Here is a 72,089-nt window from a genome sequence, read left to right on the forward strand (position 1 = left end):
ATCCACTGGACACTAATTATATCTACTGATAATGTTTGTCTCCCAGGCCTCTCTATTCCTGCTTTAAAATTCTCAAGTTCCCCCATCAGGGAGAATCACAGCATGTGGGACAGGAATTCCCACGATGTCTCCTTTGCTAACAAATCACATAAAACATTTTCCTTTTCCTCAAAACCTTTTCCTCATTATTAGATTGACAATAAAGACAAGGACTGAGCTTTTGGTATTATATTTGTCTACTTTGATGCCAACACCACAGTCTGATAACTGTAGGTTTATATGGAATCTTATAATACTTAATCAAGTGGTGCATGTCCTCTAACTTGGTTCTTTTTCTAAGTTGTTTGTGATAGTCTAGGTCCTTTTTTATTTCTACATAATTTTAACAACAGTTAATAAAATTCTTTTAAGTTTTTGCAGGACTTTTAGGGATTGCACTGAATCTGTGTATGAATTTGAGGAGAATAAAGATCTTAAAAAATCTGAGTTCCATGAACACAGCACTTCCTCCACTTCTTTAGGTCTTTTTTAATTCTCTTGGCAATATTTTGTAGTGTTAATACAGAGATTTCACATATGGACAAGTAATTCATAAATACTTCATATTTTTGATGCTGCTATAAATGGCATTCTTTCTTAAATAGCATTTGTAATTATTATATGTTCACTGAACCATCATCACAAATATTCAATAATAGATATTGAGGAATCTTTCTGTTTGAATGCATAGGCCATTGTACAATGTAAAAGTATTTGATACTTAATGTGCATATACATGATTTTCTTATCAGTTTTCAGAAATCATTAGGAAAACATTGAAACTAAGGAGAAAAATGTCCCAGAGATAGGACTACAAAGCATCTTCTGAAAAAATAACCAGTAAAATAATATAGTTTAGTAACCTTTAACTTTATGTGTGCTGTCTATGAATCTGTTCAAAATGTGAAGTTATACTTGTTTACCCCTGGTAAATTCACCTCAGAAAATTCCTGGGTCATGGGTAGTGAGGAGGCAGAGTCTCTGTCAGGATGTATATCCTATTTCACAGATGGCCCAACTCAGGCATCTTCACAGAGCCTAAGTCACCTCTCCAGATAGATGTCAGGACGAGTAAATTTGTATCCCTCATTCTCCTTAGAGGTCAGTCACTGACAGTGTCCCTTATTAGAAGATGGGCTTCCAGGGCTTGAGACATGCTCACATTACACTGTTCTGCTATTGTGGCCTCATGAGCCCCACTCAACAACCACTTTTGGTGATGAAGATGAGAGAGGAGATGGAATCCTGCCCTTTCTGCTAAGATACCTGGGTGTAGGGCCACATGAGGTGGCCGATCCCTGAAGTATGACTGGGGTCGGGAAGAAGCATGCATGTTGACATTGGGACCAGTAAACTAGAAAGAGGGAAATCATGTGAATGAAACTTCTTAAGGCAACAGTTTATATTTCATCTCCAATAATCCTCACTCCTACACAGGTTACCTGTTCTTATTATCATTGTTCACATCAGGGTACTGGCTTTAGGAGAGTTTAAATAATTTAGGAAAAATCCTTTGTGATCTTCCTCTGGTCAGGTTCTCCTGAATTGTTCTCAAGTTTTCCCATTTGGTGTTCATGCCCTGTGAGCCCTGAATGATTGAATTTTTCTGGTGGAGGACATTACATGTTCGTTAGTTGTCCAACATTTTAAAAAAATAGCTGATTCAAGTTTTAAATCACAAGATTATTGAAATTAATAAAAGTCTTATTTAATTAACATTATGTAATAATTTTGAAGAAACTGGTAAGCTAAACCTCAGATACTGGTTGTTCATGGTTTGTATAATACACTAAGAGATAACAGATTTGCTAGTATTTCCAGCAAATAATTTACATATATATATATATATATATATATATATATATATGATCTATTTCCATTTTGCTTTTACTTTTATAATTAAAAATGTATATTTTGCAAAGAATTATATGTCTTAGAACAGTTTGTTTAGTGTGATGAAGTTTATTTTTGGGAAATTCTTAGTGTATGTTAAAGTAGTTCCCTCTGCTGTTGACCCCTAATCTCCATGTCATTCATTGATTTCTCTCTTTCCTCATCAGTATATTTTGAGGTGTCCACACTGTGGACGGGTCTCTCTCAGGGAACAAGGCCTTTACCTTCCATTACTCCACCCCTACACAGGCTTCCCAGTCCTTCTTTCACCTCTCATAGTCATCCATGCTGCAGGACATTATGTACACAACTATTAGACATTATGCAGGTGGCCCATCCTTCCTGCTACTTCATTATAGCCTGGCATGTGTGTGGCACTGGGTTTGATCCTCAGCTACCTGGTGTTTCAAGTTGTTGTTGCCCCTGAGCATGTCTTCACAGTCTTCTTTTACATCTACCAGATTTCTGTGGCAGAATTAGAATCATTTTGTACATTGATTCACAAGCTGGCTTTTTTCAATTTTTTATTTCATTGGTGCATTGTAGTTGTACACAATGGTGGGTATTGTTATTACGTATTTGCACATGCACAAAATATATCAATATAATTTGGCCAATTTCATTCCCCAACATTTTCCCTTACCCTCACATCTGCCCTTCCCGTGGTTCCTTTCCTCTGCTACTGATCTCCTTTGGATTAATAAGCTGGCTTTCATGGCAGTTTTTGTATTTGTTTCCTCTTTGCATCCACGACTTTGTATAGAGGTTTGATGATGGAGGAACTTTGATGTCACCTCTTGACAGAATCTTGACTGTAGCTTGAACATCTTTAAGCAGGAAGGTGGGAGAGAGAGGCTGTGGCCCACACCTATCCTACAGAGCTTTCTGGAAGTTTATGTGGAAAGGGGGACTTTCCCAGCATACAAGGATACTGATGGCTTTTAGACAGAAAGTGCAGTCTCTTTGTATGCTGAAGAGAAAGCTCTATGTGAGAGGAATAAAAAGATCATTTAAATTGTTATGCTCTGAGGGCTGGAGTTGTAGCTCAGTGGTAGAACACTTGCCTGGCATGTGTGAGGCACTGGTTTGATCCCCAGCACCACATAAAAATAAATAAGATATTGTGTCCATGTACAACTAAAAAGTATTTTTAAAAATTCGTATGCTTTGAAATCTATTCACGCATACCTGGAGATTTATATAAGAAAAAATGGAACCAGGCCATTTTGTAACCCTTATGATGACCTTTTTTTTTTTTTTTTTTTTTTTTTTTTTTTCATTTTCATTTCAGGCATGTGCCACTGTGCTCAGCTTTTTTATAAGCATTTCTTTATACAAAGTTCCTAAAGTATCCTTTCATGCCACTGGCAACTTTGAAATTTTGTATTAATGTAATGTCATGAAGATATGATTTATTTCTAAGCCTCACATTAAATTGAATAAGTACCTGTATCTTTATGTTTTCAAACCTTTATGTAAACATGTGGATACAAGGAGGAAAAGAATACAAAAATTCCCATAAATGTCAGCTTATGAATCGAAGGGAGATCAGTAGACTAATGTGCTTTAGCAATACATTTCTATGATAACATTTGGAAATATAATTTCAATATTTTCATATAAACCAGTGTTGCATGATATGGTCCCTGATATTTTATTTCATAAGTACCCTCATTCTAAAATTTTATTTTCCTTATCATCTTCCATTACAAACAATAAGGTACTTAACACCTTGTACACCTATATGTAAATCCCTTTGTAAGCATTTGAATTCCTTCCCTCCCTCCCTCCCTCTCTTTCTTTCTTTCTGTGATTGAACCCAGGGGTTCTCGACCACAGAGGTACATGCCCAGCCCTTTTGTTTTATTTTGAGATAGGGTCTTGCTATCTTTCCAAGCTGGACTTGAACTTGCAATTCTCCTGCCTCAGCCTCCTGACTCCCTGAGATTACATGTATGTGCTAATGTGCCCGGCTCTTTTGTAAGCATTTCTTTATATAAAGTCCCTGAAAGTATCTTTTCAAACCACTGGAAATTATAAAATTTTACATTAATGTAATGGATTCAAAATGTGATTAATTTATATTCCATTCATTGCTGTGTATATGTACCTACACATCTATACATGAGAAACACTGGCAATGATTGCTAAATCTGATAGGCAAAAAAATCTTCTTTCATTATTGTCTTTATGTGAACTCATTTGTACTGCCTTTTAGAATTTCATCTTGTGGATATGACATAATTGATTTTCATAGCCCCATATTATGCAGTGTTCTCATTTCCTCTATTATCTATACTCTGTGGATAGTATTTTTTTAAAGTGTGTACTAATAAAGCTCACAGATCAGAATAGTTGTCACAAGGCTGTTTATGCTGGTGAGCAAAATATGTCTTCTTTGAGCCCAGCAAACCATCTTGGGAGAATTCTAGTGCTGTGTTAGGGGAACTGGGTCAGTGTATAAGAGAAAGAGAGGGCCTGTGTGTGCGCTGACTACCACACTTCTTTCTGTTCCTTCTGCCTCTAGATGACTTTGCGTTCCAATTGGCCTCCCTTTCTGAATGAAGGCTGTAAATGAAGGAAGGGAATTATAACCAGATGGCACTCCCTATAATCAGAGCCTTATCAACACCCCCCCCCACCCCGCCACTATGTCCTGAAAATGGGCTTCTAAAAGGAAAATTGCTAGGGCAGAATCTGTGGAAGCTTTGATAAATACTGTCATTCTGACCCTCATAAAGGTAGTGCTATATAGACTCCCCAAGTACAGTCCTGTGAGAAAGGCTTCAGAGGATTGTAAAATTAAAAAAAAAAATAGTGTTGATATCCTGTCACAGAAGAGAGGGTCGTGGATTCTGTTGTGGATATAGATTCTACACAGTGCTGCAGTTTAAAGACGTGGAAGTGATCACATGCAAGTTGACTGTTGCACCCAAGGATAGTCTGAGGTAGCCAAGGATGGCAGGTGGGGGAAAAGGTCCTTGCTCAGAGGAAAACAGGACATAGAGTCAGCAGGCCTAGAATGTAGATACAGTTTTATATTGAAGGAGTTGGGATATTCCACTTCGGCATATTGGTGGTTTTGAATTAAGGGCATATTGCTGTTGTGAAAGCAGTATGTACAAGAAGATTATTCTAATCTCTTTTCTGTTTCTTAAAAGCAGGGGATGTAATTTCCACATGAAAGACAGCTTCCCTCTACCAAAAGGAATAATATTCTTGTCCTCATGGACAAGAAGTCCAGACTGAAAGAATTCTGTATAGACCTTGTTAAAATAACTCTTATCTTTCAAGCCTCCTCATATAATTTACCTATTTCTTTAACAACTTATTTTTCATTGTTTAATTGAATATATAAGTAAATGGCTCTGCCTCTTTGGATCTTCATTGTTTTTATGAAGGCCCCTTGCCATGTAAAAACTGCATTAAATAATTACTATTCTTTTCTTCTGATGATCTTCCCTGTATCAATATAATTCTCAAGTTCAGCTGAAAAGAGCTAAATGCCCCAGAATATACTTTCAAGTTCATAGGAAACATGTGCATCAAGGCCTTTTTATGAAAAAGTTTGGTTGTTCCTATGGTAGAAGAGAAGCTCAATCCAGTATCATATTTTTAGCAGTTTTCTTGCTATATAACTTACAGATGATGAATATTTATCCAATTTGAGAAATTGTAATAAATGAGTAAAGTTGTGCGAGTGACACCATAAGGGAGTTTTTTACATTTCTTCACCCCAAAAAGTCTCATTATGCTTAAATGAAGGTAAACCTTGTGCCCACTGTCAGCCCTGGGATCACAGACTTTCTGTGTGTCTCTGTGGATCCCCCCCGCTCCAAGACACTACATTTAAGTGGCATCATATAACATTTGGTCATTGGTGTCTGAATTCATTCACTTAAAATAGTATGTCAAAGGTTTGTTCTTGTAGAATGTGTCAGTTTCATTCTTTCTAATGTCTGGAAAATACTCTCGTATATGAGTATACCACTAGTTGTTATCCCTTCATCTGTGATTGTCATTTAGGTGGCATCCACTTTTTGGCTACTTTAAATAATAATGCCATGTGCATACATGACTATTATGAATAATAATGGTACACATGACTTTTTGTGTACAAGTGTGTTTTCATTTATTCTAGTTGTGAACCTAGGTGTGGAATTGCTGGGTTAATGATACTTTCTCTTCAACCATTTGCAGGACCTGCCAAAGTGTTTTGCCCCTGGCAGTGATGAGGAGAACAAGCTTAGTCAAATGTTTTTCTCATGATTACACTGGGGTTGTGGCTTTTGAGAAAGAATACCACTGAGTTAAATTGCCCTTCTCATTACATCATATCTGGGAGTACATGATACACAGGTGACATCACTGAGGTAAAGGGAAGAGGAACCATGCTTGGTTCTCTGCTGCAGGGAGGGAAAACACAGGAGGAAGAGAGATTAACCTCTTCTACAGTGGGAGTCCTGACATATTTGATACAGACCTTCCACCAGCAACTGAAGGTGTCCAGGCTGGCACGTTCTCTCCCTGGCTCTGGTAGTGGGCTTGGTGAGCAAACTCTTTGCTATCTAGCTCTGTGGTTAGGAGCATGTGCTTCGTAGTCAGTCACACATGTCCATAAACAGGGCACTACCCACATTGTCATGAGGGTTAAATCCAGCCACATACCCTAAGAATATGGCATTGGGCTCAGTTAAAAATTGGCTCATAAGCCCTGGCTTGATTTCTGTCTACAGCTAGAGACTTATATGGCTCCCTCAGCCCCCTCACCCAGATCCCATTAACCAAATGGCAGAACACAATCACCTTGTGATGCCCTTCTCAATCCTCCCTGAATCTCCTTTGTTGGTAAAGCTAGGACTTCTGTATTGAAGGTCATTTAATAAATAACATCTGCATTATACTGTCATGTATAACTAATTAGAACAAGTAAAAAATAACACCATAATATGAGCCTTTAAGGACTGATAACACCCATTTGCCACCAGCACTGTATCCATTGATGCTTTATTCACTGAGAACAAGTCCTACCTGCTTTGGTTTTTCTGTGCCAACCTGATCTGCTCATTTTCCCCTGACCTGCCAGGTTGGAAGAGAGCTCTATAAAGGTGAATAAACTTGCACATTCACAGGTTTTTATCCACTACAGTTACCAGATTTAGCAAATAAAATATAAGATGCCTAGTTGAATTTGAATTTCAGATAAAATTATATTGCATTCCACATCCAGTAAAAACATTCATTTTTTAAATCCAGAATTCATATTTCATTTCTATCTGGCAACCCTGCATAGGGAGAGCTCTTTTTCTAACCAAGGTGCTCCATGCAACAGTCCTAGCTGAACTCCAAGCAGTCGCCAGCACCAGCCATCATCCATGTGAGGAAGGTCTCTGGATGTTAACAGTTGAGTGGAGCCTCCACATGCCTGTAACACTAGGTGACAGACAGCACATGTAGCAGAAAATGCCCAGTTGAGCCCAGTCACCAGAAACAAGCTACTTATAAGGAGAAAGAGGTTAATTTATCTCATAGTATTGAAAGTTGAAGGAATGGCACTTCTTACAGATTTGTATTGGTGAAGATCCCATAGCAGACAGCAGTGGCAGGAGCATGTGCAGGAGCAAGATTACACCTGGAACAAGAAAGCAGAGAGAGCTGCGTGGGCCAGGCTTGCTCCTTTATAGCAATCCTCTCTCAAGAACTCAAGGACTCGCACTGTTGAGAAGACACAGTTAAACCATGGCAGTTGGTGGAAGGCTCAGACTTGACACAGGAGAGTATTTAGTGGCCCCTTAAAGACCTGAGCCTTTAAGAGCAACAGCATAAGAATAGTTAGAGAGTCAGCAGACACAGAAAGGGAAGAGTTGTGGGCCTGCCACCCCTGAAGAGCAGAACAGAAACGTGCTCTTAAAGGGGCTGCTTACTACCAATGTTGCAGGGATGGGGCCTCTGGGAAAGCAAGGCAGTTCAAAGACCCTCCCTCTTTAAACCCAATTCTTGCATAAAAGCCAGAAATGTTTCAGAAATGTCCCTCATATTAACAGGCATCAGTTTATTAGAAGAGATGGGAAAGGGGATAAAGGAGCGAGCAGGTCCTCTCAGAGAATAAATGGATATCATGCCTCTCTTGAATTCCAGTTTTATTGAGGGATCCCAAAGAAGTTTCCAGAGAGTCCCACCAAGGTTCACCTCTTGACTTTTGACTGACAACAGAATGACATCAGACTTTCAAGTCCCTGCTGCCATTGACAACAAGAGGTCATTTTGGCTCATGCTTCCAGGTTCCAATTGGATTCACCTTATCTCCCTGAGTTCCAGAATCTGGTATTTTATAGATCTGGTATTTTATAGATCACAAAATCCCCCCCTTCAGGTTAGTTTGCATTCTTCTCATGGACATCGTTTCAGACCTGCATTTCTTCTGCAGATAATAAGTAGTTTGCTAAGGAATGTGATATGTCCTGTCCACTTAAGCCAGGCAGGACTATAGGTATTGCTTCTTGGAAAATAAAGCATGTGGGGGTCAGCACATTTGACCCATATTATAGAATTAGCCCCTTAACTCATGTTCCCAGCATGTCTATCCCTATCATCTGTCTATCCCTATCATCAAGAGACTTAAAGGGATGGCCTGGAGTATGTATATTAGTTTTCTTTATTCACAGGTGATTGGTGGCATATTTTTTTTTGTACCAGGGATTGAACCTAGGGGCCCTTAACCATCAAGCTACATCACCAGTCCCCAACCCCCCTTTTTTGAGACAGGGTCTCGCTGAGTTGCAGGGCATGCCTGTAATCCCAGTGGCTTGGGGGGCTAAGAGAGAAGTATCACAAGTTCAAAGCCAGCCTCAGCAACTTAGTGAGGCTGGCTTTGAACTTGTGATACTTCTCTCTTAGCCTCCAAAGCCACTGGGATTACAGGCATGCCCTGCTGAAACGTGGCATATTCTACTACTTGAGTATTATCCAATGGAAATTTCTTCAGAAATGAAAGTGTTCTCTATCTGAACCTTCTATATCCAAAATGTGCAAGGTGATTGTCACTGGCTACCTGTGGCTGTTGAGTACACGAATCACGGTGAGTGTGACTGAGGAACTGAGTTTTAATTTTATTTAAATATGAGGAGGATCACAAGTTCAAAGCCAGCTTCAGCAACTTAGCAAGATCCTATTTCAAAATAAAGTATAAAAAGGACCGGGGATAGGGCTAAGTGCTTAAGCATCCCTTGGATGAATCTCTAGTACCATAAAAAAGAAGGAACGAAACAAAATAGAAAAGAAAAAGAATTAGAATCACTGTTTATAGGTTCACAAGCTGGGATTTAAGTGAGTTATTATTTTTGATAATGTAGGTATGTTAGTGCCATCCTGTGACAGAATCTTGAACTGCAGCTTGGAAACAGTTGAGGAGAAAGGAAAGCAAGAGGGACTGGCTCTGGCCAAACCTATTCTACAGAGGTTTCTGGAAGTTTGTGTATAAAAAGGGGCATTGCCAGTGTGTGGGGATACTGAGGGCCTCAAGACAGAAAGTTAAGTCTATCATTACCGGGAGGAGAAGCTCTATGTGAGAGAATCAAAAAGATCCTTTTTTTGTGCTTCGAAACTTCTGGATAAATAGGTGGAGATATACAGACAAAAAAGCTTCTATACCAATTAGGATATTTGTAACACAACTTTCTCCATATATGGGTATCTTTCGAGGAAAATATATTTCTCTGATTACATTTTTAATCTTCAACAAAATTTCAGGCTTTCCCCCCTTTGTGTGTTTCACTGTGGATGCCCCAAGAATTTCATTAGTATGGAAGTAATAAATATTTGTTTCCTTATGCAATATTTCTATGACAAATAATAGTATATTTGACATGCTATTAACACTATATATACACATGAACACACTATATATGCATATTTGCCGAGGCTAATATATTCATAGCATTTCTATTAACACAATGACTTTTAAATGCTCTTACTAATTTATATTCCTAACAGTGAACATAAAAGTATGTATTTCTCCACACATAAGAGATAATGGAATCATAGCTAATCTGATAGTAACGGAATCTTACATCATTGTTGTTATTTCCTGCTTTGCTGCTTTGAAGAATTCCATCCTATGGATATAAAATAATATACTTTACAACACTATGTTATTTAGAGTGTTTTTTGGGGGTGTATGTTTATTTATTTTTTATTTGTTCATTTTAGAAACACATGACAGTAGTGTACTTTGACATATTATACATACATGGAGTAAACTTATTCTAATTAGGATGCCATTCTTGTTGTTGTACATGATGTGGAGGTTCACTGGTCATGTATTCACATATGAACATGCAAAAGTTATGTCCGATACATTCTACTGTCTTTCCTGTTCCCATCTCACTTCCCTTCCTTTCATTCCCCTTTGTCTAACCTGGTGAACTTCTGTTTTTCTATCCTTCACCCTTATTGTGTGTAAACATCTACATATCAGAGAGAATATTTGACCTTTGGTTTTTGGGGATTGGCTTATTTCACTTAGCATGATAGTCTCCAGTTACATCCATTTACCAGCAAATGCTATAACTTCATTTTCCTTTATGGCTGAGTATTATTATATTGTGTATGTATGCCACATTTTCTTTATCCATTCATCTGTTGAAGGACATTTAAGTTTGTTCCATAGATTAGCTAAGGTAAATGGATAGAGCTGGAGAATATCATGCTAAGTGAAATAAGACAAACCCCCAAATCTAAAGTTTTTTCCTCTGATAAGCAGATGCTAATCAGTTATGGGGAGGAAGATGAAGGAACTTTAGATTGTGTAGAGGGGAGTGAGGGGAGGGAAGGGATGTAGGGATGGGAAGTACAGTGGTATGAGACAGACATTATTAACCTATTTACACATATGATTACACTACCAGTGTGACTCTGCACCATGTTCTGTCAGAGGAAGGAGAAGTTGTGCTCCATTTGTGTGCAATGTGTCAAAATGCATTCTACTGTCATGTATAACTAATTAGAACAAACTACAAAAACAATTTAAAAAGTTTACTCTCCAATTATGATCTCTGAAATGCAAATTTTCCCTTAATATGGGTATCTTTCCAGGAAAATCTATTTCTCTGATTGCATTTTAAAGTTTCAACAAAATTTCAGGTATTTCCCCCCTTTCATTGGGTATTTCTCTGTGTGGATGCCCCCAAATTTCATTATTACCAAAGTACTGAAAATTTAGTTCATTCTGTGAGAAATAAGAGTATAATTGACATGCTACTAACACTATATATATATTACATATATATGTATATAAAATATACACACACAGATAACCCATAATACATATACATATATACATTTATGCAACTATATTTGTAAGCATTTCTATTATCAAAATGACTTCTAAATACTCTTACTCAGTTATATTCCTAAACTGGAAGCATGAAAGTATCTATTTCCCCACACATGAGGGATAATGGGAATCATTGCTAATCTGATAGTGAAGGAATCTTACATCATTGTTGTCATTATGACTTGTTTTTGCTACCTTCTAGAATTCCATTCTGTGGAAGTAAATAATCAATGTTCAATCTGTGATATTTAGAGTGTTTTGATATTCACTGATGTCAACCCTGTGTGTATGGCGTTTTCAGAGTGACATTGCTAAAAGGCACAGTTTTGTGTACAGTTTACAATACCACTGATTGTAAGGTGAGATGAATGTGTCCTATTTGAACACAGCAAACTGTCTTGGAGAATTTGAATATGACAACAGAACTTGGCTTCTATAGGTGCATGTGTGTGGCATATGTATGTGTGTGTGGGGGGGGGGTATGTGTGCACGCACACATATGGTGACAACTACATTTCCCTAGTCTTCTTTTTGTCCATTCATGGCTTTGTGTCTTGTTTGGCCCCCCTTCATGCACTCAGGTACAGAAGTCAAGGAAGGGAATTCTCATCATGGCATCCTTATAACCTGAGCCTTATTGACATTCTTCATTTCATCCTGAATATCAACTTCAGAAAGAGAAAGTGTTGGTGCAAAGAGTGTGCACCTTTGGAGCCCTCTAATAAGTGATGCCATCCTGACATTCATAAAGTTGGTGCTGCTTGGACTTCCCAAGCTGTGGAGGAGTAAGGAAAGTAACAATGCTGATAGTCTGTCACAGAGGACAGGCCTTGGACCCTGTAGAGAACCCCCTTCCAAACCTGTGCTGCAAGTGGAAGTGATGAGGTGTAAATTGGCTTTTATACAAATGAGCAACCCAAGGGAACATGGGTGGTGGGAGGGAGAGGGGACAGTCATTTCTTGGAATTACACAGGTCATTGAGTCAGCAGGGTAGGATACAGCCGCAGTTTTATTTATATTCATGTTTATCAAATACATGTGCATCAAAAACATGGTAAGAACAAAGTTTGAGTGTTTTTGCAGTACAATAGAAGCTTTCGCCAATATTGTATTTTTAACAGATTTCTTGCAGTATAATTTAAGAACAATATAATTAGCCATGTACTCCTTCTAAAGGTACAGCTTGATGGTTTTTGGTATAAAGTTGAGGAACAGAGTGTTAGATATTTCCATCACCCTATAATGTGGCATCATTCTCAACATAGTTAAACCTTGATCCTAATCTCAGCCCCAAGAAATGCATGTCTGTGTCTCCAGATTTGTGTATTCCATACATTTCATACAAATGGAACCACACAATGCTTGATCTTTTGCATCTTGCTTCTTCACCTGTTTTCACTGTTCATCCCTATTATAACATATCAGTATTCCATTCCTTTAATTGATGAAAAATATAGTACTCCATTTTATTTGTCCATTTATGAAGAGGAAAACACACGGGTTATTTCTACTTTTTGGCTGTTGTGCAAGATGATGATGCTACATACATTCTTGTGCCAGTTTATATGTAGACATGGGTTTTCATTTATTTTGGTTGTTTGCCTAGGAGTGTAATTGATGACACATATAAAAACTCCCTGTTTAATGGTGAGAACCACTGCCAGACTGTTTTCATGACCTTGGCAGCCTTGAGGAGCACAGACTTAGCCTATTGTTTTCCTCTTGTTTAGACCATGGTCATGGATTTTAAGGGGAAATACCAGAGATGTGAAGTGCCTCCTCATCACATTCTCTCTGGGAGGACAGGATATTCATGTAACATCACTGGTGATGCTAACCTTCATTACTTGGTTAAGGTGATGTTTGCCAAGGTTCTCAAGTGGACAGTGACTGTGTTCTATCTGCTTATTGTTGTCTTCACAAGTGAGTCACTAAGTCAGTTCTCCCCTCAGGAGTTGGGATGAGAATTAATATGGAGGGCAGGTAGCTGCATATGTTATCTGGAATTATTGGATGAAGCTAGTTTATCTCCTTTTCCCTATTTCTTTATTAACTCAGATATTTGTTTACATCACTTTGGATTTATGCACACTTATTTTATAGGTTGTATCATTTCACTTGAAGAAAAGGCCAGCATCCTGATTTTGGGATGCAGCCTGGAATGTGCTTTTCCAGGGAGATCAGAGCGCTCGGATTCTTGGCAGCATTGAGACACAAAGCTTTAGTGAGATTCCAGGCTCCACTACTGAGCAGGCATCAACAACACAGTTTCACTGATTGACTTGAGCTTTCCCAACTTCCTACAACCCAATCTTGTTACCATAATTGCAGCCATCTTCCTTTCTCCCAACTCCACTTTATGAATACTCTTCTTATTCCCAAGATATCAAAAGTAGCCTGAGATAAAACCTACCAGCCTGGACACATGCCAGTCTCTCCCTGTTCTCTCATTGAGAGATAGGAGACAACTTACCGGCCCCTGAGATGAGGACGTTCTGGTTTCCCTGTTCTCTCCTTGAGAAGATAAAGGGTTGTTCTGGTTTCCCTGTTCCCCCTCTGAGAGATAGGAAAACTGCCTGTCTCTGTTCCCAGGAAACAAACTTGCCTTCCACAAGATCAGGGGATGCTTACTATATCAGTCAATAGTAAACCTGCCCCTGGTGTGTGACCATGATTCTAGCCTACAAAAGGTAACATTCAAGGGGGAGTTGCTACTGCTCTCCCTCGCTTGCTTCTGCTGTTCCTCTCTTTGTACAGAGCAGCTCTATCGGGCTCCTGACAATAAACCCACTTCTGATCCCAGGTGAGTGTGTGATCAGTCCTGCATCACTTTTCTTTCAAATGTGAACTATAGATTTAATAACAAATTACTTAAATAAAGATTCAGTTTGGAGGAGATAATATTTAGGGTATCATTTTGTTATATTAGTTTTAAAAATTTAAATCTTATCCTCCAGATCATCTGTCTTAGAGGAAACACCTGTTATTCTGATTCCCTCTCTGTCCAAATATCATTAAGCCCTGGTGGCCCATCATCAATATGAAGTCTTTGGGGATATAACACTTTTCATCCTTTTATTATCTCCCCATTTAGACATTTTCATCTTCATAAACATTCTGCCCAGAATATGAAATGTTTATATCATAGATGGACTGTTAACTATGTGTTCTGGTTCTTTGTAGTGTCACAAAACATTATAATATGTAACATCCCCCAACCCCTGAGAACCAGTTTGAAGCCTCTTGTTGAGAATGCATGTGACATTTCAATGCGAGTAACTGTGTGATCCCATTCCTGCCACTTACTTGATGTGTGGCACTGGAATTCTTCCTTAGCCATTATCGGTCTAAACTTGATCATTTGTGAAAGGGGACTCACCATGCCCTCCTTACAAAATGTGTCAGTGAGAAATCTTCTTTAGAGTACATGGTGTGGAGTTAGATTTCAGCCAATATTTGTCCTGCCTTAAATTTCTCCTCTCCCAGAGAAGTGATGACAGTTACCTAAACCAAAGAGCATACCTGCCCTGGAGACCACTGGGAAATTTAGCAGAAAGCAGCATCAAATACTCACATTTACATCATGAATCAAGCTTTGGGGCTATCTCAGTATTGCAGGAGGGCCTTCCTGAGAACCAGAAAGAGGATTAAACCATTTAATTTATTCCTCATCATTTTCTGTCCACTTATTTGATATTCTAATTTGATGTTGGGGAAATAGTTTCCTACTAATTCCCAAATGAAAGAAGAGTGCAGATAAATAGGAGGCAGGAATCATAAACCTTTGACACTCATACTAGTTCCATTACCGCCTACAGAAGTCTAAACTGGTATCATATCTGCACCATCAATGTCTTCAAAGGGAGGTTATTGAGTACTCACTTGGACCCAATGTTATTATCATTATTTTGAATTTTGACAAGTATCTCACTCAGTTGCTTAAGGCCTAGCTAAGGTGTTGAGGCTACCTTTGAATTTTTGATTCTCCTATCTCAGCCTTAGTAGCTGAGATCACAGGTGTCCACAACCCTCCAGGATTGTGAATTCATTTTAAGCCAATGAAATTCTGGTAACACATAGGTTTTTTTCCAACAAGCTGGGCAGAGCGCTCTGTGTTGTGTGTATCCCCCACATACTTTCCCTAACTAGTAGGCTTTCTCAGGTGGCCTGAAGTCATTTTTCTTTAAAGGAGAAAGAAGGTCCAGAAGAGAAGACTATGCAAAACATATCTGGAGTATAGAAGTAGCCTGTATATCATGGTTGCCATAGTAACCTGACAACATCATGTCGACTGTGAGGACATTCTAAAGGCTACCAACTTGTTCAAGAGCACGGTTCCACCTCTAGGTGTTTGGACTCAGCAAAGTGTGTGGGTGCCTCATGGTGGGGGTTGAGCCTCCCTGGGGTATGAGGAGACAAAAGGACCCCAGATGCATGTAGCTTAGTTCCTGTTCTGGGAGACAAAACCCAACTGACTGGAGAGGGAAAGAGATGTGGGATCCTCCTGGTCCCAGGATGCATGATGTGTCCTGTGTGGTTATTGTGGGATCATAAATACCTGTATGAATTTAGCTACTTCTTGCTCCTTTTCAGGTTTGTTGTTGGAGGAGGAGTGTGGGAGGCCATCCTCGCACATGATTTAAGTTACCTCCCTGGCTGGGTGAGAAGCGCCTAGACACAGCTGTGTTAGAGCTTACCCCACCCTTTCCCAGGTCTGAGGGTTTGTCCGTACAGAGGCGTGCCTGGCCACTACCCTGAAGATCCAGTCGTCGCCCCTGACCTTGGAATGCTGCCCCCCTTAACCTTCATTGGATGGGATTTTCCCTGGAATTTTTTGTTCCCCAATAAAAGCCCACTCCCTGGCGTGTTCTCTCTCTCTCTCTCTCTCTCTCTCTCTCTCTCTCTCTCTCTCGCTAGCCTCTTCAGTAAACCTCACCACTGCATTAGGTGGCTGGAGGCGAGAGCTAGGAGAAGCCATCCTGGAGCTGATTTTAAAGGTAATAAGAGTTTTGTCTCTTTAATTTAGAACTCCCTAGCATTTACTCATGAATCGAACCTTCTTTAATGAAGCCAGTGCTGGTCGCATGGCAGAAGGAGAGATGAGTAGAAGAGAAGGAAAAAGCCCTGGTGAGAAGCCCATTGTACCTTCTGTTGTTTTGAACACTACCCAGCTGTACCAGTGCCTCCTTCTGGCTTTGGGACTCATTGCTAAGCTGCTGGACAAGGGAGGGAGGTGTGGAACCAGGAAGTGGTGCCCTGGGCCAGGGTGTCCTAGACCTACTTCAGGAGTTTGGACCCATCTGAGGGTGTGTGTGCAGAGTTCTCTCCATTGCCTGAGTCTGAGCCTAACTCCTTTAATTAGTGCACTTTGTTAGGTGGTGGCCTGCAGAATGAAGAAGGAGTTTTGCTTTCAGAGAAAGGCGAGGGGTATAAAGAGGAGGCCTGATTAGCAATATTTCTGGGGGCTGGGGCTGGGGCTCAGTGGTAGAGTGCTTGCCTATCACATGTGAGCACTGGGTTCCATCCTCGGCACCACATCAAGATAAATAAGTACAGGTATTGTGTCCATATACAAGGAAAAAAAAATATATATATATACACACACACATAAATATATATACACACATATATACATACATATACATATATTTTAGAAAGAGGTATTTCTGGTAAGGTGCACCAACGTGAGCATCACGGTTGCCATAGAAATATGACCTCCTTATGGCAACTATGACGACATTCTGAAGGAGACTGACTTGCTCTGGTTTGGGAGCAACATCCTGCCTCCAGGTATCTGGACTCAGCGGAGGGTGTGGGTACCCCTTGGTAGGAACTGAGCCTCCTGGGGTGTGGGGGCATGAAGGGATCACAGACCCAAATCACCTCATTCCCGCTCTGGGCCCCGCTGACCCGAGAGGGAGAAAGACGTGGGGCCTTCCTGGCCCCAGACAGCATGAAGACCTGCTCCAGGCTGTCCCTTGTAAAGGTGGGGCGCTGGAGGGTAACAAAGGGAATGGCCCTCTGTGACCCAGTCTCTCCTCTGTAAAATGAGAGCAAGAGTGCTCAGCCACAGGACTGCTGGGACCTTCGGGGATAACACACGTTAAGCCCCATTGCTCTATGGATATCGTGGGCTCATGAATGCTCATTTCATTGCCTAGCATGTTTCCAAGGGTATGGTTACTCTAAAAATGCATAGTAATTTCTGGATTCTGTCCCTGTGCACAGTTCTTCCTCTGGTGACTGAGCTCCTATCAAGAGTCTGAAGAAGACAGTTTCTCCAGATGTGGGTCATGAGGGCTGCCGAAACGTCTACTCCAGATCTGAAGGGCAGCGTGCTCAGGAGACCTTCAACACTTCCATCCTGGTAAGAGATAATGCCTGACTTAAGTGATTTCACAGCTCCGAACAAAGAGTACGTGGTCTAACTAAAAGGAACAAAGAAAGAAAAATTAAAGAGTATATTGTAGAATAGCACACATAAGGTTCACAAAATAGCCAGAAAGTAAAGAAGCTACGTTGATCTTATCCTTGAAGAGGTTTAGCAGTTGGAATTGGCCTTCAGAAGCTGCCATGCTTCATAGTAGTCCTTGAGGCCATATTAGTGATGAGTTTCATTGTCACAAAGTAATGAATATTTCTGTAAGGAACTTGCTGTTTAACACACATATGCAATAACTATGTTTTCAACAAATCTCATGTATCTCTCATTATGTGTGTGGAAATATGTAGTTGATGACAAGGAAGGTCCTTCTAGAAATTTGAAATTGTAGATATAGTTTTATCCATTGTCTAATGATTATTTTTAAGTCAAAACTGCCCCAAGAATGAGTTTAAAATGTCACTAATAATAAATTAATTTTTTAAAGTAACAATTACTTTTGTGTTTGCCCTATTACAGTGATACCCAGTAACATCTTTCAAATGACCAGGTTCTCTTAAGTACTGTTATGATTATTTTCCCAGAATATCACATTTCCAGAATATTCTCCCCTAATCATGCTGTGCCTGGGAAAACACTGATGTTTTGTTAACAGATTAGTTTTGATTTCTCATATTTTATTTAAATGGAATCAGATGGCTCATATTTTTTGATTGGCCTTGTTTTATTTAGCTTACATATTTGTTTTATCTTTTAAAATTATCTTAGCCATGAACAGATGAAACAGCAGAAGCATTATTTATGAATATTTGAAAAAGTCTTTCTTGAATACTCAGTACATACTATCCACTACAAGAAGATTTTTATGCGAGAAACAGACATTCCCAGTTCTCTTGTGAAACACCTAAATATCCATTTAAATACACTGAAGGAGAAACACTTAATTGGTTTATCTTCAAATTTAAGATTATAATAAATATTTTACAAATGAATAAAATACTTTGGAATTATTAAACTTTCCTCAAAAAAAGGATAATATGTGGAGAGAATGTATTTGTCCCCATCCCTGAATTTTGATATGTTGCAGCCCTAATTCCCATGGGATATTATTTGAATGTATTCCCTGTAAGTTTAGATGAGGACATGAAGGTAGCCTTATAAGAATATGGATGTGAGATATCTGTCACTCAGCCACATGAGGATGCTGCAGGTAGGCAGTATATGCACACTAGCATGAGGTCCAAGGGACAATAACAATATTGATAATTTTCCCTGTTGTAAAGCAAGGGTTTGGGATTTGATGATGATAAAAATCAAACCAAAGCATTGGCTTGGGTCCTAGATTTTTTTTTGTATTACACATTTAATTCCAAGAGTAAGAAAATATAGTGACTAATAAATAGTAATCAATGAATATTTTTATTTCAGTAATTTATAAAGCAGTATTCCATGTACAGCAAATATTTAGATGGAATTTCTTTCATTCTTATTCACTAAAATGTAAATTTGTGTCCTAATTACTGAGAATTTAATAAACAGATCATTTTATTTCTAATGATATTGGTCTTCAGCAGAAACCTCTGCTAGCTATTATAGATTACGTTTTTCAGATTTTGGGAGAGAGGATAGAATTCACAAGAATATATTTTACTTTGGACTATCATACGTATCTTCCACTTGGAAACAGTAATACCTTTCTACACAGTGTCCTGTGATTCCAGGACAATGCTACCATGAGGGGATTTCTGCTTAGAGTTTATTCACAACTTGGCTACCGATACTGCTTCCTTCTGTTTTTGTGCATTTTTAAAATTGAGGGGAAATGCATATAACATAAATTTTAATCATTTAAAATTGTACAGTTTTGTATACTCATCACCACTATTTGAATTAGTTATGGTGTATTATGTCCCAAGATGTGGTCTGCTTCAGCAAATATTTCATGTGAGCTTGAGAAGAATGTATAATCTGCTATTTTTGGATAAAGTATAGGTGTTCCCCAATATATGATGGGGTCATAGCCCAATAAACCCTCATAAGCTGAAACAATCAGAAATCAAAGATGCATTAATATAGCTAAATGACTGAATTATCATAACTTTGTCTAGGCATCTATTTTCTTTACGGGGGATTGAACCAAGTGGCATTTAAACACTAAGCTATACTCCCAGTCCATTTTATTTTTTATTTTGAGATAGGGTCTCAGTAAGTTTTTTAGGGCCTTGCTAAGTTTCTGACGCTAGTCATGAAATTGCAATTGTCCTCCCTCATCCTCGTAGACATTTGTATTACAGGCATGTACCACCGTGCCTGGATTTATCTAGCTATCTTCAATAAATGCAGTGAAGTTATATTAGCCTAAGGTTTAGCAAAACCATCTAATACAAAATTGTTTTTATGATAAAGTTTGAAAATCTTGTGTTGTTTTATTGAATACTGTATTGAAGGCAAAAGAAGAAAAACAAAAACAGAATGATTGTACAGGTATGCCTCTGGACTATCAGTCAAATTCAGTGGTCAAAGCATTTTAAGTTAAAAACCATCTGTATTCTACAGATAGATATCAACGATGTCCAGGGAACTAATAATGCTTTTGAATTCCATTGTGACCTTATTGACTTTCTACCTTTTTGAGTCTTTCCATTTCTCATAATGAGGGTACTGTTGACAACAGGGACATTCTTTGTTCCACTAAGCTGGGCAGAGTTTTTCCCATTGCCTGAGTCTGAGCCTAGTTCTTCTAGTTAGTATAATTTCTCAGGTGTCCTGAAGATGAAGGTGTTTTGTTTCAGAGAAAGGAAAGGGGACAAAGAGGAGGCCTGTACAAAGGCATTTGTGGTGCTTCAGACCAACTTGCATTTGCCATAGATACATGATGTCATTTTGGTGACCATGTTAAGCAGGACTTGTTCTAGAATAAGAGCAGTATCAGGCCTCCAGGTGTTTGGATTCAGTGGAGGGTGTGAGTACCCCATGATGGCAGCTGAACCCCACTGGGGTGTGTGGATATGAAGTGACCCAAGTCTCAAGTCACTTTCTTTCCTTCTCTGGGATTTGGTGCTCTGCTGACTTGAGAGGGAAAGAAATGTGGGACTCTCCTTGCCCCAGGCAGTGTGATCTGTGTGGTTATTGTGGGATCATCAGTGACTGTATGAATTTGGGCCACTTCTTATTCCTTTCAATTTTATTTTGATAGGATGGATGTGGAAAGGGGAGAAAAAGACCCTGGTGAGAAGTCCATTGTACATTCTGCTTATAATCACTATCCGATTGTACCAGTGCCATTGGTCACTGACCCAGTGCTAGTATGGTGCCTTGCAAATATTTTCCCCATAAAGCATAGTAATGCTGGATTCAGTCTCCATCCGGACTGCTCTTCATCTGGTGACTGAGCTCATTTCAATTGTCTGAGGAAGACAGTTTATGATGTGGGTCATGATGCCTGCAGAAACTTCTATCCATATTTGAAGGCTAGCAGTGTTCAGGAGACCCTGACACTTCCATCCATGGTAAGATATAATGCCTGGTTCAAGTGAGTTCATAGATCTGAACAAGAGTGCATGGTGGACTAGCACACATGAGGTTCACAAAATAGCAAGAAAGAACAGAAACTACTTTGATTTCATCCTTTTGGCATCTTTGCAGATGGATTTCCTTCCATCCTCATGTTTATGTTTTGTAGTAGCCTTTGAGGCCCATGTAATAATTTCTTCTTAGTCTGACAGGAATGATCTGTCCTTCTTAAAGAAAGAAGATTGAGCTTCTCATGTACTGGCAGTTATATATATATATATATATATATATATATATATATATATAAAAAATATTCATATACATTTATATATATTTATATATGATATAAATACATATAAACTATATACAATAAATTTTATATATGTATATAATGTGGTCATATATATATTTCTCTCTATAGAGTATAATGAGCATTGATTGCAATGTATCTCTTAAATGGGTGTTGACAATGCAGTTACTTAGTCTCTTCCTTAGCAATTTATGATTGTAACATGGATTCTTGGTAACTAGGGTTTTATCCATTCTAGAGTAAATTTTTAAAAAGCCACACATAATCCAAGGGTTATATCAATAAGTTAGTTATAAGATTTTAAAAATGTTAAAATGTTAATTACATATGTGTTTGTTTTCTGTGATAGTCCACAAGTTCCTTTATATTAATCAGATACTCTTAAATATTATTAGGATTACATTGCCAGGACATCATATTCTCAGTTCTGTGTCCCCCAGCCACCCTTCCCTCATTATGCCTGTCTCCATGCAACCACTGATTTTTTGTCAAGAGATCAGTTTTATTTCCTATAGTTTTCTATACATGGAATCACACAGGTTGTCTATTGGGATGAATGCAGGTCATTAAGCATATTCTTTTAATTTACTATTTGAATTAACTTTTTTACAAATGAATCTATGAAACAACAGATGCATCATTTCCTTACACCTCTGAAACTCTTTAATATATATACTATCTGCTATGAGCAAACTTGTGTTTGGGAAATTCTTTCGTAGATCACCAAAATATCCATTTAATATGTTCCAAAGAAGAAATACCCACATACTTATCTTCAGTGTCAGGAATTTAATTAATATTTATCCAATGAATATAACAAGTTGGAGAGATACAACTCTGCCAGATAAGAAGGCTAAGAACTAAATGTGTATCTTCCAAATTCATGTGTTGAAGCCTTAGTCTACAAGTGATGGTTATTCCAAGTGGGAGCTTTGGGAGGTCATTAGGTGTTAGATGAGGCCATAAGTGTAGAACTCCCTTAATGGTGTTAGTACCCTTATTAAAACACTCATCAGGGAGAGAAATTTCTTCTGCTCTGTCTCTACCATGTAAAGATACAGCATAAAGGACTTGTCTGCAAACCACGAAGGGGTCCTCACCAGAACAAATCTTCTAGCATCTTGATGATAGCTATATCAGCCTTTAGAACTTAGAAATATCTGTTTCTTATTTAAGCCACCTGGTGTATATTATTGTTATAGCAGCTATAACTGACTAAGCCAAGAGATAATAAATATGTTAGAATTTTTCCCAGTTGTTAGCAAGCTTTTGGGCTTTGATGATGATAAAAAAGCACAAATTTTAGAAATGAATTAGGCCCACACTTTTTATTTCATACCTGTATATATATGAATCCAATTATAGAAATGTTAGTAGAAAAATAATAATCACATGAATATATTTTAAATTTCAGTAATTTATTTTAGTCGTTTCATGTAACATATTTATTTATTTATTTATTTTGGTGCTATGAATTAAACTCACGTGTGCTTAATCACAAACAACCCCCCAGCCCTTTTTTATTTTTTAAAAATATTTTTGATTCTAGATGGACACAATACCTTTATTTTATTTATTTATTTTTCTGTGGTGCTGAGGATAGAACCCAGTGCTTCACACATGCTAGGCAAGCACTCACCACTTAGCTACATAAAAATAGCCCCCATTTTTATTTTTTATATTGAGACAGGGTCTTGCTAGGCTTCTAAGCTGCAGAGGCTGGCTTTGAACTTCCATTCACCCTACATCAGGCTCCTGAGCCGCTGGGATTACAGGTGTGTGCCACCACACCTAGCCATGTAACATATCTTTAGATGTTGTGTCTTGCATATGTATCAGCTAATAAAAGTATAATCTTTTTACCTGATTTACTAAAGAAGTTAATAATGTGCAGCATAAAACTTTACAATTATAGGGTAGTATTTTTCAGAATAGTTTTTGAACTGGAATTCACAAAAAAATATTTTCTATTTTCACCTTGTACAAATATATGTATCTATAACTGAAACCAATGAACAATGCCTGACTCCCTGTGCCTCAGTATGTATTTTATTTCATTCATCTTTAATCCTACGTTTAGAGTTCTCCTTTAAAATTATGAGAATAACATACTAAATTGATTTTATAACCCACCAATAGGTTGCAGTTGGCTATGTGATGACACTTCCATACTTAACTTGAAGATACAGCTCAAAGTTCAGATACTGCTAGTTGATGGACCCTGCCTTCCACCATATACATGGGTGACTATTAGTCTAGGTGCTCCTCCTCTGGGCCACTATTGGCCATTCAAATAAAGGTAGACTTCTCTTTGTAAACATGAACACCTACATTTTTGTTCCTTCATTTTATAATCAAGAATAACTCTTTTCAGCTTACAGTCTTCACAAAGCTACATGACTTCCCCACACTTCTTTGGCTTTGGTTTCATTCTCATCCTAGGGAAGAGCCACAGTGAGGGGAATTCTGCTCAGAGATTTCACAGCCTGGCTGCCTAACATATCTATTTCCTTCTTTTTTTAACTTTTTTTAAAAAAAAATGGATATAAAATTTACATAACATAAAATTCACCCTTTTAAATTCTGCAATTATATGGGGTTTAGAATATAAACAGTGTGGTAGAAACATCACCAGTATCCAAATGTGTTAAGAAGTGTTTTATGGCGAAGAGTGTGGTCTTTATTTCATGGCTATTCCATGTGAGCTTGAGAATGTGTATTCAGCTATCATTGGATAAAGTAGTATATAGGTGTCAGTTATATTCGATTGATTGATGGTATTGTTATTCACCTATGTCCTCAGTAATTTACTGCCTGCTGTTCCAGAACTTTCCATTTCTTGTAAAGGGGTATTGAAGTATCCAACTATAATATATAATAGTGGATTCATCTATTTCTCCTGCATTCCTTTCAATTGTAGCCTCAAGGTTTTGACACATACACATTGAGGATTATAATGTCTGCTTGAATGACTGGCCTCGTTATATTCTTTAATTCACATCTTTATCCATGTTAACTTTCCTTGTAGTTGAGTCAGCCCCGCTTGAAATTCATGTATCTTTTCCATTGTTCATTTGACTAATGTTAAAATTAAAAAGGTGTAAAAAGTCATATCATGCTAATATTAGGCATTTTTATATCTAATAGAGTTTCTTATGGAAAGAATACTCTTGGGGTTTGGATTTTTTATCCCTTCTGATAATCTATCTTTTACTTGGTGTATTTAGGCCATTGACATTTGCCGCAGTCTGGCTGGGCACAATCAGGAGCCACTTGTCAAAAGAAACTAACTTTATTTTTAGAACCACACACGCCAAACAAAACAGCCTCTCAGGAAAAACCCTCAGAGACTCAACTGCCACCACCGGCTTCCCACATGCCTCTCTCTCCCACACAAGCTTCTCTCCACCTCCCACAATCCTCCTGCTCTTGAGGCCGATTGGCTGGGTCACGTGGGCGGAGCCAAAAAAGTCCCCCAATGAGCAGCTCTGTGGTCTGAAAGGGCAGTGAAACAGCCCAATGAGCATCACCGCAGAGGAGCCAATCAGCTAGATGTTGCTGGGGCCGCTGTGAGCCAATCATCAGCCGGCAGCTGGAAGTTTGCTGGCAGCTGGAAGTTTGCTGGGGCCCCTTCAGCTGTGGCTCTCAACATCTCCCCCGCTCTGTTTAAACAACAAGTATGTGGCTTAGGGACCGTGCCTGCTTTAGGTTGTCCAATAGTACATATGGTCCTTACCCGTTAGGTTGGTACCATTGCAATTGGATCTTACCCGTCACTGACTACCGGTCCAGTATACAGCCACACCTGTGGAGAGGTCTTTGTACCAGGGGGGGTGAGGTTCTTTGCCTCACCTCTGTTGGCCCCCAAATTTTAGCTGAACGATCATGACAAGCAGAAGGGAGGAAGATACACCAAGCCAATTGACGGCTCTTTTTGGAAAAATTGTACCACCAATGACATCATCAGCAAAAATACCCCAACACTACCACAAGTCGCTGCACCAACAGATAGTTCAAAATGCATACAGGTGAGCTCAGAATGTGTCCAGGCAAGTTCTGCAAGCAGTTCAGTGATGGCTATTGCAGAAGCTGTAGATTGGTTTTATCTTTAACTTCACCAGCACTGGGATGAAGATAGGAATTCTGGCAATAATGGCTAAAGAAAAAATTATGTAACATTACAGAAGGCACTAAAAGAAAACAATTTTCTTAACAATTTACATTATCTTTAAGAGAATTATTAAATATAATGAAAAGGAAAGGTGAAAGTAAACAAACAGATCTGTTAACCTTCTTTTTTGTTTACATATTAAAACAATCCTCAACAATTGTTTACCCAATTCAAATTAAACCATATAAATCACGTGAAAAAAAAAATGGATCCATTTTATCATGAGCGCTCATCATATATGATATATGGACATACGTACATTCAAACATATAACACAAAACACAAGTGTGCACACATAATAGAATACATACAACACATAACATTATAGTAAAGGCCTTATAACTTTTTACAGGTGAAATCTCCATTGCAATGTTTAAAAACTCTATAGTCAAAAAATAGAACTGATCAGCAAAACATTAACCTAGGTCTGTATGAGCTCAAAAAACAAAATAGAACTTCATGATATGGCAAAGGGCAATAATAAAATAGATATTGAAAACAGCATCCTGGTTCTGTTGCAGATGTAAGAATAGCCAAACTGGAGTTTTGGATATCAGTTGTTATGGATTTGAGCCAAATCATCTTCTTTTTGGTCTGTAGAAATCGCTTTAATTAATCTTTCTGGAATCCAAATCGGCTGCTGTTCTCCCTGTGGAAACACATAAACAGATCCCCGACTCCAGACAATCACTGGGTCAGGACCTTGGTTAATCACTCTGGAATCCAAATCGGCTGCTGTTCTCCCTGTGGAAACACACAAACAGACCCCCGACTCCAGACAATTACTGGGTCAGGACCTTTCCATTGTCCTGTTAGAATATCCTTCCAAAGTACCTTGGGCTTATGCACATTTTTTGGACACATATGCCTTTCCGCAGCACTACGTCCTGATGAATCCAAATTTAAAAAGTTTAGAGTAAAAAGGGTTATTTAAAGTTTATCTTTGGGGAATATATACCCCTTCCCAATTCCTTCTTTTTGCTTTAATAAGTACATTTTAATAGTTTGATGAGCTCTTTCAACTATGCCTTGTCCCTGTGGATTGTATGGGATTCCTGTTATATGAGTAATGCCAAATGTTGAGCAAAATTGTTTAAAAGAGGTAGAAGTATAACCAGGGGCATTATCTGTTTTTAACTGTTTTGGAACACCCACAGTGGCAAAATTTTGTAAGCAATGAGCTATATAACATCTTTAGTTTTTTCTCCAGCATGAAGGGAGCCCATCAAAAATCCGGAAGAAGTATCAACTGTAACATGCAAATATTTTAATTTTCCAAATTCTGGCAAGTGTGTGACGTCCATCTGCCAAATATGGTTAGGTATCAATCCTCTAGGATTGACTCCAAGATTAACTTGTGGTAAAAAGGTCACACAATTTTGACATTGTTTTATTATTTGTCTAGCTTGTTCCTTAGTTATTTTAAAACGCTTTTGTAAAGTATTAGCATTGACATGGAACCTTTTATGAAAATTTATAGCTTCTTCTAGTGTAGAGAAAATATGTATGTCATGTGTAGTTTTATCTGCTAAATCATTGCCCAAACTAAGGGCTCCAGGCAATCCTGTATGTGCCCTGATATGTCCTATAAAGAATGGATCTTTTCTGTCCCAGATTGGACTTTGTATAGTGGAAAGCAAAGAGAAAACAGTAGAAGAAGGGGAAATCCTACCAGCATCTTCAAGAGATACTATAGCATTAACTACATACTGACTATCAGAAAATAAATTCAATACAGAACCTTTAAACATCACAAAAGCTTGTAAAACTGCATTAAGCTCTACCTTTTGAGCTGATTGTTTGGGTACTAAAAATGTAAAAGTTTGATCAGGGGTAACTACTGCTGCTGTACCATTACTTGACCCATCAGTGAATATATTTGGAGCATTCATGATAGGTGTTTTTCTTGTCATTTTTGGAAAAATTACAGGATGCAATGACCAAAAAGACAATAAAGGATTAGATGGTAAGTGGTTATCAAATGAAACATTAGATTTGCACATGATTATTGCCCAAGTATTTAACTCATTAGCTAACTCATCAATTTGATTCATAGTATATGGAGTAATAATTTTATTGGGAGAAATTCCAAACACTCCCTTTGCTGCTTTTATTCCTTTGAGTATTAATTGTCCTACAGCCTCAGGATACCTAGTAAGAATAGTGTTAGGAGAATAAGATAAATGTATCCATAATAATGGACCTTCTTGCCAAAATACTCCTGTAGGAATATTTTTTGTTGGTAGTACAATAAATAATAAAGGCAAACTTATATCAATTCTATCCAAATGCATATTTTCCATATATGTTTCAATGATTTTTAATGCCTTTCTTGCTTCAGGCGTTAACATTCGGGGTGAATTTGGATCTGATGGACCTTTTAGGATATCAAATAAAGGTCCCAACTCTCCTGTTGGTATACCTAAATAAGGCCTTATCCAATTTATGTCTCCAAATAACATTTGAAAGTCATTAAGTGATTTGAGTTGATCTACTCGTATTTGAATTTTTGGTGGACGGACCATGGTTGAGGATAATAGAACTCCTAAATAATTAATTGGAAAATTTAATTGTACTTTATCTATTGCTATCTCTAGATTATAATTTTTTAATAAGTTTGTAAGTGTGGCATAACATTCTAGCAATGTGTTTTTATCTTTGTGTGCTAATAATACATCATCCATATAGTGAAATATTTGTAGTTCAGGATTTTGATTTCTAAGTGGCTGGATTACTTTGTTAACATAAATTTGACACATAGTTGGGCTGTTAGCCATCCCTTGAGGGAGTACTTTCCATTCATATCTCTGATCAGGACCTTCATGATTCAGTGCAGGGATAGTAAATGCAAAACGTGGACTATCCTCAGGATGAATTGGAATTGAAAAAAAAACAATCTTTAATATCTATAACTAAAACATACCAGGTTTTTGGCAAAGCAGACAACTGAGGAATCCCCGATTGAGCAGGTCCCATAATAACCATCTCATTATTAATGGCTCTTAAATCTTGCAATAATCTCCATTTACCAGATTTCTTTTTGATGACAATAATGGGAGTATTATGGGGAGATACAGAAGGTTGTATATGTCCTTCCACTAATTGTTGTTTGACCAGGTCATGGGCTGCTTGTATCTTTTCTTTAGTCAGGGGCCACTGAGGAACCCATACTGGTCTTTCTGATTTCCAAGTAATTTTTATTGTCTCAGTGGCCCTTTCTGAAAATCCAACCCATGTCTGTCTGTTCCTTGATCTATTTGTATTGGTGCTGCTATACCTTGTTCTTGTTTTTCTAATCTTTTTCCTTTCCTAAAACCTTGTCTAGTCATAATAGTGGGTGCATTTTGGTTGATGTTATTTGTTAATGTCAAACCTAATTGATCTAGGACATCTCATCCCCATAAATTTACGGGAAAATGATCCAATACATATGGCTGTATAGTTCCTTCACATCCTTCAGGATCCTTCCAATCTAATACCATTGCACTTCTATGGGGATTTGTCGCCCCTCCTAGGCCTCGAAGCGTTTGAGTGGCTTGTTGTAATGGCCAATGTTTTGGCCATTCTTGAGGAGAGATGATGCTAAGGTCTGCACCTGTATCCAGTAGCCCATTAAATTCATGTCCTTGAATATTTAGTTTTAGCATGGGGCGAGAATCTAAATTTAAAGAAAACATAGCCCAATCTACACCTGTGGAGCCTAATCCCTTGGAACCTCTTTCTACAGCACGACTGGAAAATTTATCATGTAGGCTGGGTATTATTAGTAACTGTGCTATTCTATCTCCTGGTGAAATTACTGATATACCCTTTGGAGAACTGGCTATAATTTTTATTTCACCTTCATAATCGGGATCAATTACCCCAGGACTTATCATAAGTCCTTTTAGAGTAGAAGATCTGCGTCCCAATAATAAGCCTACTGTTCCTTTGGGAAGAGGTCCTTTCACCCCTGTGGGAATGATTTGAACTCCCATCTCTGGAGTTAGTACTGCTCTGGCGGAGGCGCAGATGTCCAACCCTGTGCTCCCTCTGGTTTGTCTGATGAGGGATCTGATGGACAATGTGTCCTGGGCACTACCCTGATGGGGTTGCTGGGTTCCTCCAGTGCTCCGTATATTTGTGGTTTTGGGCCCCGGAGCATTGGGCCCCCCTGTCCATTTTTTGGCAATGGAGCCCGATGCCTTTCTCCACGATATCGTGGATAAACACCTGGTCCTTGTTCGTTTTTTGATAATGGAGTACCCTCTATGGTGGTTTGAGAATGGCATTCATTAGCCCAATGTCTCCCTCTACGGCATCGTGGGCAAATACCTGGTATTCTACTCCTTTGATACCTAGTTTTGTTAAACCCTCCTCCAATGGGGCAATTCCTTTTAAAATGTCCTGTTTGTTCACAATTGTAGCATGTTCTTGGCCTGGCATCTAAAGCCTGTTTTACTGCAGCTGCCACAATTTGCCCTTGTTCATTAATGTCTCTGGCATCTAAAGCCTGTTTTACTGCAGCTGCCACAACTTGCTCTTGTTCATTAATGTCTCTACATAACTTAATATATGTATTTAAATCTTCATGTTTCCATGGTCTAATTATATCTCTGCACCAACGATTCACTTGCTCATAAGCCAGGTGTTTTAGTAATGGCATTGCTTGTTCTGTATTCCCAAAAACTCTGGTAGCTGTTTGAATAAGCCTATCTACAAATTCAGCATAAGGTTCATTAGCTCCTTGTATTACCTTAGATAATTGACCTTGTAAACCTCCATGTCCTTGTAAAGTCTTCCATGCCTTAATTGCATCTACAGCAATTTGTGCATATACGCCAGGATCATATGCAATTTGTTGCTCCTGATCCTCATAAGGTCCCTTTCCTAACAACATATCTAGATTTCTCTGAGGATAACCAGCTGCTGCATTTCGCCTAGCCGTCTCCTTGCAAAATTCCTCATTGGCAACCTTCCATAACAGGTATTGTCCTCCATTTAGCACAGCTTTACACATATTAGCCCAATCTGCTGGCGTCATGTTCAAGTTGTTAATGGATTCGACCATGCTTACAGTGAAGGGTGCTTGAGGACCATAGGTTGTTACAGCCTCTTTTAGCTGCTTCACTGTTTTGAAATTTAAAACTTGGTAAAATCGCTGCCCTCCTGCCTCAAATACAGGGCATGTTAATATTTGAGATCTTGTCTCAGGATCCCAACTATCAACTGCGGGGGTTGGGGACCTCCCAGCATATGGAGGTGGCCTTGTTAGTTGGACACTTACGTCCTCTGGTGATAGAAAGGTGTTAGTAGCAGTCTCCTGTTGTAACTTTCCCCCTGATGGCTTTTTCTGTTTTACACTTTCTTTCTCTGTCTGACTAGCTTGAGAGGCCTTCTCTTTTACTTGAATCTTTTCCTCTGTCTGACTAACTTGAGAGACCTTCTCTTTTACTTGAATCATTATGTCTTCTCCTTCCTCTACCATTGTCTGAACTGAAGGCTTTGGACTAAGCAAACAAGATATGAACGTCCACAATGGCAATGTGCCAACTGGCAGAGTCCCTGGGCTTTTCTTTTCTATTCTTTTTAAATCTTCACCATGATGGTTCCATTGTGATATATTTAACAACTCCTCCTTAAAAAGCCATGGGCTACATTTTTGTATTGTATCAACGTATGCCCTGACTGTTCTTGATTTTACTGAGATGCCTCCTTCCTCTAACAATTTACTTAACACTCTTTCAGTTTGTGTTTTACTAATTTCTGATCCCGTATTTCTACTATAATACAACCCAACAAGATGACGCCAAACAAAACCGAGACAGAATGAAATAAAAAGGGAACAACAAAAAGTCATTATAGCCTTTCTATCCTCCTGACATGTGCATCCGTCCTTTCTCCCTATCTGTTCCTCAGACGTAAATAGTTTTTCCTCAGATGTGAGCGGTTTTTCTTCCATCAGGGACAGGCAACTTAAAACAAAAGTGAAGCAAAATAAAAGAGGAATCTTAAAATGGCTACCCATCCTCTCGCCCTGCCCTCAGGGGCGAGCAGTTTCACTTACCCTCAGTCGCTCCCCGTGCGAGCCACCAAATGCCGCAGTCTGGCTGGGCACAATCAGGAGCCACTTGTCAAAAGAAACTAACTTTATTTTTAGAACCACACACGCCAAACAAAACAGCCTCTCAGGAAAAACCCTCAGAGCCTCAACTGCCACCACTGGCTTTCCACAAGCCTCTCTCTCCACCTTGATCTCAGACACATAGCCCCCAGGAATAGAGGAATTAAACAGGGAGTAATCATATGTGTCATCAATTACACTCCCAGGTACACACCCAAGATAAATGGAAACCCATGTCTACATATAAACTGGAACAGGAATATATGTAGCATCATCATCATGCACAACAGCCAAAAAGTGGAAATAACCCATGTGTTTCCCCTCCTGATGAATGGGTAAATAAAACAGAGTACTCTGTTTTTCATTAAATAAAAGAAATAATGATGTACCAGGGATCAACCATGAAAACAGGTGAAGAATTCAAATGCAAAAGACCAAATAATGTGAAATGTATGGAATAGGCAAATCCAGTGACACAAACATATGTTTCCTGGGTCTGAGATTAGGATCAGGATTTAGCTGCTCTGAGCACGATGCCACATTTTAGGGTTATGGAAATATTTAAAACTTAGTTGCTGAACTCTATAAATATACTAGAAACCATCAAGCTGTAATATTAAAATGAGTAAATGGGTAATTGTATTATTCCAAATTATATTGCAAGAAAGCTTTGAAAAATACTACATTGTTCTGAGATTCCATTGTATCACAATAACACTCAAACTTAGCTCTTCGCAAGTTGTTTAATGCACATCTATTTGATAATACTATGGCTGTATCCTACCCTGATGACTCTATGTTCTGTGTAACTCCAAGCAATGACTGTCCCCTCTCCCTCCACCACCCATACTCCCTTGGGTTGCTCATCTGTATAAAAGCCAATTTACACCTCATCACTTCCACCTGCAGCACTGGTTTGATAGTGGGTTCACTACAGGGTCCAAGGCCTGTCCTCTGTGACAAACTATCAGCATTGTTACTTTTCTTACTCCTCTGTAGCCTTGGGCAGTCCAAGAAGCACCACCTTTACGAATGTCAGGATGACAGTACTTATTAGAGGGCTCCAAAGGTGCATACCCTTTGTACCAACATTTTCTCTTTCAGAAGTCGATCTTCAGGATAGAATGAAGGATGTTGATAAGGCTCAGGTTATAAGGATGCCATGCTGAGAATTCCCTTCCTTCACTTCTGGACCTGAATGTAGGAAGGGAGGCCAAATAGGATCCAAATCCATGAAGAAGCAAAAAGAATACAGAAATGTGGTTGTCACCATATGTGTGCATGCACAAATACCCAGTGTCACTTCCTCAGGCACACACACTCTCTCATTCTCTCTCTCTCTCTCTCTCTCTCTCTCACACACACACACACACACACACACACACACACACACACATTCCACATACTCCTATAGAAACCAAGCTCTGTTATCATATGATACTTTTACAAGACAGTTTGCTAGGCTCAAATATAACCTATTTATCTCACATGGCAAAGGGTTGACAACAGGGACTATTAAAACACTCTAAGTGACACAGGGTTGTGAATATTATTTTACATACATAGAATTCCAGATGGTAGCAAAAACAAGTCAGAATGACAATGATATAAGATCCTTTCACTATCACATTAGCAATGATTCCCATTGTCTCTCATGTGTGGAGACATAGGTACTTTTATGCTTCACTGTTAGGAATATAAATGAGTAAGAGCACTTAGAAGTCCTTAGGTCAACAGAAATGCTTACAAACATATTTGCATAAGCATATATGTATTACATGGTGTGTGTATGTACATATATTGTGATAATAGGGTGTTTGGTACACTATCATTTGTCATTGGAAAACTATAAAAGGTTCTAAATTTTCATTACTTTGATCCTAATTTAGTTTTGATGTATCCACACAGTGAAAACCCGAATCAGGGGGGAAAAGCCTGAAATTTTGTTGAAAATTCAAAATGCAATCAGAAACATATTCTCCTGGAATGATGCCCATATTAATTAAGGGGAAATCTGCTTTCCAAAGATTGTAATTACTGTGAATACTTTTTTGGTTTGTATGTCTCCAGCAATTATCCAGAAGTTTCAAAGTGTAAAAGTAAGATTTATTTGGTCATCTCACATAGAGCTTTCTCTTCCCAATGATAAACTTCATTTTCTGTGCGAATGTCCTCAGTATACCTACACACTGGCAATGTCCCCTTTTATACACAAGCTTCCAGAAAGTTTTGTAGGATAGACTTGGTCAGAGTCCTTCCCTCCCACTTTCCTGCTCAGCTGTTTTCAAGTTGCAGTTCAAGATTCTGTCACAAGGTGGAACCAACACACCTGCATTATCAAAGGTCTTTACAAAGAGGTGGCTGAAAGGAGCAAAAGAAGAAAAACTCACTTAAAACCCAGTTTGTGAACCTATAAACACAATGATTCTAATTCTTAAAAAAAGTGAATCCATGAAAGAATATCGTAAAAACCGTACCATGAAATGTCAGGTAGCTCCAGTGTGCCTTGGAGTCACCAGTGGGCAAGGGGCAAAGAAAGGCAAGAGGGGTCTGAGATGATGGGGTCACTAAAGCAGGGTCTGGGCTCTGTCCAGTGTTCTAGAAAGGGGATGACTAAGAGGTGGTGGGAGAAGGTCTGGGAGAAGTGTACAGGGGTGGAGTAATGGATGGCAAGGTCTATATTCTCTGGGAGGGACCCCTCTGCAGTACACACACCTCCACTTACACTGAAGGGGAAGAGATAAATCAATGAATGACATGTAGATTTGGGGTTAAGAGCAAATGGAACTGCTTTGATATACACATGAAGCTCCTAAACAGAACAAGTATCATATTCAACCATTTTGGGTCATTTATTAATCCACAAAATATATACCTTTTCATTAAAATATACATAGGCATAGTGTCAATGCCACCTCTTGGCCAGAGTGAAGTAGCTGGAAAGGAGGAATGCAGACTCTGAACTTGACTGTATCACAACTGTAGAGTTGTTTTGGAATATATTTTTTTACCTCTGTCTCCAAGATTTTCCTGGAATACAATAAAGCACATTTTCTGGGATATCTCATTCTCAGATTGAATGTCAGTTCTGGTGTGAACTAAAGATAAAGCTGTTAAGTGTGAGCTCTACTTGAGGTATTAGAGATAGAGGAGCTAAGGTGCACACACAGAGCCAATCCCATTTCTCTATTTATCTCATTTTCTCTATGAAATTAAATCCAATGAATATTTTTCCAAAGAATGGAATATATGTACCACTGACTTTTGTCAATCTTTTACACGTTTTGTTTTACATTTTTTATTCAATTACCTTTATTTTTAAAAATATTTATTTTTAGTTGTAGTTGGACACAACACCTTTATTTTTGTTTATTTTTATGTGGTGCTGAGGATCAAACCCAGGGCCTCACACGGGCTAGGGGAATGCTCTACCACTGAGCCACAATACCAGCCCTACCTTTAATTTTGAATACAAAATTTCAAACAGTACATAGAAGCATTTATTAACACTAATTAAACTACATCTCTCACTGGCCTCACACCTATCCCTTGACCCAAAGGGGTCTGTTGTCAATAAAATGGTACATGCTCTGTAGATGTGTCCCCATTGGTTAGATGTACATGATCATACAAACATAACAGCATTTTCCAAAAGTGAAGTCACAGTAATCATCTTCATTTTCACCTTGCCTTTTACAGTTAATGTCCTCTGAGTTCTTAAAGAAATAAGTTTGAATTAATTCTTCTGATTTTGGCATATTTTAAGGTTTATTGTTCAAATATGGTTTATATGAATTTTCTGTTGAATTTACATACTAATTTTTGTCACTGTACTTCAGAAACCATGGATCCTAACTGATATCCTTAATGCAGGCTGTAAATAATTTCCCCCAAATTTTCGTACATTTCTTGGTGTAGTTTTTAAATGTAGAATTTAGATTTATTATTATTTTTAATAATAGCATTTGTGACTTTAAAACTTAACAAATCAAAAAATTGTTTTCAATGAATAACCAGGAGCATGGAAAGGTATTTCTATCAATTTAGATCATTTAAAATGCAGGAATCATGAAGACAACAATAGGAAAATATGTTGAGTAATTTAGAATGGGCTGCTGACAGGAAAATGAGAAAGATGTCTCCCTAATTTACATCAACTCCCCTAAATTGAATGCCCTAATCTGAATAATGATTATAATAATGGGTAGCATGATTAAAGAAGATTGTATATAAGTTATATTGATTTAAATAGTTCAGTACATACCACTTTCCACCCCTCAACTCACCTGTCCCAAGACCTAAGCTTCTGCCTGTCCCTGCTCTTTACTTCAGGTATCAGCCACCTCATGTGACCCTACAACCCATTTCTACCGGCACAAAAGGCTTTCTTCTGTCTCCATCACTAAGTGGGCTTGAAGAGTGGAGCTCTAGGGACGAGAATATCAGGGGAGTATAATCTGACTATGTCTCAAGCCCTGGAAGCCCATCTTCTAACAAAGAGGCCACCCAGTGTCTTCTAGGGAGGGTAAGGGATAAGACTGAATTCTAACCCTGCTACTGTGATTTAGGCTTTTTGAGCCTTGGCTTGGTCATTTGTGAAATGGGACTGACCATGCCATCCTTACAGAGGTGACTGAGGGTAACTCAGAAAAACTGTCCAAAGAATACAGCATGGAGTAGGTCTCAAGCTTGGGACACCACAGTAGGGGCTGGCTGAGCCTGAGGACTAAGGCAGGCATTGGGCAACCCAGATACTCATTATTTCTCCTAATGAGAACACAGATAGCTAGACAAAGGACACAGATCTCTCTCTGATGGGCCTTGAGTTCAATGTTTTTTTTTTAAATAGTTTTTTTTTATTTGTAGATGGACACAATATCTTTATTTCATTTATTTTTATGGAGTACTGAGGATCAAACCCAGTGTCTCATGCGTGCTAGGGAAGCACTCCAACACTGAGCCATAACCCCAGCCAGAGTTTTAGAGACAGAAGTTCTTCTACATTCTTGGGTGTTTCATGATCTGATAAGAGTTTTCCACATCACACCTCTGAGCAAACTCAAATCCAGTTCCCCATGCTGTGAAGACAGGAGCATCTGTGATATGATCTGCTGAGTTCAGTGAAAAGTCACACTCACTAGCCTGTCCTCACTGTGCTTCATTTCTATGTTGAAGCGGAATTAAAATAGTTCCACCTTGTGAGTTGTGGTGAGAGTCAAAGGGGTAACTGACAGCAGTGTTGAGCACTGAGAAAGTCACATTAAAAATTGTATTGCTTTTATTTCTTTTTATAAAGCACCATGGATAGAACCTAGGGCCAAATGGATGCTAGGAAATCACTCTACCAGTGAGCTGTATCTTTACTGTCATTTTTCTTAGTATGTGCATTTTATGATTGGCATGGATTGCTCTCCATAATATGTACATCAAAAAATTATCTTATGTTGCTGTAAGTAGGATATTATGTCATTTCTATTCTTAAATATGGATGCATTTGCAGAATAAAATTTCTAAAAAACTATAACAAAGTTTGTCTCTAAGGAACAGAAATTTAATGAGTTTTTGATGATGTTATTCCTTTTGTGTATTTTCCACTTTTATCTGCAACAAAAACACCAAGGTTTTGGAAGTGGGAAAAAATCAGAACAATATTTCCAGCCTTTCCTATAGAAAGTAGTGCAACATAGAAATGGGCACAGCTGTAAGCCAAGGGAACAAGGTAATAGGTCTCTGAAATAATGTGTGCACTTATCCAAATGACAGCTCCAACAGAACAGTTGCAAACAAATTACAGATTTAGGCTTTCAGGCAAAGGGCAAGCATGTCTCCCAAACAAATTTTACTTTCAGGCAGATGATGTCTCCACTTCCCAGACTTTTAATGAAGGTCATGAGATGAAAATAATTTTACAACATGTGTCTTTCCTTATTCTCCTAAATCAGCCTTAGTGGGAAGCTATCTGTTTACCCACTAGTTAGGCAAGCAGAGACTGAAACAGGGGAGTGGCAGAGTGAGGGACAGCATGAAATCTCCTTGCACTCAGCATCACAGCTTCCAGAGGGCAGATCCAATTAGCCCAGAGCCTCAGAAGTAATCAAAACACATGGTGACTAAAGGACTTTTGACCTTCCTTCTGCAAGCAAAAATAATGAAAGGAAAATATACATATGCTATGCATTTGTGATGTAAAATCAGATCAAGTTCTGAATAGAATGCATCCCCACAGCAACCATGGGGTTTGGATCTGGACACATAATGTGTCCAGATTTAAAAAAAAAAAAAAAAAACAAAAACAATAGTTGCCACTTAAACTGGAATGGTCCAGATTAGTTCCAGATGTATAGGCCAGGCCTAGATGAACACAGTGAGAAAGACAAAATTAGGCCTGAAAAAATGGAAGAGGTTTCATGGCAGGACACAATGAGACAATGTTCCAGGTGAGTTAGCTCTAGGGAAACCCTAAATCTTTGGACACATCAGGAGAATAAAGGGATTGATTTAATGTTTATTTACATATATAAATTATCAAAATATTACAATTATACCTGATGAACATATAGAATTACTATTGTCTATTAAGCAAATTAAAATAAATGAAGAAATAAATAGTATTGAAAGTGTATTTGGCAGAATTTTAGCGCTCCCTAGAGCATATAACCCGGGAAAGTTACTTGTAGATATATACATATATAATAAAACTACAAAGAAAATTCCTAAAAATGAAAAACCCTAGGCTGGTGTGGTGGTACATGCCTGTTATCCCAGCAGTTCTGGAGGCTGAGACATGAGAATAGTGAGTTCAAAGCCAGTCTCAGCAATGGTGAGGTGCTTAGCAACTCAGTAGGGCCCTGTCTCTAAATAAAATTCAAAATAAGGCTGGGAATGTGGCTCAGTGGCTGAGTGCCCCTGAGTTCAATCCCCAGTACCCCTCCAAAAAAAAAGAAAAGAAGAAACCCCAATGCTGTAGAGGGCCTAATTCTGGGCAAGAAAGAGGATAACATACCCAGAGGACATTCCACCATGTATTTCAGCTGCACATGTAATACTTTATATGTTAACATGAGGATGTAAGAGTTTGTTATACTCTAAAATTTTTGTGTACCTAAAATAGTTCCAAACAACTATTATTTCCACAAACTTTAATTCTGATTTTTAAAGTTTCCATATTAATTTAAGTTTGTTGAAAACATAGCCAATTCCAGATATAAATAATTAATCAACAACCTGATTACTCATTAATTTTGAAAAATACATCATTGTATGCATTTCCTCCCATTTATTATCCTTGCAGATGTATTTACTGTGTAGGACTATATATAAATTTCATCTCTCTGGAGACTAAATATTTGCTAAAAATTCTGAATCTGATAATTAAATATGCAAAATCTTCTTCTCACTCTATATGATTATGAATCCCATTCCCAAAACACTGAAAAACATATTTTTTTCTGTGTAAGGGCTGAGGCCAGTATACGGGAAATAACTCTCTGGCCTTGTATACAAGGATGCATTTGGTATTTATGAACAGGCCTCCTGATTTCAGTCTCTTGTCCAGTAGAGGCACCTTCACACTCTGTTGTTCTATTCTGTCTCCTATCCAGGACTCCATGGGAGGCTGTTATTCCAATGGGAAAATAGCAGGCAAAAGAAGACTATAAGAAAGGATATTGAATACAAAGTAATGAGGGAATGATTTGCTTTTACCTCTACTCCATGATCAGGTAATTTGTTCTACAAAGAGAAAGCATAGTTCTTCCATCATATAAATATGTAAATATTTAATTTCTTGCTGCTTGGTGTCAAATTGATATACTGGAGCTGTCCATGGTAAAGTCTTGTTGTTTGTAGAAAGAAGATGATGTATGCCAATACATACATTTGGTGCAGTACTGTGGGTTAGGGACTGTCCCCAGAGATACTCATTGCTCACGTTCTCCTCACAATAGCTCCATGAGGTATGAATCAAGGTGCCCACTTAACACTTGGCCCAGTTCTAGCTCCCAAAGAGTTACATGATAATATAAGGTGGTTACAAAAATGTCTAAGCAGAAACAGGAATGGGGATCTATTAGTTATATATAAATATAAATATAAATATATATATATATATATATATATGAAAAATACAAAATGTGTTCATTCACATGATATTTTAAAAAATGAAAAGATCATATTTTAAGCACTTGATTATTTAACTCAGCCTGATCACCAATGACATAAATTTGTATTTGAAAAGTTACGGCAAATTGACATATTTTTGAAAATTTAATATGTACATATATTACCTTTTATTGAAATTATATGTTGTTTTCTTTGGCCTTCTCTCTATTCATTACTAATAGTTATTTTCCATAATCAGAATATTAAGCAGTTTTGTTAAGATTGGGGTGGGCTTGTGGCTTAGTTGTAGAGCACTTTGCTGGCATGTGTAAGATACTAGATTTAATACTCAGTACCACAAAATTTAAAGTATCCCCTAAAATGAACAATACTTTTTTAGTACCTCATTAAAGCAAAGAGAAAAAAAAAATAGATGAGCTGGGACTGTGTGCTATAGCTCAGTGGTAAAGCACATGCTTAGCATACATGAGGGCCTGGGTTCTGTCCATGGTACCACAAAATAAAATAGATGATCTACTAAAAGTCATAGTAAAATTCAGTATTGTTTTTATGTGTGTATAAACAATAGGATAGAATAGAGCCAAAATGACCAAATATATCGACCATATAAAAATATTAAGTTGATATAATTTACCTATTAAAAGAAAAAGACTTTCAGATTGCCTATTGAAGTAAAATTCAAAAGTGCTGATTTTCAAAATATATACCTTAAAAAAGGCATTTAAATTCCATATTAAGCCAAGAGGGACTTAGCAGGGACAGAGGCAGGAGGATCACAAGTTCAAGACCAGACATGGCAATTACAAAAGGTAGTGGTAGTGCTGGAGTTGGGGCTCAGTGGTAGAGTGCTTGCTTAGCATGTGTGAGGACCTGGGTTTGATCCTCAGTGTCACATATAAATAAATAAAACAAAAGATTCATTGATAACTAAAAACAATATTTAAAACAAGGCAATGGTACAGGGAATTTATTGATGATGCTACTATAAAGAGCTGGGCACACAGGCATTCACCACTTTACAGGGCACCAATTACCCATGGATATATAAATGAATGCGAGATATCCTAGCATATAGGGCAAACATTTTCCCCACATTCTCACTAGCATGTAATGGTTGCCAGGATCAAATTCTGGTCCTTCTTATCTCCAAACACATGCCCAACCACTGTTTCCATATTTATTGCCCTTCTATGTTACACTAGATGCCAACAAAGAAAAAAGACTCACCAAAGAAGGTTCTGTGCTCCACTGATGTTGTAGTATAGGGATGCAGATTTGATGACTCCCATTGTCATTTAGCCAATGCCTTACTGTTCATTCTACTGGACTATTTCAGAAGTGCAGTAGGAAACTGCCACATTTGTGTCCAACTGGATGGAAAGTAAGAAGAGAGGAAAACACAGGGAAGAAAGGAAATGATGAGGTGGGACCAATACTTCTTTTGGGTACATTCCCAGATGCTGCCTCAAATCTTCTATGTTATGGGACAGAGGAAACAGAGTGGGCTGGCAGTGACATATATATCAAGATCCCACCACATACCAGACATTCTGTGGGGCTTTCTTTTTCTTTTTCTTATTACAGTAAGTCTGTGAAGAAAGCACTCTTGGACCCATTTGACAGACTAACAAGCTCAGATTCACAGAAGATATGCCCATTTCCAAGGTGGAACATCAACCCTTCACCTTCTACTGAGCCCAACAAGCTGACCTCATGTAGATAACAGTTTTCTAGTGTTTCAGGGCTGACAGTGAGAAACTCACTCAATATGAAGGCTAAGTTATATCATGCCCTCTTTTTTTTTTTTTTGAGATTGAAAAACTGGTTTATTTCATTTTTACAACTTAACTAGCCATATGTATTGTACAGCACAGCTCTAAAAAAATGACAGTTGGATTTTAAGCATTTGTCTCTACCCAGTGCCTCACACATAGTAGGCAAGTACTCTACCACTGAGCCACAACCCCAATTCCCTCCATAATTTTAAGCTCTTCCACCCATCTGAGCTGAAATATATAACAAAAAGGACTATATACATTACTTGTCTTGGTGTGCACAAAGCTGTTAGATGTCTGAGGTCCTGATGAAGACAGGTTTCTCATTCTCATTCAGGTTAAAGTATCTGCTGCCCAATGCCAAAGAATGGACTCAGAGACAGGAGGTACAAAAGTGAGGCTCTAATGGCAAGTCTTGCAAGATCCAGTGTCTGGTGACCATGCACCCCAGGGGTCATATCTGCCTTAAGTCCATAGCTGGCCACTCTTTCAGGAAGAGATCTAGGATTGGGCTGGGGATGTGGCTCAAACGGCAGCGCGCTCACCTGGCATGCGTGCAGCCCAGGTTCGATCCTCAGCACCACATACAAAGATGTTGTGTCCGCACGTGTCCAGAGCTCCGCCGCGGGTGCTACTCCGGGTAGAGGCCCATATCATGCCCTCTTGATTATCACCCTCCTTTTATTAATGAAGATGATGGTGAAGATGAATTCCTGCCCTGTGGTCAAGAGGCCTGGGTGTGGGTGCCACATGGGTTTTCTCATTTCTGACATACTGAACTGAACCAGGAAGCTGCATAAGCTGTTGGCATTTGGAAAAGAAGACTGAATCTCATTTTAATACTAGTAATTCTAGCCAGGATTAGTAATTATCCCCATTACTTGAATCAGGCAACAGAAATAAAAAGTTAGGTAACTTGACTTAAAACTTGCTGACCTAAGGAAGCAACCTTAAAATAAATGTTCCAGGACTCAAAATCTGAAATCATTAAAAGACTAAACTTTTTCACCTTTGAAATCTGAGCTGACATAGACATTTGATATATGAGGCATTGGTATTCACTGGAATTTGGCTGTTCTTTTGAAGACCATGTGCTGAAAGACTTTTAAAATATTAACTATAATTACAAAATATAGGTAAAGTATAAAACAGTATGAAAATGGGAGAAACTAAACTATTTCTAACCTATATTCAATCATGTGTTTTTGTTCTTGATGTGTGGAATATTCTTAAATAATCCACATGAAAACAAAATGAAATCCCAAATACTTACCAACACACCAAAAAGAAACAGTCAATCAGGCAAGTCAAAAAATGTAATGTCAAACAGGGTCCCATTATAGAAAAGAATACGTTTATGAACATAGGTTTATGGATATGTACATGTGATTAAATACAAGTTATTTTATTACAAACTGAGAAAATCTTGAGAATGGGCATGAATAAATTGATGGACATTCTTTTCTTATTCAGGATGATGAAAAGATAGGGAATGAAGGGAGATACAAAATAATTTCAACTTCTAACATACATTTCAATTATGTTTGATACGTCTTGTGCATGTGCAAGCCCATGTGTGTGTAGGCATTTGTGGTGTACTGGGAATGAAAACAGGGCCTGACATATTGCCCTGGTTTTCATGTCTTAAATGACAAAAAGAATTAAACAGTAGTGTGACAAAGTGATTGTGATAAAGTTTCGTAAATAAGAAAATCTGTAAACTCAGTCAAAAAGTTCATGGTATAGAAACACATTTATGGGTGAAGAATCATGCCTATGTACATGGGAAATGCCTATGTAATTCAATAACTATAATCACATGTTTTCACCATCCTGAGGGTGGAGATACCAGCAAACAACAGAAAACCCCACCTATTGGATGAGAAGGGAAGCAGGAAAGATACTGAATTCTAACAAAAGCATCCTTATATTTTCCTTCAAGAATTTCTTTTCTTTTTTCTTCTCTCTCTCTCTCTCTTCTCCTGCCCTCACATCCACAAAATTTGTGAATCAAAGTACTTTTTGTGATTTAGGCTACTGAGGACTGGAACGTCTTAATAGTATATGACAGTTGTGTTGTATATTCTTTTATCTCTTGTTTTAACATTTTTAAATTTTTCTTAATTTTTATGTTTGTTTTTTGTACTCTATTATCTTCCCACTTACTTGTCTCCCCAAAATCACTTTCTTTCTTTTCTCCTGCTACTAGCCAACTACTTTAGATTCCTCTTCATTATTCCTAAAATCTAATAACTCTATATCCTCACCTCCTACCTCCTTAACAGCTCATCCTACACCCACAGTTCTCTCTTTGTTCACCATAAAAAACTGTAGACCCTTTTGCAAACTTACTATTTATATTGTAGATAATAATTGAACTCACCATTTCTATATATTGTGACAAAACCATAAACATCTTAATAGCACCTATTTGGTTTAAGGCTGTAAATTCTAGTAGTGGTAATAAAAACTGGTACAACAACTGCAGTTTGGCAGCTTCTTACCATGTTAATCTTATATCTATGTTATGATCCAGATATTGAACTCCTAAGTATTTAACTAGTGAAAGAAAGCATCATATTTTCATGAAAAGATTTATTCACAAATGATCATAAGACCTTTATTTACAAGCACCCCACATTGGAAACAACCCCGAATCCAACAACAGGTGAATGGATAAAACAAACTATTCTATAGCCATATAATGGATCATATGTTGCAACAAAGAAGAATGAGCCATTGATATATGCAACAAAATGAATAAATCCCAAAATAAATAGGGTGAATGAAAATGTCAAATCAAACACCTTTGAGATTGTTTTTCATTGAAGTCTTAGTACATTGAACCTACACTGTAGTAAAAGATGTGGTGTGTCTACTTAGAGACAGTGCGTAGGAGGAGTAGGCATACCAGGTTCTAGAGAACTAAAAATGTTGTGTACTGGGGAATGATAATATTTAGTTCTATCTCGTTATTTTAGGAGATATAGCAGGATACTATAATAGAGTAAATTGTATGGTATTGTTATTTTTGAAAACACTAAATTCTTATATCTTGTAGGCACCTGGCTACTTAAGTTGTTAAATATATATGAAATTAAAAATTCTCAATCATACTCATCACATTTTGTCTATTCAACTGCCTCAGAGAGCTAGTGACAACTGTGTTGGGCAAATGTAGATACAGAATATTTCCATCTCTGTAGAAACTCTATTGGACTAATGTACAATATACTATTCTTACCTATGAAATAGAAGAAAACTCATATAAACATTATACTTTCTTACATTTTTAAAATTCTAAGGTTAAAATAATAAGTCAATGATGCAGATTCTCTTAAAAATATTATATTTACTAAATCTGTGTGATGAATAGAAGAAGAACTATCAAGCAACCAAATAGTCATGAGTAACTCTACAACCCAGATTGAATCCTCTAAAATCATGTCCTAGTAAAAGGAACCAGGGTTCCTTGGAGACATATCTGATTGCAGGTCTGGATTGTGACAAGAGAAACAGGCAAAAATTTTGAATAGACACTCTGCTAAAGAAGATATACAAGTGCCAAGTATGTAAAAACATCTCAACATCATTAATCATTAGGAAAAGGGAAGAGAAAACTACAATGAGATATTAGTACATTCCCATGAGGATGGCCAGAATTGAGAAGACTGACTATACCAAGCACTGATAGGATTGTGGAGGATGCAACTCTCATACACTGCTGGTGGCCATGGAAAAGGGTGTAGCCATGACAGACAGTTTGGCAGTTTCTTACCATGCTAATTTCTTTTTTTTTTAGTTGTAGTTGGACACAATACCTTCATTTTATTTATTTATTTTTATGTGGTGCTGACAATCAAACCCAGTGCCCCACACATGCTAGGCGAGGGCTCAACCCCAGTCCTACCATACTAATCTTATATCTAAAATATGATTAGTCAGATACTCCTAAATATTTGCCCTAGGGGGGGAAAACATGAAATAACTTATTCAAAAGTGCTGATAGCAATTTTATTTACAAGAGCCATAAATTGGAAAACAAATATCCAACAATAGGGGAATGTATAAAAAATTTTGGGATAGCCACATACTGGAATACTATTTGGCAATTAAAAAGAATGAATAGGCTGGGAGTATAGCTCAGAGATGGAGCACTTGCCTAACAAACACAAGACCCTGATTCAATCCCCACCAGTACAAAAAAAATTGAGTTGATAATGAACTATTGATAAATACAATAAAATGGATGAATCTACAAATAAACAGCATGAATGAAAGAAGCCAAATCAAAAAACACAAACACCTCTATGATTACATTTAAATAAATTTCTTGGACATGAAACCTAATCTATAGCAACAGAAGTGCTGTGTTTGCCTGGACATAGGGCATTAGTGTGGTATGAAAGCTAGCTACTACAGAACTGAAAATGTTATGTCTTGGAAAATAATAAGAATAATATTGAGGTCTACCTGGTTACTTAAGTGACCATAGGTGGCATTATTATAAGAGAGCAAATATATAGTATTATTTTTGAAAATAGCGAATTCTTATATGTGACATTTTAACTAACACTTTATAACTTCCTGACTTCTTTTAAAAACTCAATATAGACCTGGTGGGGTGGCAGACACCTGTACTCCCAAAGACTCAGGTAGTTCAGACAGGAGGATTACAAGTTCCAAGCCAGCCTCCATAACTTAGTGAGGTCCTATGCAACTTAGTGAGACCCTGTCTCAAAATAAAATAACTAAAAATGGCTGGGGATGTGGCTCAGTGATAAGGTGCCCTTGGGTTAAATCTCAAGTACCAATGGACAAAAACGTGGTGACCATGAAAGAATACATGGTCACATTACAATCTCAATTGCAAGGAAGACTATCCATAGTTCAATCTCAATCTGAGAGAGTCTTGGGATCACTATTATATAATTAGGTGTTATTACTGAGGGTCCCAGCAATCCCACTTTTACATGGAAAATAGATACAGGACACCACAGTCACTAGCCCCACATCTCCTTCCCTTACCAAACAATAAAGCACCAAGTTCCAAAACCACCGGAAGGAAGCACTGACTCAGTGACCAATGTCACGGGTACAACTAGGTAGTGATTGTAACAACTAGAAGGTACAGTGGGCTTTTTACCAGGACCTTTTCCTTCACTTTTTCTCATCTCTGATCCTCTAAGTAAAATTCAAAAAGGAATAAGAAGTGGCCTAAACTCATACAGACATTTATGATCGGTCAGTAACCATACAGGACATCATGCTGACTGCGGCCAGAAGGGTCCCTACATCTCTTTCAAATAAGTGGGTCACAGGAACAAGGTGAATTAGGTCGAGATCCCTTTATCTCCCCACACCCTAGACCTGACTCCAAGAACCAATGGGCAGGACACTGTTCTTTTCACCAGAGCAAGTCGGTTTCCTTTAAAATGTCAGCACTCTCACCATGATTGCCACAATGACATAAGTTTTCTACGGAAACTGTGATTCCCAGGTTGGTTGGTCCTCAGCACCAGAAATGCCTTTGCTCGGTCCTCCTCTTTGTCTCCTGCCATTTTCTGACAGCAAAACACTTTTACTCTTCAGGCAGCTAAGAAAGTCTACTAATTAGAGGAACTAGGCTTAGACTCGGTCAATGGGAAGAACTCTTGCCCAGCTTAGTGGAAAAAAGAATGTCCCTGTCATCAACCACACTGTCATTATCAGAAATGCACAGACCCAACAGATAGAAGATTGGTAAGATCATAGTAGAATTCAACAGCACCACCAACTGACTGGCTATCATTGATATCTACCTGTAGAATTCAGATGGTTCTTAAATTATAATGGTTTGACCTCTGAACTGACCAGCTGATGGTCCAAAAGCATACCCATACCATTGTTTTGTTTTTTTTAACTTTCAGTATAGTATTCATTAAATTACATGAGGTATTAAATACCTTATTATAAAAACAGTTCGATATTCAATGGTTTGTGGAACTGTAGGCTAATATAAGTGCACTGCATACTTTTAAGATAGCTAGACAAAGCCAGGAATGGTGGTGCATGTGTGTAAACCCAGTGACTAGAGAGGCTGAGGCAGGAGAATTGGAAGTTGAGACCAGCCTCAGAAACTTAGCAAGACCCTAAGCAACTTAGGAAAAAAACCTGTCTCAAAATAAAAAATAAAAGGTGTTTGGGATCTAGTTCAGTCATTAAGCACCACTTGGTATAATCCTCCATACCAAAAAAAAAAAAAAATAGCTAGACAATATTATGATCAGTAATTTAGGTATATTAAATGCATCTTTGACTTCTGATATTTTCAACTTATGAATGGTTACTGTGATACAACTCCATCATAAATTGAAAACCACCTATACTTTATCCAAAAATAGCAGAATACACATTCTTCTCAAGTTCACAAGGAACATTCACTGAGACAGACCACATCCGGGGCCATAACAAATTCATATTGTGGTGATGATTGTACAAAATGGTGATTGTACATTTTAAAATGGTTAAAATGATGAATTTTATGTTATATGTATTTTCTCTCAATTCTTAAAGCATGTAAAAACTGAAGGAAGTGGTGATAGTAGCCAAGATGTGAACAAACTCCGAGCATAAAATCCCCTCATTGTACCATTTTCCTGGAATCACAGGAAACTGGGTAAAAAAGTATTGTTTTTTCCAATGCAAGCCGAGTATGATGCAACAAATTCAGGTTGTAAATTATACTGTTTTGTGGGGCTGGAGTCATGGTTCAGTGGTAGAGTTCTTGACTAGCCATTAGGTTCAATCCTCAGCACCACATAAAAATAAATAAATAAATGAAAGGTACTGTGTCTGGGGCTGGGGCTCAGTAGTAGAGTGCTCACTTAGCACATGTGAGGGTTCAATCCACAACACCACATAAAAATAAATAGATAAAATAAAGGTATTGTATCTAACTACAACTAAAAAAATATTTTTAAAAAGGTACTATGTCCATCTACAACTAAAAAATATTTTAAAAAATATATTGTTGTGAATTCTAACCACTCCCTAAAATCTGAAAACTGTATCTGCAATAGAGAGCAAAAATTTCTGCTGGAGACCACTACCACTAATTCTATACAGAATGATCTATTTATTAAATTCTTTAGTAAGTAGGATACAAATTTGTATTGTTAGTAATTAGAATGAAAGAAATTATATGTAAAGGTTTATGTTACATGGAATACCTCTTTAAGTTTTATTTAAAGATGGAGGCAGTATCTTTACTTTTTTATTTTATTTATATTTATGTGGTGCTGAGGATCAAACACAGTGCCTCACATATGCGAGGCAAGTACTCTACTGCTGAGCTATAACCCCAGCCCCAGAATACCTCTTTTTTAATTACCAAAATACATATATTCATGTGATTCCTATTAACTTACTCACATTTTCTTATTCTTGGTACTAAATATGTAGGTACACACACAACAAAAACAATCGAGGACCCAAGTCAATGCTATGGTTTCATTTTTATCACCATCAAAACCCAAAAGCTCACTTTACAACAGGGAAAAATAGTAATATTGCAATTGTTCCTTAGTTAGTCAGGACTCCTATTACAGAATACCATAACTGGTTGGCTTAAATAACAAATATTCATTTCTAATTGTTCTGGAGATGGGATGGTTGGAGATTAAGGTGTAGGCAGCATTTTTTATCTACCAGAGGCCCTTGTCCTAGTCTGCATAGACTATCTTCTTGCAGCATCCTCACGTGGCTGAGAGAGATGTTTCACATTTCTGTTCTTATAAGGCTACCCTCATGACCTCATTTAAACCTAATTACCCTGTTAAGGTCATACGTCCAAATAATACCACACTGGGCAGTAGGGATTCAACATATCAATTCAGGAGGAGGGGACAAATTCATTCTGTCTATAGATTATCCTATTTGGGGAAAGTTTTAATAAATCCAAATTGTTATATTTATTTGTAAAGTATTATATTCCTACATTTGTAGATAAACTTATTAAATACTTTTCTTTCAGTGTATATAAAATGGATATTTAGGTGCTTCACAAAAGAACTGGCAATCTCCATTTCCCTTACAAGTCTTCCTCCAGTGGATAGTATGTGTTGAATACTCAAAAAATCCTGTCCTAAGTATTGAGAAATAATGCTTCTGCTGTTTCATATATTCATGGCTAAAATAATTTTAAAAACTAAAGCAAATCTGTAAGCTGAATAAAACAAGCCAGATCATAGGAGTACAATTCTATTTAAATGATTATATTTAAATGAAATTATAAGAAATCAAAACTGATCTGTTAACAAGATAAGTGATTGCTTGGTGAGGGGAGGATATTCTGAAAATGTGATTTTCTGGGATATAATGATTTAAGAGCACCTGGTAATTTGACATAGTGACTCCCTTTAAAAAGATGACCATATTCACATACTAGGTATCACTATATTAAGGCAAATACACAAGGAATTGTTATTTTAAAATCATTAAATTCTTATAAGGAACATTTTAAGCTAACTCTTTAAACATTTCAGGCTTAAAAATAATATTTAGACAGTGGATAAAACTGTAGCTACCCGGGAAGTATTCATGTTACAATTTCAAATTCCTAGAAGGATCTTTCTTGCAGTCAACTACATATTTCCACACTCACATGAGAGGTCCATGAGATTTGTTGATTATCATTAATAGAGAATACATTTAAATGTGTGTTAAACAGCATGTTCCTTAGCTAAACTAGCCATTACTTTACGACAAGGAAAGGCATTTCAAAGATGGGTCTCAACTATTACTATAAAGCATAGTACTTGCTGAAGGCAAATTCTACCTGCTGAACCTCTTCAAGGAAGAGATTAAAATAGCTTCTCTACCTTATGGCTATTTTGTGAACCTCATGTGTGCTATTTCGCCATGTACTCTTGTTCAGATCTATGAAATCATTTAAGACAGGTGTTATTACCAGAGATGGAAGTGTTGGGGGGCCTCCTGAGCATTGCTTGCTCTTCAGATCTGGAATAGAAGCTTCAGCAGCCATTATGACACACATCTTCAGAAACTGTCTTCTTCAGACACTTAATATGAGCTCAGTCACCAGAGGAAGAGCTGCCCAGGGGGAGAAAGAATCCAGAAATGACTATGCTTTATTGGAATAACTATATCTGTGGACCATGCTAGGCACTGAAATGAGCATTCGTGATCCCACAATAACCACAGAGCAATGGGGCTTATACGTATGGTATCCTCGAAAGTTCTGCCAATCCCGTGGTTAAGCATTCTTGCCCCCATTTTACAGAGAAGCTGAGGGGAGGGCGCTTCCCTGTCTTACCCTCCCGCGCCCCGCCTTTACAGGGAAAGGAGGTCCAGGCCACCCTGGAGCAAGACATCACGCTGCCTGGGGCCAGGAGGGCCCCAAGTCTCTCTCCCTCTCCAGTCAGCAAAGGACCAAGTCCCAGAGCGGGAACGAGGCGACTTGGGCCAGGGATCCCTTCATCTCCCTACACCCCAGGGAGACTCAGCCCACACCAGGAGGAACCCACGCCCGCTTCGGAGAACCAAAACCTGTAGGCTGGACGCTGCTCTTCTCAGGATAGCAGGTCGGTCTCCTTTCGAATAGCGTCTCAGTCTCATTCATGACGTCAGGTTTCTACGGCAACCACGATGCGGATTGGTCCCGCCACAGAGATGCCTCTGGGCCGGTGTCCTATTAATCCCCTAACCTTTCTCTGGAAGCTGGACGGCTTCATTCTTCAGGCCACCACCTGAGAAAGTGCACTAATTAGAGGAACTAGGCTGAGACTCAGGCAATGGGGAGAACTCTGTCCACACCCTCAGATGGGTCCAAACTCCTGAAGGAGGCGCCCTGCTCTCGAACCCGAGCAAGTCGGCCTCTTTTAGAATGTCGTCAGTCACCAAAGTCGCCATAATGACATCAGGTTTCTATGGCAATAGTGGTGCGCAGGCTGTTCCTAAAATCCGAAATGCTTTGCGCAGTCTTCCCGTCTGTCCCCCGGTTTCTCCTTTAAAACAATATGCCTTTACCCTTCTGGGCACCTGAGAAACATGCTAATTAGAGAAAGCACGTGAGGATGCTGGTAATCGGGAGCGCTCTGCCCAGTTGTTGGGACTAAGCACGTGGCTGTTACTAAGATCTCAGCTACTGGGGAGGTGGAAGGAGGATCCCCAAATTCAAAGGCAGCCTCAGCACCTTAGAAAGCTCCTAGCAACTTAGTGAGCCTCTGTCTGAAATTGAAAAATAATGATAACAGCGTCCAAGTGGGTACTCTTCCAAGAACCCCTCTTTGAAAAAGTTGATGGTGCAGACGAAATTCCAGTGTAGGGTCCTGTAGGTGGTAATGGAGCTAGTGTCAAGGTTTTAGGATTCCCGCGTCCTCTTTATCTACACTCTCCTTTCCAGTGAGACTATATGGGAAACTGTTTCCCTAACATCAAATTAGAATATCAAATAAAGCGACAGAAAATGATGAGGAATGAAATGAAATGAGTCAATCCTCTTCCTCTTTCTCAGCAAAGCCCTCCTGTAACACTGAGAAGCCCCAAATCTTGATTCATAATGTAATGGGGGGATGTGTTGCTTCTTTCTGCTACATCCAGGTGGTGACCTCCAGAGCAGCTGTGCTCTTTGGTTTAAGTAACTTTCATCATTTATCTGGGAGAGGAGAAATTTCTGCCAAGACAAACGCTGGTTGAAATCTAACTCTATACCATACACTGTGAATAGAATTTCTCTTTGACCATTACAAATATATAAGGAGGGCATGGTGACTCCCTTTAAACAGATGACCATGTTCAGACTGACAAAAACTAAGGAAGGATTCCAGCACCACATCTCAAGTAAGGGTTCCGTATTTTGCTCTGATTTCAATGTTACATGCATTCTCAACAGGGACAATATTGCCCACAAGAGGCTTCAAACTGGTTCTCAGGGATAGAGGGATGGTACATATCATAATGGTTTGTGACACTACAAAGAACTACAGCACACATTTAACATTTCATCCATGATATCAACATTTATATTCTGGGCAGAAAGTGGGTGAGGGGAAAATGTTTTAAAAGCCTCCTTATGGGGAGATAATAAAAGATGAAAAGTTTAATATCCCCAATGACTTCATGTCAATGATGGGCCACAGGGCTTAATGATGGCAGAGAAACAGAGGTTGAATCAGAATAACAGGTGTTTCACCTAGAACAGATGATTAGTTTTTTAGTTGCAGATGGACAAAATACCTTCATTTTCTTCATTTTTTTTCTATGTGATGAAACAAATGTCCCACATGTGCTAGGCAAGTGCTGTACCACTGAGCTATAACCTATAACCACAGCCCCCAGATGATTAGTGTTTAAACTAATATAACCAAACTATTGTATTTCCTCTAATCTTAATCTTTAAGTAATTTGCTATTAAATCTACAGTTTAGATTGGGTTATAGGAAGTTGGAAATGTTTATGTAAATCTGGGAAACTGTTTTTAATACCTGCTCAGTAGTCGTGCCTAGAATCTCACTAAAGCTCTGTATCATGCAGCTGCCAGGAATCTGGGTGCTCTGATCTCCCTAGAAACTCACATTCGATGCTGTCCCACAAAAATCAGGATGCTGGAACTTGCTTTAAATGAAATGACACAACCTATATAATAAGAGTGCATAAATCCAAAGTGATATAAACAAATGGCTGAATAAATAAAGGAATAGATTGAGACAAATTATCTCCATCTGATAATTCCACATAACATATGCTACTACCTGCCTTCCATGATGTGAAAATTAATTCTGATCCCAACCCCTGAGGGAAGAATTGACTTAGTGACTCACTTGCAAAGATGACAGTAAGCAGATGGAACACAGTCACTGTCCACTGGAGAACCTTGGCAAACATCACCTTAAACAAGTGATGAATATTAGCATCTCCAGTGATTCACATGGCTATCCTTACTCCCAGATATAATATGATGAGGAGGTACTTTAATTCTCTGGTGTTTCCTGTTAAAACCCATGACCTTGGTCTAATTTGGAGAAAATAAAAGGCTAAGCCAGTGCTCCTCAAGGCTGCCAAGGTCATGGAAACAGTCTTGCATTTCTTCTCACCATTAATCTAGGAGTTATCATATGTGTCATCATTACACTCCTAGGTGCACACCCAAGATAAGTGAAAACATATATCTACGTATAAACTGGCTCAGGATTGTATGTAGCATCATCATCATGCACAACAACCAAAAAGTGGAAATAGCCCACGTGTTTCCATCTTGATGACTAGATAAAATGGAGCACTGTATTTTTTTTATCAATTAAAGGAATGAAATACTAATTTGTTATAATAGAGATCAACCATAAAAAAGGTGAAGAAGTCAGATGCAAAAGACCAAACATTGGGTGGTTCCATTTGTATGAAATGTCTGGAATAGGCAAATCCAGAGACACAAACATGACTTTCCCTGGGCTGAGGTTAGGATCAGGGTTTAACTGCTCTGAGCATGTTGCCACGTTTTAGGGAGATGGAAATATCTAAAATTCAGGTGCTCAACTCTATACATGTATTAAAAACCATTAAGCTGTACCTTTAGAATGGTAAATGGGTAATTGTTTTGTTTACAAATTATATTGAAAGAAAGCTGTGAAAAATACAATATTGCCATGAGCTTCTGTTGTATCACAATAACACTCAGACATGAATATGAATAAAACTGTGACTGTATCCTATCCCGATGACTCCATGTTCTGTGTAACTCCAAGCAATGACTTCCCCCCCACAACACCCATGCTCCTTTGGGTTGCTCATTTGTGTAAAAGACAATTTACACCTCATCACTTCCACCTGCAGCACTGGTTTGATAGTGGGTCCACTACAGGGACCAAGGCCTGTCCTTGGTGACAGACTCTCAGGATTGTTACTTTCCTTACTGCTCTGTGGCCTTGGGCAGTCTAAGCAGCACCACCTTTATGAATGTCAGGATAGCCTTACTCATTAGAGGGCTCCAAAGATGCACACCCTTTGTATCAACACCTTCTCTTTCAGAAGTCAATCTGCAGAGTGGAATAAAAGATGTTGATAAGGCTCTTGTTATAAGGATGACATGCTGAGAATTCCCTTCTGGACCTGAATGTAAGAAGGAAGCCCAGGATGCAAAGTCATGAAAGAAAAAAAAGAAGACTAGGGACATGTTATTGTCACCACATGTGTGCAGTGCACAGGTGCTCTCATTTACTCACACAAGCACACTTCCCGCATAAACAAGCTCCTATAGAAACCAAGCTCTGTTGTCAAATTAGAATTCTTCAAGACAGTTTGCTGGGCTCAAATAGAATACATTCATCTCATCTTGAAAATAATGACATGACCTTTGCCCTGAACTGTGTTCTTTAGCAGTGTGTACTGTGAAAACACCATACACAGAAGGTTGAAAATAGGGGCTATGAAAACACTCTGAATAACAGTGTCATGACCACTGATTATTTTAAATCCACAGGATGGATTTCTAGAACATAGCAAAAATAAGCGATATTGACAACAAGGATGTAAGATCCTTTCACTATCAGACTTAGTGATACTGGTCTTTAAAATCAGGATCAGGGGCTTGTTACACCAGTGTTGAAGATTAAACACCTGAAAATTGCCAAGGCAAGAGAAGAAAGGAAATTTTATTTAAGATACAGAACAGAGAGAGAGAGAGGAGAAAGGAGAGATTCCTCCAGAGAAGAGCTGTGGACCCAGAGCTGGTGCCCATAGGAGTGGGGGGTGTCTTAGATTTTTATAGACTCCAGGTTTCCTTTCCTCTCATGTCCCCTCCTCCTCCTATCTTGCCTAACCAAAAGGAAGGAAAAGAGCCACCCAGGGGGTACCTCTCCCTATTCTCCATACCTGAAAAGACAGGAAAAGGGTTATCCAGGCGGGTAAATGCTTCTGTTGGAAAGTGCAATTATTCCTCTCAACCAGTTGATGGGGAAGTGCTATCTACCCATTTCCTTTTTCTTTGATAATCAGCTACCAATCCTTTGCCCTGGTCTCATTAGCAATGATTCCCACTGTCTCTTATGTGTGGAGAAATAGGTACTTTCATGCTTCCATGTTAGGAAGATAAATTAGTAACAGCATTTAGAAGTCATTATGTTAATAGAAATGCTTACAAATATATTTACTTAAGTGTGTGTGTGTGTGTGTATATATATATATATATATATATATATATATATATATATATATATAGTGTTAACAGGGTGTCAGTTACAGTATTATTTGTCATAGAAAAACTGGAACAAGAGCTAAATTTCCCATACTTTGATACTAATAAAATTCTGGGGCATCCACAGAAATACACAAAGGGGAAAAATCTGAAATTTTGTTAAAGATTAAAAATGTGATCATAGAAATATATTTTGCTGGAAAAACATCGATATTAATGGGAAAGCTGTGTTACAAAGATCATAACTGATGTGGAACCTTTTATGTTTTTATATGTCTTCAGCTATTTATCCAGAAGTTTCAAAGCATAAAAATAGAAACTTTGATACCCTCACATAGAGCTTTCTCTTCCCAGTAATGATACACTTCACTTTCTGTCTGGAGACCCTCAGTATCCCTGCACTGGCAATGTCCCCTTTATAAACAGACTTCCAGAAAGCTCTGTAGGATGGGATTGGTCAGAGCTCCTCCCTCCTACTTTCCTCCAGTTTTCACGCTGCAGTTCATTATTCTGTCACAAGGTGGAACTAACGCACCTGCATTATCAAATGTCTTTACAAAGAGGCAACTACAAGGAGCAAGAATAACAACCCACTTGAAACCCAGCTATAAGCAGAGTATTCTAAATCTTATTCTTATTTTCTTTTATACTAGGATGGATCTCAGAGGTGCTTAACCACTGAGTCACATCCACAGCCCTTTTTATATTTTATTTTGTGACAGTCTTGCTAAGTGGCTTCTGGCCTCACTAAATTGCTGAAGCTGGCTTTGAACACAGGCTTCTCCTGCCTGAGCCTCCCCAGCCACTGGGATTATAGGCATGCACCACCATGCCCAGGGAAATGATTTTAATTCTTAAAAGAAACAAAAATACAAACAAAACTTGAAGGTATAAAAGAATACTATTAAAATGTACCATGAAATGCCAGGTAGCAGCTGTGTCCAGTGTTATGGAGAAGGTATAACTGAGAGGCAGTGGGAGAAGGTCTGAGAAGAGTGGGCAGGAGTGGGGCAATGAAGGGCAAAAAATCTGTTCTCTGGGAGGGACCCTTCTGCAGTGGAGACACCTCAACCTACACTGAGAGAGAAGAGATAAATCAGCAAATGCCTTATAGATTTGGGGTCAACAGCAAATGAAATTGCTTTGGTGTACGTGTGAAATTTCTAAACAGTGAAAGGATCATACTCAACCATTTTGGGAAATTTTTTAACTCTGTAAAATGTATGCCTTGTTATTAAAAATATATATGGGCTTAGCTTCAAAGCCACCTCTTGGCCAGAGTGAAGCAGTTGGGGGTTGGGGGGGGCGTAATGCAGGCTGTGAATGTGACTTGACTGGATCATGATGAGTTTATACACACACACACACACCTTTATACCCATTATTTTCCTGGAACATCAGAAAACACGTTTTCTGGGATATCTCAACCTGAAATTGAAAGCCAGTTCTGGAGTGAACTGAAGATAAATCTATAACTGTGAGCCCTACTAGAGGTGGCAGAGATAGAGGAGTTACAGGCACACACACAGAGCCAATTCCATTTTTTTTATCTACTTCATTTTCCCCATGAAATTAAATACAATGAATATTTCCAAGGTATGCAATATATATACTCCTTACTTTTTTCAACCTGTGTGCACATATTTTGTTTTATACTGTTTTATACTATTACTTTTATTTCTGGATACAAAATTTGAAACAATACACAGAAGCATTTAGTAATTGCAATTAAACTGAGTCTCTCACTAGCCTGACTCTTACCCTGGACCCAAAGGAGTCTGTTGTCAATAGAATGGTGCATGCTCTGTAGGTGTGTCCCTGTAGGTTAGGTGTATATGATTGTTTAAACACATACACACACACACACACACACAGCATTTTCCAAAAGTGGAGTTGCAGTAATCATGTTCATTTGTACTTTGCCTGTACCAGTTAATGTTCTCAGAGCTTTTAAAGAAATAATGTTTTTTAAACATTTATTTTTTTTTAGTTTTAGGTGGACACAATATCTTTATTTTACACTTATGTAGTGCTGAGGATGGAACCCAGTGCCTCATGCATGCTAGGTGAGTATTCTACCACTGAGCCACAACCCCAGCCCTAGAAATAATCTTTGAATTCATTAATTTCCATAAACAGAATCATAATTTTGTCTCAAAGGAGAATATGAAACAACAAAGAGTGTGACCTCAGTTCTCTGAAAAACTCCCATGGGTATAAAACAACTGAAAGAACATATGCTGTTTAATCCCCTACTTTCTCCTATGCTCTACATAGTAAATTTATGATGTACTGGGGTCTAGTTTGTGACAGGCACTTCCAGGTCAATTCTACATCTGTATTATGCACCGTCCCTCTCTATCTTTAGACCTACACAACAGCATATTTCCGAAGGAAGCAACATGGGTGTTGGAGGGCCTGTCATGGTGCATGACCTTAAATGGACTGCATTCTAGGCAGGAAGAATCCAACAGTCACCCTGAGTCCTGGAAAATCAGCATCTGAACAGAACATGATAAAGCTGAATGGGGAAAGGTTGAAATATGGGAAATTGAGGTACCTAGACTCAGAAGCCAATTAAACCTCCTAGTAGGCACAACCAGAAAAATTTGAACATCAACACGGTTAGTGATTGAAATGGGTTAAAACATCAAACACAGCAACATCTAGCACTCAATTCTAGATCAATGATCAATTCTAAAATAAAAACAAAACACAAACACAATCAATGGTCATCTTTGGAGTATCTTAGGGGAACAACTAATTTTTTTGAAAAGTAGAAATATTGCAAAAGAATTACATATTCATCCCACCTTTCCTATGTGTACCAGAGTTCAGCATAAACTAACAGTTGATTTTAGAAAGTTTCTTTACTCAAATCCCAGCTAATAAATATAATATACATAATATATATGTATGTGTGTATATGTATATATGTGTATATATATATATATGAAACATAACCGTTTTACAAGCTTTAATGAAATACCAGTCTACTCCACCATCACCTCCAGTAATGCAAAAAAAGATATGTAAGTCACATGGGAAATTGTACAATGAATTTATCAGTCTAATAACACCTGAACCTAGTGATCAGTCATAATGAAGAGGAAACAAAACTAGACATAATAAGCTTCCTGCTAAGAGCACAGTAATAAACAGCACCACATTTGAGGTACCTTTGCTAAAAATCTGTATTTAGTGTAGCCAATTAATCTAATACAAACTTAAAGGGTGAAGGGGTGTCCAAAGGAACATGACACTAAGATACAATCAGCAAAATCTACAATGTAAACTATACAGGCAAAAGGTCCAGATTCTTAAGCAAATAAGTTGGAAGGTATGATGGTTAATTTTATGTGTCAAGTCAACTTCATTGGGCCAAGCAGTGCCCAGACATTGGGTCAATCATAATTTTTGATGTTTGTGTAATGTGTTTCTAGGTGATTTTAAATTTGAATTGCTGGACTGAGTAAAGTAGCTTGCCCTCCTACATGTGGACATGCCTCATCCACACTGATTAACTGAGCATCTCTCTGATAGACCTTGCGTTCAAAGTTCCAAGTAAATTCAAAGTTCCAAATGAATAAGTTTCTGTTCTTTTTGATGTTTCAGTGACACACAAGAGCTGTTCAACACCATTTCACTGAGCAGACGTAAATCCAGTTTACCATGCTGGGAAGGCAGAGTGTCTTTGAACTTACTTGGTAAGACCTGTGCTTGACTGCACTGAGGAATCAAGGAATAGTGTTTGTCTAATGATTGTTCCTGGATTGTTCAACATGATCATAAAGGTATAAGAAAATTCTGGATCAATCATGATGTTGCCAGAACTGGGGCCCCAAAATCACGCATAAACCAGCTCTGTCATACCAGGATTTCAGCCACCTGCTGTCTCCCTGGGAGGCAAAAGCCTAAGAGTTAATACCATTTCTGTGACACACAATTATCGATTCTTTCATTCACTAACATCTACATATGTATTTGAGCTTATAACACATACTATTGGAGTTGTCTCTTGAGCTCTAAGGTAGAAATAATGAGAGTAACAAAAGATGAATATATGGCCGATTTCAAGGGGTTAAATTATATTTGTAAATTTAGAATATGATCCAAACAGCATTTCAAATCAGAGGCGATAAGTGCTATGATGGCATGTAGATAACTACATGGTTAAAGAAGTAAAAGTAGATCAATTTCTTGGTTTTTAATTAGGACAAATTCCAAATGGCATAAATATAAATATAAAAACTAAAATCTTACAATTGTTAGAATAATCTGGAAATTGGAAGGAACAAAGAAGAGATTCTCTTTAAGGAAAACTTAAAGTGTTCTTCATTAATTAACCTTAATTAACTTTAAGGACACCTTATAGTACACATTTCTGGCAGCTTCAGCAATATACAAATTAGTATGCTCAGACTCTGTCTCCACATCATCCATGACTCAGGAATTCTCTGAGGTGAATTTACTGGGGGTAAACAAGCACAACTTCACATATTCCACGGAGCAAATATAGCACACATAAAGTTTTAAGCTACTAAATTGTATTAAGATGGTATGGAGCCAGGTGTGGTGGTGCATGCCTGTAATCCCAGCGGCTAGAGAGGCTAAGGTGGGAGGATCACAAGTTCAAAGCCAGGCTCAGCAAAAAGCGAGGTGCTAAGCAACTCAGTGGGACCCTGCCTCTATATAAAATACAAAATATGGCTGGGGATGTAGCTAGTGGTGGAATATCCCTGAGTTCAATTCCTGGTACCAAAAAAAAAAAAAGATGGTATATGTCTATAAATGTCTATGCATGCTAAGTAGCAAATACCCTTTATATCCTACAGTAGTCTATGCTTTCAAAGAAAATGAGTCCTCAATAGCTATTATTACATATTTGTATTGATGGTTCAGTAAAATTATAATTACAAATGCTGTTTTAGAAAGAATGTTATTTACAACAGCACCAAAATGTATGAAATATTTATGAATAATTTCTCTACATATGTGAAATATCTGTATACTTAAAAGTACAAAATATTGCCCAGAGAATTAAGGAAGACCCAAAGAAATGGAAGACAAATTGTGTTCATGAAACTCAGTATTGTTGTCTATTCTTGAGGCTGGGGTTGTGGCTCAGTGGTAGAGTGCTTGCCTCACTTGTGTGAGGCACTGTGTTCAATTCTCAGCACTGCATATAAATAAATTAATAAAATAAAGGTCCATCAACAACTAAAAAAATTTAAAAAACAAAACCCTTTTAAAAAGATGTCTATTCTCAAATTAATATACAGATTCAAGTGAAATCCCCCCAAAAAGTTCTACAAAAAATAAAAGAAATTCATCAGTTGATGTTAAAATCATGCAGAAGTAAAAAGGACCTAGAATATAATAAACAACTTAGGGAAAGTACTAAGTTAGAGGACAAACACTACTTGATTTCAACTAATCAAACTGTGGTGTTGGCATCAAGGTAGGTAAGTATGAAACCAAAACTTGGTCCTTGTCTCCACTGATGATTTAATAATGAGGACAAGTTTTGAGAAAAAGGAAGAAGTTTTATTGATTTGTTAGCAAAGGAGAAACACTGGGGACTCCTGTTCCAGAGGCTGATTCCCCCTGCCTGTGGGAACACAGGAATTTTAATGAAGGAACACAAGAACTGGGATACAAACATTATCAGTAGATATAATTAATTAGTGCCCATTGGATGTCCTTGAGAGAGCTGTTGCCCCAGCTCCCAGGTGCCGCAGTCTGGCTGGGCACAATCAGGAGCCACTTGTCAAAAGAAACTAACTTTATTTTTAGAACCACACACGCCAAACAAAACAGCCTCTCAGGAAAAACCCTCAGAGCCTCAACTGCCACCACCGGCTTCGCACAAGCCTCTCCCCACACCCCAAGCCTCTCCACCTCCCACAATCCTCCTGCTCTTGAGGCCGATTGGCTGGGTCACGTGGGAGGAGCCAAAAAAGTCCCCCAATGAGCAGCTCCGTGGTCTGAAAGGGCAGGGAAACAGCCCAATGAGCATCACTGAAGAGGAGCCAATCAGCTAGATGTTGCTGGGGCCGCTGTGAGCCAATCATCAGCTGGCAGTCTGAAAGTTTGCTGGGGCCCCTTTGGCTGTGGCTCTCAACACCCAGGTTTGGAGTTGCTTTATTCTTGTGGGCAGTGATATTCTTCATGGTGTGAAAGACATGATAGCTTAGTGTGGGCTGGGAAAAATGTTACCCTTGTCTCTTGCTGTTAGGGATGGGGAGAGGAAGAAGAAGTAGAAAAGGGAAAAAGAAAATCATGCCAGTTTTAAAATAAACCACCTGTGGTATTAGGAAGTTTACATTCCAAGCATGAAGGGGAACCCTAAGTCATCAAAGGAGCAAAATAAAGAGTCCAGAAATAGACTCACACCTAGCTTGACAACTAATTTTCAACAAAGGAGCAAAAGCAATTAAGGGGAGAAAGGAGAGTCTTTTCAATAAATGGTTCAAGCACAAATAGATATCCAAATATACAAAAATGAATTGAGATCCGTATACGTTACCACATAAAAAGTCAACTCAAACTGAATGTGAGACTTCAACAAAACAAAAATGTGTGAGCTGCTGTAAGGAAACTTAGAGGAGAAAAATCCTTGTGAACACGAGTTAGGTAAAACTTAGAGGAGCCCTAGGAGCATCTTAATTTTAAATGAAGAGAATTACGTAGTCCCCCTCAAAATTTAAAAGAAAAAGTTCTGCTTTGCCAAAAACATGAGGGATTGGCATTGTGGCTCAGTGGTAGAGGGCTTGCCTCACATATATGAGGCACTGGGTTCAATCCTCAGCACCACATAAAAATAAAATAAAGGTACTGTGTCCACCTACAACTAAAAATGTCTTTAAAAAACATGGTTGAGATAATGAAAAGATAAGCCAATGTCTGTTAAAAAGCTAGGTACAGTGGTGCACGCCTGTAATCCCAGTGGCTGAGGAGGCTGAGGCAGGAGGGCTGCAAGTTCAAAGCCAGCCTCATGAACTTAGTGAGACCCTATCTTAATTTTTTTAAAAAAAAATGCCTTGGTATGTAGCTTAGTAGTAAAGCACCCCTGAGTTCAATTCTCAGCACAGTAAATAAATAAATAACTGTGAAAAAGGTATATGAAAGTCATATATCTGGTGAAATTATAGTCAGAAAATATGAAATCATTTAGAAGTCAGTAAGAAGAAAAATGACACACGAATAAATAAATGGGAAAACAAATTGAACAGACACTTCCCCAAAGAATATATATAAACACCAAGAAATCATATGAAAAGATGTTCAACACTATTGTCATAGAAATGTAAATTAAACAATGAAATATCTCTACACTGCCATGAAAATCTTTGGATAATTACTTTGGATAATTATCTTTGGATAATTACTGGTTTCTATAAAAATTTAAGAAGAGATAAAAACTTGGCTACCAAGGAAGATTCCAAATTACAATTACACAAGGTCTTCTAACTAAGTGCATATCACGTATCTAAGTATCTTGATAGCACACTGATTTTGATTGATACAACTGAAAAACTATATGAAATTTATTGACAACACAATGTTAAGTATCAAGTTCCTACCACAAGCTGCAGGATTCCTTGCTTTTATTTATTTTTTTTTTTCAGGGCTGAAGATTGAACTCAGGGCCTTGCACATGCTAGGCAAGTGCTCTGCCACTGTTCTAAATCCCCAAACCACAAGCTGTAGGATTCATTGCTTTCAGACTAAGAAGGCATCTCTAACATTTGCCTCAAGGACTACAACAAAGCATATAACCTGACAATGGGAACAGCCTCAAGTTTCTTCTCCAATGATGGTGTCAAAAGAGCTTGTATACTTTTAGATGGTAGGGTGATCCTGGTAGACACTATTCTACAACATGGGTATGATAGATCTATGAACTCACTTGCACTAAGTCATATCCCACCAGTGATGGTATTGTGGGGTTCTCTTGAGCATGGCTTCCCTTCAGATCTGGGGTAACAGCTTCAGCAGCCATCACCACTCAGACCTTTAGAGAGTGCATCCTTCAGACAGTTAATATAAGCCCAGGAGGAACATCCCAAAGAGAAACTAAACCCAGAAATCACAGTGCCTTATCAGAGTAACTATGTGCCTGGTACCATGCTGGGCACTGGTGCAATGGGATGGTGATCAGAACAACCAAAGTGACTTCTCACCAAGGCCTTTCCTTCTCTTTTACTCATCTCTCTTCTTGTAACAACAAATCTGAAAAGGAATAATTAGTGGCCTAAATTCATCCAGGCATTTAGGATTCCATAATAACCACACAGGATATCAGACTGCCTGGGATGAGAAGGGTCCCACATCTTTCTCTTTCTCAAGTCAGTGGAGCACTGAGTCCCTGCAAGTCTCTTGGTAGTAAGCTCCCCTTCAGAAGGATTTTTCTGCTCTTCCATCAGGTATGGGTCTTATAGTAGGCCCACAGCCTACTCAGTGCTCTGGTGAGTCCCAGAGTAGTAATGACACAATGTGGGTCTGGTGTCCCTTTGTCTCCCACATATCAGGGTAGCTCAGCACCCATCAGGAGGCACCCACACCCTCCACTGACTCCAAGCATCTGGAGGTGGAGTTCTGCTCTCCAACCAGAGCAAGTTGGTCTCCTTTAGAATGCCATCACAGGCACCCTAATTACGTCAGGTTTTTATGGCAACTGTGATGTGCAGGTTGGTCCTTGCACAAAAATGACTCCTCTGTCTTCTTGCCCTTCTCTGAAATAAAATCAATGTTACTCTTCAGGTCACTTGAGAAAGTACACTAATTGGAGGAACTAGGCTCAGACTCTGGCAATGAGAATAACTCTGCCCAGTTTAGTGGAACAAAGAATGTCCCTTTCATCAGGAATTTTGTTTGCTTTAAAAGTGGCAGGGGAGTGTTATGAGTACACAGAGACCCAGGGAAGCATCCTAGGGCTCTTGGAGATGAGCTATCTTCAAGTGACCATTGTGAGCATGTAAAACTCATAAATGATGCTATGCAGCTAACCATCTGAAGCAGAAAACTAAGATGCTGTCAATAATCATGTGACTAAATGATCTAGGAACACTAAAACACATCATTTCAGGAATCTCAGAGTCATTTTAGGGAGGCAGGCCTAGAATATTTAATAATTTAATAGGCAGAAACCTAGTCAATTCAACCATACATAGTTTATCCTGGTTAATTCTTACCCTCCTTTCCTGACATTTTCCTCTATGTGGAAGAATACCCATTACCAAAACACCACTAGTCTCTCTACACACTCATTCTTGCTCTATGGCGGGAATGTCTTACCTGATTTGTGTGTTTGGAAGGAGAAACAGGGTTTGTACATTCCAGTTCCTCTTCCTGCAAGTCTCTTGGTAGTAAGCTCCCTTTCAGAAAGACTTTTCTGCTCTTCCATCAGAGATGGGTCTTATAGTAGGCCCACAGCTCTACTGTCCTTTTAATGTCTGTCTCCCCAAGTTTTCCCACAAATGATGTAGTTCTTTGATGAATTCCCCCAAATATCTCTCAAAGTCTCTACTCTAAACCAACTAAAAAATGACAAAATACATGAATGTTATTCCTTATGAGTGATTTTAGAGAATATTACTTAGTTTTCTGTCCATGTGGGATCTTTATTAATTTCAGAACTGGAGAGACACATACATCATAGTGCTGTGTTGAGACGGTCAGAAAGGCCAAGGACTGCAATGCATATCTACCTGCTGTCTATTGAAGGAGCTACATATATGTGTGCCCAAGGTACTGACTTCCATATCAAGGACAATCCCTGTAGCAAGAAAGAGTGTTTCAGGACACCTTTTTGAACAAATCCCCCTTGTGCAGAATGAATACTCACTAAGGTAACCTCTGAGGTTTTCCCTAGGATGTTGTTTGTGGCAACACCCCTTGATACACTTTAATTCACCTGACCACAGTGGAAGCTATTCTTATGGAGTTGAAAATAATACATCATCATAATTTTCCTGAAGAATTCCTTCAAATAGAACTTTATGAAATGTTCAGAAATCTATACACATACATACTCATATACAGATTGCAGTCAAGATTATAAAAAAGTTTCACCAAATATTCAAAATTAAGAGAATCCTTTTCAATGATAAAAGGCTCCAGAAAAAGGGGGGACTTTTACAAACCATGTTTGGGGTTTCTATTTCCACTTAGCTGATACACTTACTGATTACCACCTGGGGGGTCGGTGTGCTGAATGAGCTTATGTGGGCATCTTCTGTTTCATGTGGTGTCTGTCCTCCCACAACTGCAGTCATTTAGAGGCTGCACTAATTTGTTACATCCAGAGAGTTTCCTCACATGGCTGATGGCTGATGCTGGCACCTCCTTAGAAGTTTCCAGCTTTATTGTATATGCACAGATCCTATGTGAGAGGAAGTACCTTTTGCATGTATACATGTAAAGCCATACAATAGCACACATATAATATTCTTACATATATACTTTCTATATTTATATCCCTGCAAATATATATTCATATCAATATTCACATATTTGCAGGTATTTCTATATATTTACCTGCAAAAGGAAACTTCAAAAAAATTAACACAGATGAACTGATTACAAGTGATAAGATTTGGGGTATTATTGTGTCCTCTTCTGTGTTATCTATTTTTACCTATAATAAACACTGGTGCTTACAACTATAAAATATTATAATGGATATGAAACAAAAGCATTCTCAGTCTCAACCACAGAAAAGCCATTCCTTATACAATGGGAATATCCCTGAAGCACAGGAAGGGAGGCAAGATGTTGGGTAGCACTTTATATAGTTTTACTACACATATTTCCTCCAAATTCAAAACCACATACATTACCACTAATATTTTACATTTCTGCTAAGTTATGTGAGAAAAATATGGAAGCTTAATTTGTTTTATTGTGCTATGACCCGGTTAATAGTAATATTGGTTGTATCCTACAATAGGCAATAGCACCTACTGTTCAGATGCATTTACCTGTGAGCCACATGGCTTATAAAAAACATCTAAGCCTTGCCACCTGCTAGCCCTGCCCTTGCTGTGTTTCAGTTCCCTATATATAAAGATGGGCAATAATAACTCCTCCTCACAGGTTGTGGTGAGGATAAATGAGAAAGTGTAGGTTGAACACTTACAATAATGTTGGGCACTGAGGAAATTAGCAAAAATACTAACCTTTTAATCAGTTTTATAATATTGTCACTTTTATTAGGTGGGTGTATATTGATTGGCATAGACTGACATTTATATTATGATGTGTGTCAAAAAATGTAGTTTGGAAACATGTAAGATACCATGTCACTGCTATTCATAAATACACATGATCATATTTGCATAGTATAATTTCTGAATATATACATATATATGTATATTCAATTGTTTTCAGTATTTCTGCATGGGTAGCAGACTTTTAATGATTTACAAGTATTTTCCCGTCACTTTCTACTTTTATCTTCAATGATTTTGGAGGTAAAAATACAAAGAATTAACATATATCTCTGCCCTTCCCATAAGGAAGTGACTCAAAGTCAGAAGTAGGAACATCCATAAACCAAAGGAACTTGGTAATAGGATAGGGTGGTTCCAGAACTAGTATATGAATATAAACACAAGACAGTCCCACTTGGGCAGCTGCCTGGAAATTATAGATGTCCAGGAAAAGGGCAAGTATGTCCCTCACATGTACCTTACATTCAACAGTCAGATGATGACCCACTTCTCAGGATTTTAGTGAAGGTCATGAGATGAAAGCAGTTTCCAACATGCTTCTCTGCACTGTTGTAAATCCCTTTAATTGAAAACCTGTTCTTTTGCTTACCTACCTCATAAGCCAAGCAGTGATTGCCACAAAGGAGGAAAAGGGTGAGTGATTCATCAAATCACCTAGTACTCAGTACCAGAGCTTCCAAGAGGGAGGATTGTGACAAAGCTGGATTCTGGGTAAAAGTTGACTCAGAGCCCCAGGGCCCCAGAAGTAGTTAGCACATTGGAATTAAAACACCTATGAAGGACCTTCCTTGTGCAATTAAAATAATAAAAGGAAAGGAAAATACACACATCTAACATTTGTAATACAAAATCAGATCAAGTTTTAAATGGGCTACTTCTCTAAACCAATGAAGGGACTTGTGTGTCATCTGGATACATGAAAACCAATTCCAGGTAATCATTGTCTTCTTTCACCATATATATCACATTAGGTTCCAGACAAAAAGGTAAATATGGACAAATGGAAGTTGTTTAACATTCAGTGTATATTCAGATAACTGTTTTAGGCAGGCTACTTGGCTCTAAGAAAACTCTGGGTTTGAACACATCTGGAAAAAAAAGAGTTTGAGAATATTACCTGAAGATTCTGTTAGTGCTTCCTACAGCATATAAACTAAGATAATGAATGTGGCTGTTTTATAAGTTTGAAAGAGGTTATACATGACAAGGAGGCATATATGGCAGGTCCCACTGGTGAGATGTGAATAGGCATTTGTTCTTACATGTCTTTCTTCTTCCTCTTCCACAAGATAGCCAGGGATCTGTAGATAAAACCTGCCACAAAATAGTACCACATTTCACTTATATGTATATACTTACATAACAAAGTATACTTTTTTCTATAAAGAATAGTCTTAAAAAGGATACATCCGAATTCTTTAAGATTGCTATTTATGGGAAAGGAGGAGGTTAATGAGTCAGAGTAAACTTCAGAGTGAGTTTCACTTATATACATAATATATTGTAACATGAATGTGTAGAGCCTCTTATATTCCTTAATTTTTGTAGTTTGAAATATTTCACAAAACCAGGTTCAATGAACTTCAATTTTCATTTTCAAAATGATCCACAGTAATGTAGAAATTGTAGGAAACAATTGAGTCTAGAGATAAATAATGACCCCATCAATCAATAGTTTTTAAAATGTTATCATATTTGCATGTTTCCATATATATATATATATATATATATATATATATATATTAGTTTCATTTATCTGTGAGACTCAAAAATTGCTAAAAATCACAAAACAAGCAATTAAATGTCTAAATTTTCTCTTCACTTTACTGACTTCCAAGTCTATGTCTCCTACAACTGGGATGAACAAAGTTTTTCTGAGTGAGGGCTGACCCAGGTCTCCTGATTCTAGTTTTTTGTCTAATAGACCCATTTTCACACTCAGTTATTCTATCCTATAATCTTTCTGGGACACAAAGCAAAGTTCCTATTCTGGTATCAAAACAGAAGATTTTTAAAAGAGACAAACATAGAGGTAAACATTAAGGAGACAGTGATTTGCTTCTTCTTCTCCATCTTCAAGCATCTCACCTTTTACATAATATGATGTTGTACATCATATAAATATAAATACATTTCCTTTCCTGCTGCCTCAAATCCAAATGATCATTGTGAGTCATTCATTTCCAAGTCATTTTTTATGGGAGAGAGAACATAGGGGACATCATATGTACATTTGTGAAGCTGTTACATACCAGATGCTTTCTACAGGCTTATTCATTTCTATTCATAATGGTTCTCTGAGTTCAATGTCTATATATCCAATTTGTATATGAGCAAAGTTGGGTTCACTAAGGGAAATTCACTACTACAGGGTCACACATATCTAACCACAGGCAGGGATGGAATGCTACACATCACTATATTATAAAAACCATATTCATTTATATATAATCTTTCCCCAAATTATCACATCATAAATATTTTTCAGCATCTTGGTCATTTCAGCACAATACCCCGGCATATTGGCTTGTGTTCCTTTAGTTATTTTAATTTGGCATATTTTGAAATTTCAATGAACAGGCACATTGTTTTTTAAGGTGAATAATGTTTATATTATTTGACCAATCCTATATTCATTAGTAGGACTGTATTCCATACCAAGGGTTTTAAGTAGTGTAGTTAATTTACTATAAAAATAACTCTGGAACAAAAAATAAATATACTAAATACTTAATAGTAAATAAAAAGGGAGAGCAAATAAAACATATGATCTAGTAAAAGACTATGATTTCTTTGGACAGGATGATCCCAAATGACCAAAGAATCAATAAAGGTAAATAGGCCTAATTCTAAATAAAGGTAAAAGGCCTAATTACTAAAAGTTTTGCATATTTTCTACTGAAGCAAAATCCAAAACTATACAGATACATACAAAGAAACTGATAAACACAAGGAAGAGGGGGTTATAATCTTGATAATTATGGGATTAGAATTGTGAACCATAGGGATTTAAATAAACAAAATGCAGTTGATTATAAAGATTCACAGTTCAAAAGGAAGATGTGAGGTATTAAAATGAATATGCCAAATCACACAACACTTACCTTAATAAAAAATTTTTCAAGTGGAAAATAATCAGTAAGTAAAGAGAAGATCTAACTAATATAATTCAAGGGCATAAATAATGGAGGGACATATAGACATGAAGTCTGATATTAGATAATAACCCTACTTTTCAGATTTGCATGGAATCATGAAAACTGACTGTATCTGAGGTTGATAAACAAATCGTGGACCTGAATGGAGATATATTATAATTACAGAATTTGATGAGGTTAATTATAAACTCACAATGCATCAAAATCTAGCTAGAGCAGCTGTCTGAAGACATTTAAAAACATCAAATACTAATCTCAATAAAAATGAAAATAAACAAATTACAATATTCAATCCAAAAAGCATGATGAATAAACAGGAAATAAACTGAAAGAATGCAAATGAAAAGAATAGTTCAAGGTAAAGTGAGATTTAAAAATCACCTGAGAAGAGCTGGGATGGGAAGAAGCCAACATTGTCTTTGTGCACTGTGGATGGTGCTCAAACACCACACTGGGATCTTGACAAAGGTCTCCCCTTTAACTCATCTCCACTGTGCTTCCTTGATTGTAATGATGAGGTGTCTTAATGTGTATGCTTAGTGAGAGGTGCAAAACAATATATTTTGTTTAGGGAAGTAGTACAGGGTTAGAGAATAAGGCTAATCCTAAACATAGGAATACTAAGCATCTCATGATGATAATCTCCATGGGAAATGCAAGAATATGCAATCAGAGGGGGAATTCTTCAATTACATTAGTTTAATAGTACTTTTTCACCTGAAACTTACCACAAGTAGAAGAGGTTTCAGGGGATATAGTTTTATTGTAAATATAATCTATATTTATCTTTGCAAATGTTTAATATTGAGCCAAGTGCAGAGGTTTAAAATATCAAAACCCAGCAATCCCATCATCATTGAAATTAAGATTGTGCAATGTTATTCCACTGTTTTGTGCTACATATATGCATGCTTACTGTTTTTTTTTTTGTTTTTCCTTTATCTTAAGTACTAATGTAGATAAAGCATTCTGATTAAGTGACTAGGAAATGATATGATCTAACTTTGCTTTTTAATGAATCTTTTATCAGCTGACCTATGGAGCCCAAATTCTTGAACAAAAAAATCTAATTGGAAACACTATATCTTCAGAATGTCTACACAGGAGCTTTCTCTAGGCTTCCACTAATTTGTAGATTAACAACACTATCCAATAGATATAAAATTGTAGGCTTGAGGGACATTGTAAGACCTAGCAGTACAATACTCATTCTTATCATTCAGCCACTGGATGAATGATAGGAATAATGAAAATGATAATCAACATGAGATGCCAATAATTAGAGCGTATATAATAAATTCCTTTCTCTAGACCACATGACCATTCAAGTAATGGGTCCCAGGATCAAATCATGCTCATTCTCACCTGAAAGTCCAAACCTCTATCCATTAGTCCATATTTATTGACCTTCTTTGTTAGGCCAGAAGCCAGTAAAGGGAACAGGCTTATTTAAGATTAGTAAGAAACCTAATTCTTTCATGTCAAACTAGATGGAAAAATGAGACAGGGAAGCACAGAGAAGGAAGGGAATGATAAAATGGAACCAAAATTGGCTTATTTTTTAATAACTTTATTTATTTATTTATTTATTTATTTATTTATTTATTATGTGGTGCCAAGGATCAAACCCAGGCAGGGCCTTGCACTTGTGAGGCCATCGCTCTACTGCTGAGCCATAACCCCAGCCCGAAAATTGGCTTCTTGCTGCTACATTTCTATTTGCTATTTCAAAGCTTCCATATTATGGGACAAAAGAGGCAGGGTAACCTACCAAAATTTCACTAAGTTCCAGACAGACACTATTCAACCCATTTTACTGACAACCAAGCTGGTACACAAATTTCTAGGGTTGAACATCTGT

At 37.9% G+C, this 72,089-nt stretch overlaps 1 long non-coding RNA gene across 1 annotated transcript; it reads right to left on the minus strand.

The window, feature by feature from the left end:
* Positions 1 to 33,133: 33,133 nt before the first annotated feature.
* On the minus strand, positions 33,134 to 51,453 carry LOC131423438 (uncharacterized). Its single transcript, XR_009225030.1, has 5 exons — positions 51,192 to 51,453; positions 50,593 to 50,735; positions 41,095 to 41,237; positions 34,622 to 34,776; positions 33,134 to 34,107 (listed from the first exon to the last, which is right to left on the minus strand). It is a non-coding gene; the product is annotated as an uncharacterized LOC131423438 (long non-coding RNA).
* Positions 51,454 to 72,089: the final 20,636 nt, after the last annotated feature.

Source organism: Marmota monax, unplaced genomic scaffold (assembly GCF_021218885.2).
Source record: "Marmota monax isolate L192 unplaced genomic scaffold, Marmota_monax_Labrador192_F-V1.1 WCK01_AAM20220418_F8-fsc00176, whole genome shotgun sequence".
NCBI classification, from domain to species: domain Eukaryota; kingdom Metazoa; phylum Chordata; class Mammalia; order Rodentia; family Sciuridae; genus Marmota; species Marmota monax.